At 40.3% G+C, this 72,089-nt stretch overlaps 2 protein-coding genes across 3 annotated transcripts; one reads left to right on the forward strand and one right to left on the reverse strand.

The window, feature by feature from the left end:
- The first annotated feature begins 724 nt into the window (after positions 1-724).
- Positions 725-35,432, forward strand: LOC149317982 (coiled-coil domain-containing protein 39-like). Its single transcript, XM_089508775.1, has 20 exons — positions 725-1,045; positions 4,893-5,012; positions 5,838-5,984; positions 8,172-8,330; positions 10,811-10,903; positions 11,003-11,131; positions 11,606-11,797; positions 16,777-16,880; positions 19,021-19,153; positions 22,815-23,009; positions 24,552-24,716; positions 25,089-25,226; positions 25,453-25,661; positions 27,925-28,048; positions 28,666-28,825; positions 31,687-31,793; positions 32,324-32,464; positions 33,146-33,325; positions 33,916-33,995; positions 34,770-35,432. Exons 1-20 carry the CDS (start codon positions 896-898, stop codon positions 34,924-34,926), a joined length of 2,883 nt encoding a protein of 960 aa, XP_089364901.1. The 5' UTR covers positions 725-895; the 3' UTR covers positions 34,927-35,432.
- Positions 35,433-37,443: 2,011 nt separating this feature from the next.
- Positions 37,444-58,989, reverse strand: TTC14 (tetratricopeptide repeat domain 14). Of its 2 annotated transcripts, XM_089508776.1 has the most exons (12): positions 58,783-58,989; positions 54,392-54,516; positions 49,576-49,775; positions 49,102-49,186; positions 48,851-48,980; positions 47,566-47,718; positions 46,265-46,336; positions 45,477-45,596; positions 45,260-45,382; positions 43,871-43,988; positions 42,219-42,328; positions 37,444-38,774 (listed from the first exon to the last, which is right to left on the reverse strand). In XM_089508776.1, the coding sequence occupies exons 1-12, from the start codon at positions 58,929-58,931 to the stop codon at positions 37,856-37,858; spliced, it is 2,304 nt and encodes a 767-aa protein (XP_089364902.1). In that variant the 5' UTR covers positions 58,932-58,989; the 3' UTR covers positions 37,444-37,855. The 2 variants fall into 2 exon arrangements, with proteins under 2 accessions (XP_089364902.1, XP_089364903.1); XM_089508777.1 differs by lacking the exon at positions 42,219-42,328 and having other exon boundaries at positions 37,444-38,764.
- Between the last annotated feature and the right edge of the window lie 13,100 nt (positions 58,990-72,089).

A 72,089-nucleotide genomic window follows, 5' to 3' on the forward strand; every position in this document is an offset into this window, starting at 1 on the left:
AGGAGGCACTCACTCCCATTATTTAGACGAGAAAAGAGTGTGGGACCTGTCTAGTGTGTGTGTGTGTGTGTGTGTGTATGCAATCTGTGCATGTTTTTAATGTGCCACCAGATTTCAAGTTGTCATTTCTCTTTCTCTCTCACACACACATTGTCCGGTTTCCTAAACCTGTGCATGTCAAGTTACCATAAGATTCTAAGTTGTGCTCTCTCTCTCAGACACACACACACACTGCTCAATTTCCTAAACCTTTGCACATCTTCAAGGTGCCACAAGATGCTAAGTTGTTGTTTGTCACACATATAAACACACAACACACACTGCTTGATTTCCTAAACCTATGCACGCCTCCAAGGTGCCACAAGGTTGCTTTGCCACAGACACACAGGGTTGCAAGCTGTGGTTTGTCTTACACAAAGACACCCTGCCTGGTTTCTTAAACCTGTGCATGGCGTCAAGGTACCACAAGGTTGTGAGTTGTTATTTCTCTCTCTCACACACAAAGACACACAAAATGCCTGGTTTGCTAAACCTGTGCATGGCTTCAAGATGCCACCAAGGTTGCAAGTTGTGGTTTGTCACACACACAAACACACCCACCCACAGAGAGACACACACAATGCGTGGTTCCCTAAACCTGGACACACCCTTCTAGTCAGGGAAGTCACTGCTCCTGTTCTTGAGGAAAGCGAGAGGCCGAGGAGGGGCCCCAGGAGGAGTGTGTGTTGTGTGTTGCGTGTGTATACACAGCCAGGCTGAAAGGCCTAGAGAGCGTCGGTTGCGAGGCCTGGCGCCGTCCGTTGCCATGGCAGCCGAGGAAGAGGAGGAGGAGGAGGAGGAGGCCTAGGAGGGAAAGAAGGAGAAGCAGAGGCTGAGAGGAGGAGGAAAGGGCGCCATGAGCTTCGGAGGAGCAGCGGGAGCAGAAGAAAGGGAGATGGCGGCCGAGAGCATGGCCTCCGCCGCCTCGGTCCTGGCCGAGCTGGACTGGGACGATGGGTTCGCCATCCCCGTGGCCAACGCCGAGAACAAGGCCCTGGAGGAAGAGGCAAGGGCGCCGGCGCTTCCAGGCCGCTGGAACCTATTGCCTCAGCGCCACAAGGAATCCTGGGGGCTGTAGTTTCATGCGGCGCCAGAGCTCCCTCCGACAGAGAAGGCTCGACGCCTCGCAGAACTACAGTCCCCAGAGTCCCCTGGCGATGTCTCGGACTGAATGGCTTTCCGCAGAGTGTTTTATTTGCTCCAAGTGGCGCAAGGCAGCCTTGCAAAGGCCTCCCTTGTCTGCTCTGGTTGAGGGGAAAGACAGGAGAAGGCAGGCCAAGGCACCCCAGCGCCCCATCTATGGCTTTGATTGTGGGAGGGAGAGTGCTGGGTTGGCATGCTTTACTGCCTCTTAATGTTGCTTTATTATTGTCAGACGCTTCAATCTACTTGGAGAGCTGCCTCCTGTTCACTAATTCAAAGTGACCTGAACAGACTAGAAAGCTGGGCCAAAGCTAACAAAATGTAATTCAACACAGAGAAATGTAAGGTACTGCACTTAGGGCAGAAAAATGAAATGCACAGATATAGGATGGGAGACACCTGGCTGAATGAAACTACATGTGAAAGGGATCTAGGAGTCCAAGTAGACCACAGATTGAACATGAGTGAACAGTGCGATGCGGCAGCTAAAAAGGCCAATGTGATTCTAGGCTGCATCAATAGAAGTATAGTGTCAAGATCAAGGGAAGTAATAGTCCCACTCTATTCTGCTCTGGTCAAGCTCCACCTGGAATATTGTGTCCAGTTCTGGGCACCACAATTCAAAAAGGACATTGAGAAACTGGAGGGCAACTAAAGGAGGGCAACTAAAATGGTGAAGGGTCTGGAAACCATGCCCTATGAGGAACGACTGAGGGAGCTGGGGATGTTTAGCCTGGAGAAGAGAAGGTTAAGAGGTGATATGATAGCCCTGTTTAAATATTTGAAAGGATGTCATATTGAGGAGGGAGCAAGCTTGTTTTCTGCTGCTCCAGAGACTAAGACCCGGAACAATGGATGCAAGCTACAGGAAAAGAGATTCCACCTCAACATTAGGAGGAACTTCCTGACAGTAAGGGCTGTTCAACTGTGGAACACACTCCTTCCTTGGAGTATAGTGGAGTCTCCTTCCTTGGAGGTCTTTAAGCAAAGGCTAGATGGCCATTTATTGGGGATGCTTTGATTGGATTTCCTGCATGGCAGGGGGTTGGACTGGATGGCCCTTGCAGTCTCTTCCAACTCTATGTTTCTATGATTCCCAAGCAGTAACCTTGAGGTATATGAACAAGGTATGATGGCAGCAGTCCTCTGTTGTTTGTCCCCATCATATGCTACTTAGAGATATATTACCATTGGGCATAAGGTTCTGAATCCATAGTCACAGCTAATAGATATTGATAGACCCATTCTCCATTAATGTGTTTAAATCTTTAAAAGCTGTCAGAGCTCTTGGCCATCCCCAAACCTTTGGAAGGGGTGAGCAACTGTAGCTCTCCAGTTGTTGGACTTCAACTCTTTCCAACCAAAAACCAGCACAAATGGTGAGGAAAGAGGAGCTGTGGCTGAGGACCAGCTAGAAGAAGGGGACATTTGCTCCGAGACTTATCAAATTATTAAGCAAACTTGGCAGGCAAACAAACACGTGGTTTTTTTCCTCCCTCTGTGCGACTCTCATTCTCTTCAGGTTGTAAAAACTTGGGAGCATGTTGTAAAAGCGTCATTTTTGCCAAACGGATTATTTCACTTTGGTAAGTGGGACAATTTTACAACACTTTTATGGTCCTCTCACAGTTTTACAACCAAAAGAGAACAGCATTATGCAGAAGGAGAAAAAAAAAACCCGTGTCTTTTTGTTTGCCTGCCAAGTTTGTTTAATAATGCAACACAGCTCTCAGTCATGGTTCTCAGTCATGGTTGACGTCTGTACATAATTCCCCCCAACTTCTTATCCAAACCAGCTTTGGATATCCTGGATTGGGCTGCAAATATTGATTAGAATAGGGCAAAGTAGCCTGATAAGAAGGAAAGGGAGTGGGTCAAATTGTTTTTAAAAGTACGTACAGTGGGCCCTTGCAGAAATAAAGCAGCTTGGCCCTACTTTAACTGTCATCGCTCCATCTTACAGAATCCTAGGATTTGCAGTTTGGCGAGGCATCAGAGCTGTCCAACAAACCAGGCAGAATACCTCATCAAACTACAATTCCCAGCATTCTCCAATACAGTGGGCCCTTGGTATACATGGGGGATCCGTTCTGGACCCCCCCGCGTATACCAAAATCCGCGTATGCTCAAGTCCCAATTGTTCCCAATGGCGGCGCGCGTGCACGTGCGCCGCCATTGGGAACAAAAGCTCCATGGTCTCCACTCCTCCCTTCCCACCCTTGCTTCCCTCCTCCCTGCCTCCCTCCCTCCCCTCTCTCTTACTTACCTTCAAGGCCTCCGTTTGCTGCCGCCACCGCAGGAAAAGCCAGGTGGTGGTGGAGGCGGCAGCAGCAGAGGCCAAGCCCCGGCCTCCTCTCCGTTGCCGGAGAAGAGCCCGATGGCGGTGCTGGAGGCCTCTTGGCCCCGAACAGCACCACCACTGGACCTTTCCTGCAGTGGTGGTGAGAAGGCACAGCCGCTGCGCCGGAGGCCTTCAAGGCCTCCAGCGCCAGCATCCGGCCTCCGCTGCCACGGAAGGGCCGAATACCGGTGTTGGAGGCCAAGAGGCCCCAGCACCGATAGGCCTCGAGGAGGCCAGATGCCGGCGCTGGAGGCCTTGAAGGCCTCTGGCGCTGCTGCCCTCTACGCCTCCTCTTCGCCGCCTCCACGCATTTCCTTGCGAAAAGGAGTCGTGGAGGGCAGCAGCGCCAGAGGCCTTCAAGGCCTCCAGCGCCGGTATCCAGCCCTTCCACGGCGGCGGAGGCCTCGAGGAGGCCAGATGCCGGCGCTGGAGGCCTTGGAGGCCTCCGGCGTGGCGGCTGTGCCTCCTCGCCGCCGCCGCAGGAAAGGTCCGGTGGTGGTGCTGTTCAGGGCCAAGAAGCCCCCAGCACCACCATCGGGCTCTTCTCCGGCGGTGGAGAGGAGCCCGGGGCTTGGCCTCTGCTGCCACCGCTGCCACCCGGCTTTTCCTGTGACGGCGGTGGTGGCAGCGGCAGCGGAGACCTTCAAGGTAAGTAAGAGGGAGGGGAGGGAGGAGGGAAGTGAGGGAGGGAAGGGAAGAGGGGAGGGGAGAAGAAGGAAGTTGTCCCTAATGGCAGCGCGCGTGGACGCGCGCCACCATTGGGGACAACTTCCCGATTTGCCATCCACGTATGGTCAAATCTGCGTATAAGAAGGGCCGACTGTATTATTATTATTATTATTATTATCCGCCTCTCCCCATGGATCAAGGATGAGGACAACAATTAATACGCAAACAACATCAGTTAAAACACAATTTAAAATGACAAATAAGATATACATATATTAAAACAGTCCACATTTAAAATCCATCATTTAAAAATCACAATTTAAAAATAATCCGGGAATTTTTTCCAGGACTCTCATGGATATCAACATCCGTGGATGCTCACATCCCATTAAATACAATGGCATAGCAAAATGGTGTCCTTTATATATCAAGGCTTGCTTTTTGGAATTTTCAAGCCATGGATACTTGAATCAATGGATAAAGAATCTGGATATCAAGGACTGACTGTAATACTTTATGGCCAGACTGAAATGTATTGTTATTAAAAGGAATAACTGTTTTAGTTTGAAAATCTGTGGTGTATTTTTATTCCAGCACACCTGTAAATGCAGCAGTGTCCTAAAGGCTGACCATAGTTTATGTAGTGCTAGCTATTTCCAATATTGTGCAACATTAAGTTATACTAAATTTTTGTTTACAGCTGCAAAAGATGCAAAAAGAAAAGACAAACCAGCAAAGTCAGTTGACTGACTATGAAGACCGTATTGCAGCAATGACATCACATTTGAAGAATGTTAGACAGGAGTTTAATTCGACACAGGTAAATGGTTGAGATCTCTTTTCTGATGAACGAAACAATACAATTCTATTCACATTCATTCTGAAGTAAAATTGACTATATTTGTTTTACTCTCTGGTCAGTGTTCCCAAGGATAGTTTGTTGTGATTTTATTTTGATAGATAATATTGTTTTACATTATTTTATTATATCCTGCTGTTCTTTGATCACACAACTTGGCAGCATATATTTTCCCAGAGGATCTCTTACTCATCAGCTGACTAGAATCAGTCCCTTTTACACTATAACCTGTACCATTGTTTGGATGATCATATAAACATTCAATTTTTAAAAATAAGCTGAAAAAATTCACTTAGTAATTTGTTAAGCATGTAAGGAAATTGATATTTTATCTAGAAAACACACCATGGAGTACACTTATAACAGCAATGTACAGTGGAGTACACTTATAATTCATACAGAATTAAAAATGTCTTCATTGTAGTGACACTTTCTGGATAGAATGGGTTCTAAACTGAAGAAGAGATTAATCTGAATATGATTAACTTCATCTTTGTACAATTCTGGCTACAGAAAAGTAAAATAATAGCTTTAAAGTCTTATCTGAAAATTTGTGTCACTACAATATGTTATAATAGAAAACTGATCTGAGAGAGAAGCCTTGATCTTTTGCTACATAAAACCAGTCATACCTTTGTAAAGTAAATACCAGTTGGATTGTTTGTATGTTTTGTAAATTAATGTCCATTTATCTTTGTAATTTAAAAAATCCCAAATATTGTGAAATGCTTGTGAAGCATCAGTGCTCATTAACCCTGCAAAATAATTAACTCCTTTTCTCTTTAGTCTCTTTTCAGAGCTAGGCAGAATGAAATTGAAACTGAGCAGCATTTTAAAGCCTTGGCAGAGAGAGAAGTGGGGCGCCTGAAAAGTGAGATTCAAAGGCTAGAGAATGAGATGGTTTCATTAAGAGAGAAGAAAAATAGTCAAGAAGTATGTTTCAAGTATTTTATCATGGCTCTGAAAAATATCATGCCAAAGGCATAAGCTTTTTCCACTGCTGTTCCTTCAATGCATAGTGTTGCTGCCACAAAGGATCAGATAAAGCAGCATTTTTGATATTAGTACTTTTTTCTTCTTTCTATACTATATTTTAATGATACAAGTATTTAAGGTGTCCATGTCAGAAGCCATTTTAATGTGAAAATAGTTATCTGAACTCTTCTTTTAGTTGGTCTGTTGCACCTGTCTGATTTTATCAGCTTAATTATAATACCTACGTATGTGTATGTGCCTTCAAGTCATAGGGTTTCCTTAGGCAAGGGATACTCAGGTGTTGTTTTTTTCCAGTTCTTTCCTCCGAAATATGGCCTACAACACCGGGCTAGTACTAACCAAGGGGTAATATTGCTTTGTTTCCAAGATCAGAAGGGATCTTTAGGGTATATCCTGTCCTTTCACCAAAAAAGGTTTTCAGTGTGCAATGTAAAATATGTAGTAAGACAGTTCCTCCACTCAGGTTTACAACTTAAATTGAAGACATGACACACAAGGAAAAAAGAATTGAGAGGCAATAGGAGAGGAAAAAGAAGTTGTACAATTGAATGGAAACAACAAACGAATTTGTATCATTTCTTAATGCATACCCAAATGTGCATTGATTGTGTATTGCATACGCATCACATTTTCAGTGGCACTAGAAGCACAACTCTACTTCCACAACCTTGAACCAAATATGGACATTTTACACCAGACAAAAATATCTAACCTTCTCCATTGAGTAAATGACATGTGTCAGAAACCAGTAGGATTCTGGCCAATGACAATTGCAAAGCATAGTAGTCGGGTGCTTGGTTGTTGTGGTTCTGTTTCTTCTGTGGGTAGAATAATGTCAATTAGAAGATGTATGACAAGGTTGTAAGGAGCATCTGAGCCCAGGCATGGTGGAGAGCCACCTGTTAATTACCAGTAGCTGATTACATAGATTCTTCTAGAATGTGACCATGTAGCCTGCAAAACCCACAGAAAACTATGATTTTCTTATCTTTCTTGGGAACAGTTATAGGTATTAAAATCAGTTCAACATGATTACTTGACCACCCATTGTTATCAATACTATCTGTTTTTCTTTACTGGAGCCTGTTGCTGTATATTATATATATATATATATATATATATATATATACACACACACACACACACACACACACACACACACACATACACACACACACACATATATATATATGTGTGTGTGTGTGTGTGTGTGTGTGTGTGTGTGTGTGTTTCATTCTCAGCCATTATTCCTGGCTTAATAAAGCTGGATGTGAATGAAATATGTTGGTGTTATTCCCTTCATGTAACTTAATAAATACGACAATAAAGGGAAATCTTTCTATGATGTCCAAAGATGGGATTATGGCATAATACACCCAAACAAAACCAGGATCATAAGCAAGCTTCAAGCCAGGGTTTCTTGTTGGCTTACAAATCCTGTCTTGTTTAGGTACAATAAGCTATAATCCTTGGTTTCAATATGACATCTCTCTTTCTAAGTTTACTTTCCTGCTTCTACATACTGGGAGTGTAGGGCATGCTGCTTATTCACGTTCTGGCCTATTATGCCATAATTCATTATTTTAACGAGATATGAGCAATGTCTGAGGATCTGAGGCCATTTTTTGCCTTAACTTCACACCCTTGTCGGCTGTACCAACTTCTTGCAAAATTGCTTTTTTCCCTTTAAAAGATGAGCATGTTTTACAGGAACATTGCTTCTTCTGGAGGCTTCTGAGTGACTCTCCAGGGATTTTTGTTTTGTTTTGCATTTTTCTCTTTTGGGGGTAGTAGGTGGCTCAGAGGCCATAGAAACAAACTTAAGGTATTATGTGTGGCATATGGTTTGCATTATTAGTATCCTTGGGTTAAAAAAGTGAGGTTTGAATGCAACTCGTAGAATTACTGCAGGTGTAAAAAGACGGTCTGAAGGATGTGTCACACTGATGCTAGAATCTGTAAAGTAAAAATGTTTGCTGGATATTACCTTTGGGTGAGTAATAATATAATTACTGAGAGTGTAATATAATTAAATTTATAATTAAAGAGTCTTGGTCTCATTAATGTAATCTTGTACAAATACTGTATCTTATGCCTTCATTTTTCTTTATTCAACTTGATTAGAATAATACTTTCAAAATGAATCAGAAGTTGGAAGCCTTAAGATGCCAAATGAACTGGGACCAACAAGCTTTGGAGGCTTGGTTAGAAGAATCAGCTCGTAAAGACAATGATGCAGTTACAATCCAGAAATATGCACAGCAAGATGATAACAAATTACGAGTATGTATATCTATTAAAAGTGTGTGTGTGTGTTTGGTAAAAAATCCATACTACTTATACCTCCCTCTCCCATCTCTCTTTTTTTGTGTGTGTCTGTATGTGAACATATTAGGGGGAGATGTAGTGCCAAATTGGACATAACATGGAAGACATATTTTTGTCGTCATTGTGTCTTTTCAAGTCATTTTCAACATATGGCAACCCTAAGGTGACCTTATCACAGGATTTTCTTGGCAAGATCTGTTCAGAGGAGGTTTGACATTGCCTTCCCCTGAACCTGAGAGAGTATGATTTGCCAAAGGTCACCCACTGGATTTCCATGGCCCAGCAGGGATTTCAACCCTGGTCTCCAACACTCAAACCACTACATGACACTGGCTCTCAGGAGGCATAAATATGTCTGCTGATAATTTTTGGTTTTACTTTATGTAGTTCTAGGTGATCCTGCATTAACATGGGAGTACAGTGGTACCTCGGGTTACGAATTTAATTCGTTCCGCGGCACCGTTCGTAACCCGATACATTTCGCAACCCGAAAAGGCGCTGGAAACCGCTAGCCGCGGCTTCCGATTTGAATTTCGCGCCGAAATAAATTTCGTAACCCGAAAAATCCTTCGTAACCCGGAACAGTTTTTTCCAATGGAACTTTTTTGTACCCCGGAAATTTCGTAACGCGGTGAATTCGTATCCCGGGGTACCACTGTACTTAACTCCTTTCTTGTGGGCCTTTCCTGGTCCAGGTCCCCCCCCCCCCCCGGTTGTTCTCCAAACCCTTTCCCTTGCAAGAAAAAACAACAACAATAACTTGGAGAGGAGCACATTTGGTTGGGGAAATGGTGCTATGAATATCACTTGAGTTATTCTCTCAAGTAAGTATGTATGGCATTGCAGGCTTAGCAGCTCTTCCTTCTTGTGCCCTTGCTCATGTCAGATTCAGAATCTCATTGCTTTTTTAAAAGTAAATTGAAACATTTGAGAAGTTCCTGGTTGAGCTAGAGATTATTTGTTTTCAATAGACCCAAATATTACTGTTCATTTTCATGTGCTCTAACTTAATTGTTTATAGCCATAAAGCATTGTAATTTAATACATAAAAAACAAAATACATATAAAAATTTAAATGAGCTTAACATATTTTTAATATATATTAATCAAACAACACTCGTACAAGCAAATAGTAAATGACATTTATAATAAAACTTCTCTCATTAATATGAAAAACCCACTCCCCCAGTCCAAGAGATTAACACATAGGTATTAGAAACCTGAAAAGGCAATAAACCATCTTCCTTTCCCTACTATATCCCCTTGGACTGCATCTACACTGCAGATATAATCCAGTTTGACACTGCTTTAACTGCCATGGCTCAGTTTTATGGAATTCTGGGAACTGTAGTTTTGGGAGACATTTGGCATTTTCTGTCAGAGAGCTCTGGTGCCACAGCAACTTACAATTCCCAGAATTCTATAGCATTGAGCTATGACAGTTAAAGTGGTGTCAAACTGGATTATTTCTGCAGTGCAAATGTAGCTTTAGGCCTGTTACAGACAGCCAAAATAAAGCTGCTTCGAGTCACAGTGGAGGTATGGTGTTTCAATGATGCATGCGTCCTAAGAGTCCAGAAGCCACACCAAAGCCACGCTCCAGTCTGGAGCATGGCTTTGGTGCGACTTCTGGACTCCTAGGACGCATGCATCATTGAAACACCATACCTCCACTGTGACTCGAAGCAGCTTTATTTTGGCTGTCTGTAACAGGCCTTAGATTTTTTGTTTATGTGTGCCTGGCTCACAGTTTATTTAAAAGGATTTATTTTGTATGGAATTTAGCAATCCACTGATTAATCCATTTAGCATGAAACATATGGAAAATTTTCCTTGGTCATGCTTGAACTATTTTGGGGGGGGGGGGGGGACTGCCAGAAAGACAAAGAAATGGGTCCTAGAACAAATTAAGCCCGAACTTCCACTAGAAATGAAACATGACCAATATGAGGCCATAATACTTTGTTCACATCATGAAATGTAATGACTCATTAGAAAAGTTAATAATTCTTGACCGTAGAAAAAAAAATAAAGACTACATTACAGGTAGATAGAATCAGTCAAGGAAACTGCAGCTTTGAGTCTGAAGGACCTGAGCAGGGCTGTTGGACGTCTTTAACTGATGAGGTTGTCCTAAGTTGAAGCTGACTTTGTGGCAATTAACAACAAAGTCAAATGCTAACAATTGGATCTCAAGTATATGGTAATTTGATGTGGATATTTGATCTCCCAAATATTTCTATGAGGAGAAAACAAATCATGGCATGGAATTTTAAACTAAATTTTATCTTTCACTCCCATCTCAGAACTGTATTCTCTGACCATTAACTTCTAATCCTTTTTTTTTAAAAAAACCAAACAAACCAGTAGTAACATTTAATAATTCCTAAATGCATTTTATTAAATGAATAAGGTTAACTATCCCTTCATTCTAGGTGCTGACTCTGCAGATAGAAATGTTGACTGTGAAGTGTAACAACAAGCGCAGAATTCTTGACAATGAGCTTACAGAAACCTTAGCTGCTCAGGTATGTACACAGAGCACTAGGAAAATTAATTTTCAGTAAAACCTCAACTGCTTCTTATAACTGGAAAAGAGTACTAACTGGTTCCATGTTTCTTTACAGATAGAATTGGATAAGACAGCTGAAGATTTCCGCAGGGTTCACCTAGAAAGACAAGAACTTATCAGACAGTGGGAAAACACCATAGAACAAATGCGGAAAAGGGATCAGGAAATAGATAGCTGTGCCTTGGTAAATCATTTTCTGAAATTTTGGTTTGTTAAGATATGGAGAGTAATTTCCGCTGTACTTAGAATGCAATAACCATGCATACTTTTTAAAAAAGCCATTTCTTGTGGTGGTGGTGTGCCTTCACATTGTTTCTGACTTATGACGATCCTGAGGTGAACCCTTCACAAGGTTTTCTTGGCAAGATTTGCCTTCCTCTGAGAGAGTATGACTTGCCAAAGGTCACCCAGTGGATTTCTGCTGCTGATTTGAACCCTGGTCTTTAGTTGTAGGCCAACACTCAAGTCACACTATTCCATTGGTTTTTGGCTTTTTCTGTTTTATTGCAATGTTTATTTTATACCATCATGAACTATTGAAATGCAAAACAAGAATAGATCTCACAGCTGAAGCAATTTTAACTACCATTCTTGTGGATCCTAATTTGTCAGTCAAGCTATAATATTAGTCATCATTTGTACATTTTTCTATGGCCAGCTTTTAGCACAAGCAAGACGGGCAATCCGTGCGAAGCAAAGTGTGCTTAAAGACAAGATCCAGTTTTTGGCAAATGAGAGTGGCAATAATGTGGAGTATGAGAGGAGAATTGCCACAGCTAACCGGCAAGCTGTCAAACTGAGAGCAGAATACCAAAAAGAGGAAGCTAATCGCATTCTGCTCCAGGATGAGGTAATTTTGCCATATAGTAATTGACATAAGGAGTATGATCTTTGTGAGCTCTGTTTTAGTCTTGCTGGAGAAAAGGTTTGTCTGTTCCAGTCTAACAGAAGTATATTGAAACCCCAACAAGCGATAATGCAGCATAATTTTGTGTCCCACCATGCTTCAGAAAGGAGGTATATTTTTAGATCTGAGTAATGTATTTATTTTATTTTATATTCATTAATATCCTACTTTTTAAGGCCTGATCTATAAAAAACAACTTAGCAGTATATTAAAAGAATAGGATGTAAGTTAAGAAAAATTAAAATCCAGTTTAAAGTAGCATACCAATCTTGTTCTCCAGAACATCTGGCTATTAAAAAATGGAATAAGGAGGAAGTGTCCAGAAGCTCCATGAACTGGGGATGGAAGTGTAGCAGTCCTTAGGGGTTGTACAGACTGGCATAAAGACTGGCATGGGGGCAGAGTGGGGGCATGGTGACTGCATGCCAGCCACCCTGACTCCGTCCCACACTGGTGTGACGCCACCCAAGCAACTACATGGCAGATGGTGTCACACCATGTCTTTGGAGCAGCATTTACACACACTGTGCTAATGATATGGAGAAAAGCCTCAGCAGCTAAGACTAGAGAATGGAATAGAATCACAGAACTGTTACTTTTTCACAGATATTCACTAGTCACAGTTTGGAACTGTGACTGGCTTGAAGACTAAACTGTGATTTTCAGTGACTGTGATTCATTCTGTTACTGAGCTCCAAACTGTGATATTCACAGAACTGCTACTTTTTCTGTGACTGATTCATTCTGCTACTGAGCCTCCAAACTGTGAACTGCTACTTTTTCTTTGACTGTGATTTCATTCTGCTGCTGAGCTCCAAACTGTGAACTGCTACTTTTTCTGTGACTGTGATTCATTCTGCTACTGAGCTCCAAACTGTGAACTGCTACTTTTTCTGTGACTGTGATTCATTCTGCTACTGAGCTCCAAACTGTGAACTGCTACTTTTTCTGTGACTGTGGCGGGATACAGACGGGCAAAAAGGGGTGTATTCATGACATCATGAAGGTAGAGCCTTCAGACGGGCCTTACCTGAATGCCGCCATGAACACGCCCCCCGCACGCCCCAAGCGGGAAGAAGCGGCATTAAAAAGGTGCTGCTTTTCTCCGCTTCTTTTCCGTTTGATGCGCAGCTGCGCAGCTCCGTCTGTAAGCTGCTGCACCGGTACGCCAGAATTGCTACGCCGCTAATTTAAGTTGCCCATTTAAAAGCTCCGTGTCTGCTGCGTCGCATAATGAGTCGGGGTCCTGGAACATGCGCAGTTTGCAGTCAGGCTTTAATTGCAGCGTCAGCTGCCATGCAGGTGTGGAAGCTGCAGCACAGCTGCAGCGCATTTTAAGACTCGTAACCCTAACCCTAACCCTAACCCTAGAGCAACATGTATGCATGCGCTGCTTGGAAAGTTTGGACTTTAAAGTGAGCCCCTACACACATTCCTGTGCCATTTTCACCTAACAATAAAAACCGCTAAAACTGTAAATATTTACATATATACAAGGGAGGTGATGGGGGATGGCAGGGGGACAGCGGTGGCAGCGGCGACAGCTGTAGCTGTGCATTGCAGATTCAGCAAGAGCGCGGGGACCAAAGGAGAGGAGGCATCCATGATGCTGGTGACACTGGCAAAGTGCAAGAGGACAAGGATGCCAACACCAGCTGATCACCAGCTGGCAGGAGACCACCATTGTTCTTGGGCAGAGTGGGGGAAAAAGTTTTAAAGGGGCTTGGGCACTTTAAATGTGCACATAGGCTTTCTGCCACCGCTGCTTAGCGCTGCAGCTGCGCATCCGCCAGCCGGCAAAGGAAAAAAAAAGCCCCGTTTTTGGCCGCCCGTGAGGAAGCTGCCTCTCTCTTTGCAGCATCCTCTGAGGCAGCGGTTTGGAAACTGCGGGTCAGAAACGGCCCCAGGTGAGGCGTCTTCACTGCCCCCCATGTGGAAGCCCCATCTCCTGAGCCACGCCTCCGGGGTGGGCGGTCTGGAGGCTCCGTATTCAGCAGAATACACCTCCAAGACGTCTTCCCCTGCCCGTTTGTATCCCGCCTGTGATTCATTCGGCTACTGAGCCTCCAAACTGTGAACTGCTACTTTTTCTGTGACTGTGATTCATTCTGCTACTGAGCTCCAAACTGTGAACTGCTACTTTTTTTGTGACTGTGATTCATTCTGCTACTGAGCTCCAAACTGTGAACTGCTACTTTTTCTGTGACTGTGATTCATTCTGCTACTGAGCTCCAAACTGTGAACTGCTACTTTTTCTGTGACTGTGATTCATTCTGCTACTGAGCTCCAAACTGGGAACTGCTACTTTTTCTGTGACTGTGATTCATTCTGCTACTGAGCCTCCAAACTGTGAACTGCTACTTTTTCTGTGACTGTGATTTCATTCTGTTACTGAGCTCCAAACTGTGATTTTCACAGAACTGCTACTTTTTCAGTGACTGTGATTCATTCTACTCTCTTGAGTCTTGAGCTCCAAACTGTGATTTTCACAGAACTGCTACTTTTTCAGTGACTGTGGCTGCATCCACACTGCAGAAATAATCCAGTTTGGCACCACTTTAAATGCCATGGCTCAGTGCTATCTATGGAATTCTGGAAACTTTAGTTTTGTGAGTGAGACATTTAGTCTTCCCTGTCAACAAGCTCTGGTGCCACAACAAACTACAAATCCCATGGCACTGAAAGTGATTGAAACTGGATTATTTCTGCAGTGTGGATGCAGCCACACATTCTGCTCTTGAGCTCCAAACTGTGATTTTCACAGAACTGCTACTTTTTCAGTGACTGTGATTCATTCTGCTACTGAGCCTCTAAACTGTGAACTGCTACTTTTTCTGTGACTGTAATTCATTCTGTTACTGAGCTCCAAACTGTGATTTTCACAGAACTGGCTGCTACTTTTTCACAGATCACTCAGGAAGCACTGAAATAACAGAAAATCACTGATTCAGTCCTTTGTAGGTAAGGTGCTTCCACCTTCCAGTCACAAGACAGAGTAACTACTACAAACAATTCTGTGATTCTGGATCAGTAGCAGCAGTATCACTCTAGTGTACAGATCACAGAAATCACAGAAAATCACGGAAATCACAGAAAATCACGGAAATCACAGAAATCACAGAAAATCACAGTTTTGAATCACAGATATTTTAAAATCACAGTAACAGTTTTCACTGATATCTGTAAATCACAGTTATTCCATTCACTAGCTAGGACGTCCTTTCCAAGGTGCAAAAAAGAGCTGCTTTTTGCGGCTTCTTTTTGCACTGTGGAAAGGCCAAATTGGGGCTGAGGCGTGCAGTTGCTGTGGCACTGATCTTGTACTTCCAGGGGCAGCACGGAGCTGCACCTTAGGTGCACTTACAGCTGTATGACACATATCTACCACTGGTAGTACTTCTGCTAAGGTTAGGATCCAACCCACTCAAGTAGTGAGTTTGGAGGTGTCTTTACACCCACTGTATACAAGATCCCTTAATTCTACTGAAAAGCTCAGGATCAGACTCATCTATCCCATCCTGGAGCTGGCATAGCTATTTCCCTTTAGTTGAAAGATCTCCTGTAAAAGAAATAAGGATTAGTCCTCTACTTCCCCAGCTTTTGAAGTGATACGTGATCATTTGTGTACTTCTTCTGTGTCCCTTGAGTACTTCCCCAGTACTCAATGTGAATGCCACCATATATCTGATGTTCATTATAAAATGCCTCAAAAATTGTAATTAGAACTACAAATTACTGCAAAAATACAAATGCCTTTTACTTTGGACACTGTAAGGGCAGCAGAGGGGGGGTAGTGCTTTCATGCATGCTATAATTCTGCCCCAAATGACATTTCCCAAACATGGTTAAAACATGTTTACCTTTGTTAATGGAGGACAAAATATAGAAAAAACAATTTAAAACTAAGTGTACATTTGCACCAGTGTAAGATTTTGCATCTCAGTGGCAAGCAGGGACATTGAAAACAAGTGACAAGCGTGGAAATGGAAAACTCATCTTAGCAGTTTTTTCCCAACTGGAACAGATGAGTTGCAAGTTATCTTTAAAGTAATTTTGTATTTACAGATGTAAAGGTTCACACAAATGTAAAAACTAGTGTTAAACTTTTAGCATTAAAGTGCATAGTTCTTTAAAAGTGTTATCTTTTTCGCCCTTCCAATGCTATAGCAGGTCATTAATGTTCCCATTTCAAATACAGGAAACAAAGCTTTGAGAACTACAAGAGAATCTGTGGCTCAGCAAATACTTGAACCTCAGTCTCCCACATCCTAAATTCATTAATTTCTGTCCACTCTGGACGGCAGTGGTTCTGGTTCTTTGTGGTTGTGTGTGTATCAAGCCACCTTTAATCCCATGAATTTCATAGGGTTTTCTTAGCCAACAAATACTGAGGTGGTTTTGCCAGTTCCTTCCTCTGAAATATATCCTACAGCTCCTGGTGCTTCTTGATAGTCTCCCGTCGAGGTACTAAACAGGGCTTAGCTTTGAAGATAAAATGAAATTGTTTTTTTTAGGGTATTAGAGACAGATAACATAAACTGAGACAAAGCCAACAATCTGTACTCTGATTAGCACTTTTGCCCTTTTGTTTTTCTTTGATGTGTGTCTTCCCTGTTGAATGGAAAACTTGTTGAAAACATATATGTGGTATTAATTAAAAATATTAATTTTAATTAATTAAAATGAGTTTAATTCTGTTAAAATATAGAATAAATTGTTGCATTCCAGATATAAAGGTTTTGTATATCAAAATAATCTCAGCAATGGTGGCTTGTTAGAAATTTTAAAAAATCTGTTAGAAATATAAAGATTATGCATTTTCCAATTTGGTTGTTTGGCAGAAGTAGTTGAGATGCCTAACACATAAAATGACTATAGTGTTTTAGATAATTACACATCTTTTCTCAATATTTATTTATTAGCTGGATACACTGAAAGCAACTGTAGATGGAACTGCTTCTGAACTAGAAACTGTCAGAATGAATATAGCTAACCTTAAAAGGGAAATCCAGGAGAAAACAATAAGGTAGGATTAAATGATAGAGTGAGGTTAGTTTTCCCCTACAAAATACCTTTCCTAAATCTGTTAACAGATGTTACAAGAGTAAATACTTTACATACTTTAGACAGTGGTGAACAGCCATAATATGAGGACAGTCACATTCAAGTAATTAGTTTTCCATTACTTTGCCTCTTTTGAAGACCTTGAAATCATGGATCTAGTTGCTCAGAGAAGAAAGCTTGATGGATGAAATGAATGGAAACTTTGAGAGATAGGCTATACAAACATAGGCTTGTATAAGGTTCAGTATAGCCTGGATGCTACTACACTATAGCAGCAGCACTGTAATGAATGCCTAACATTTGTTCTCTTAAGAGCCTTATCACATGGAGGTTTTTGCAACTGAGATCCGACATGACTGCGGGTCCAACAATGCGAATTCACGTGATAACGTGATGTGTTATCACACATGATTCCTTTCTATGGGGGCTCCTTCCATGGCACTTCCGCAGTGAATCCAAAGTGACTCCTCATTTTGATGAATTCAGGGGGAAAAGTGAATTCACAGAATTCGCTTCCAAGCTCACTTCGATTTCACTCCGAATTGGTCTGGGTGTGGAATGCAACTTTGCTTCTGCTCTGGTACACCACCACAAACCCCCCGGGTTGCAAATTTCCCATGATGCCGCTCTGCAATTTCCCCCCCATTTCCTTTCAGTGGTCCTTTCACTTTCAGGGCAACTCATTTTTTGGGAATATATACATGTGTGTATGTGCATGAATGGGAATATACAGATATGTATGTATACCTATCTATGATGTGTTATAGACGGGCCCATAGAGGCGCTGTCATCACGTGCGAGGGGCGGCGCTTTTAGACGCCCCTCGCACCTCACACGTGACAAGGGCGTCAAAATGGCGACGCTCTATACAGATGGGCGTTGCCATTTTGACGTGACGGACGCCTAGCGTCCGCACATCACGGCGCAGTTGTGATGCCGCAAGGGCGCCATTGGTGCCTTGCGGCGTCATAACTGTGCCGCAAGAAGAATCTGCTTTTTGCGGGTTCTTTTTGCTGCAGGGAGGAGCTGTGTGGTTTGTCCGCTACAGCTCCTTCATACAGCAAACAAGGGCGGCGGCAGACCGCCCTTTTGGGTGGTCTGTAACGCGCCTATATATATATATGTGTGTGTGTGTGTGTGTGTGTGTGTGTGTGTGTGTGTGTAAATTGGTGAAATGAAAGGGAAAATAAAAAAGGGGACACAGAAATATTCATGAAACAAGGAAAAAGAATTTGCACCCTTTTCACCCTGGAAACGTACAAGGTCACGATGCGTTCAGACCCCCACTGAGCATGCGCAAGGGTACCAATTCGAATCGTTGAATCCTACCTTTGTGGTAATACAATTTGCATTCACTCCGCTTTGCTTGAATCTGCATCACGTGACTTGCCTTGGATTCGATTCCCCCTCGATTCAGAAGGGCAATGGAAGAACAACCAGGTGTGATAAAACAGTCACGTTATAACGTGAATTCGCATAGCTGAACCCCAGATCTGAGCTGCAAAACCCTCCATGTGTGATAAACACCTATTTCTGTCTTTTCCATCTCAGTTAGTAGATCTTTTCTGAATAATACACCCTTAGCCACATCTCTTCTGTGCTGTAGAAAAGTCAATAGTGTTGATCTTGAAGAAATTTGGCTCAGTTGCTTTATGGCAAGAACCTTATGTATCTTCTCTGCTTAATAACAAGATGACAAAATAAGGCATTTTTAATCAAATCAAATAGCCTGATTTATTGTCTTTTTGTTAGGAAAATAAATAAAAGGCTGAAATTTGGTCTCCTTACTAACTAGCAAGTAATATGATTGTCAAGAGTCAGTGTCTAACAGGATCTTGCATCAGTGAGAAAGAGAGTAACTTTGTTGTCACACGATCACTGTATTAGTGAATTGCAACATGTCAACCTGCCTCTGGAGGGGAACATATGCACCTGTAAGACACCAACTGGATTCTAGCCACCATTTTCTAGAGTTATATGCAATTTATGTTGATGTGTGGATTTGAATTATTAGCTGTAGTTCTCTTTTCCTTCTGAATAACTTTTGAAAGTCTGTGTGTAACTCATTCTCTCTCTTTTTCACTTCATAAATGCCTGTTTAGACTAAATTTGATTAAGGAACAGAATAATAGCCTTACAAATAAACTGAAATTTGTGACAAACAAAGCATTGAGTTCAGAAGAAAAAGCAAGCAGGATGGAAGAGTTTCTGAAAGAGAAGGAGAAAAATGTCAAGGTAAAAAAATCATTTTTCTTTCAGTTACCAGCATTTTGTTGTCTGTAGCATGGCCTGCATTAGAAAATAGAAAATTTATTTTCATTTATTTGAAATGCTGTTTTACTTCATGTGAATCCCATTGTTTTTTATTGTCTTGCACTGATGATAAAGTGTTTCTTCATGGAAAGCATTCCATTCAAGCCCATTGGGGGAAAACAGATAAAAGGTTTCGTAAAGGCAGATTAACCATATGTCATGGAAAATTGTCCTGGCTGAATTGGGCATAAGATTCTGAAGGAAGAGAGGTTCAGTAATTCTAAGATGAAGGTACTAAAATGTTATTCAAAGCGCTCACTGGATACAACAATCCCAGGATCAAGCAAATAATCACAATATGAAGAAGGGCTGGCAATTACATACTAACATTTGGGCATTTTATTTATTTATTTATTTATTTATTTATTTATTTATTTATTTATTTAAATAATAGAATCATTATGGCTATGATTTTTTTTCCAAAGGGGAAGAAAGGAAATGTATGTAATATGCATAAAGGGGAAATGCTGAGTGTTTGAATCACTCTTCAGAGGGAAAACTTTAATATCCTGCTTGAAATTAAGCAAATCAGGTCTTCACAACCTGTGTTAACCAATTCAGCTCAGACAAACAAGGCAGATATATCTACTTAGGATAAATGCTAATGCTGTAATAACAAATGCAAGAAACTCTAACGAAATGTTCTTGGAAATTACTTGAGATGGGAATGCACCTAAGGTGCCTCCAGATCTTAAGCTTAGCCAACAGTTTTCCAAGGATAGCAACTTTTACATAATAATCCCCAGTGTGTAGTACAGGTAGCACATTGTGGATCAGTTTGTGACAGAGCCCTTGGAGACCAGATCAAGATGTTATGCAACATGGCAGAACTGTATTCCATTCTAATGTTGTAGTGTTGATAATTTAAACCACACTGCAATAGGATACATTTGAAACCTGTCTTTGAGTTTGAATTTACTAAGTGTGGAGTTATGATTGCACATTTCTTTAATGTTTTTTTACAAAGAAAAAAATGCAGAAATCTCAAAAGCACTGGAAAAATACAGACTCACTACAAACTCAATAGATTATTGATAACATTCTTAGATGGCTAAATCGTTTGCCAGGCTTCTTTTCGTACCCAAGATGATACAAGCACAACAGTTCCACAGCTTGTGTGTGTGTGTGTGCATGTGAGATAGTTTAATGAGGTAGAACTGGTTTTGAACAATGTTTGCAATGTGTTAGTCAGAAGTACACATTCTGTCAGAATTAGTCACACGTGTCTATTTGCCCCATTTATTCACTATGAAAGCATACAGGCAGGGAATAAAACATTCAGAATACCATTCTTCTCATTTGAGCTTTTGTTCCTTAATAACTGCCTCCATTCCTACCATATGTGTAGCAAAGCAGAATTGCCAGAGTTGAATCTTATTTAACACTTTATACCATTAAGATCTTCTTAAATTATTGAAAAAAAACTATATCATAATCTTAATAAATTTGAAGCAACTAAATTTGATTTCAGCAGGTCATGGTAATTGCTATCTGTATTTTGTATCTTGATGGGTGAAGAATTTAGAAAGAAACATACATTAAAACTTGTTTTATTTCCATTTGGTCATGGGTTGTCTTTCTATAAGCAGATGGGATGTTTGCTCTGAGTGATTGCCCTACAGGAAACAATTCATGAGAAGCAGGAAATAGGAATACATTAGATAGGAGTGGCCTACTTCTTACACAAGGAGGGGAATCTGGGATGGAGGTGTCAAGGAAAGGGTATCCTCAGCTGCTTTCACACTGCAGAAATAATCTAGTATGACACCACTTTAACTGCCATGGCTTAGTGCTATGGAATTCTGGGAATGTTTGTTGTGGCACCAGAGTGTAACACCACTTGTGCTACAATTCCCTAAAACAAACTATAATTCCCAGAATGCCACAGCACTGAGCTGTGGCAGTTAAAGTGGTGTGAAACAGGATTATTTCTGCAGTGCAGATGCAGCTATAGGGACCAGAGCAGAATGAATGACTATCCCAAGACACAAGAAACTTCAATGGGTCCTGAATACTGACTGCGCCCAGATATAGGGACTGTGTAACTTGCTTGTTAAAACTTCACTGGCTACTGGTTTGTTTCCACACATAATTCAGAATGTTGGTTATGACCTATAAAGCCCTATTTGGCTTGGGTTCAGACTGTTTGAAATACTGTATCTCCTCATATGAACCAGTTAAAACTCGTAAGATATTTGGGGGAAGGCTTTCTCTCGATCTCACCAACATCACAGGCTTACTTGGTGAAGATATGAGTGAGAGCCATCTCAGTGGCTGCTCCCACCTTTTGGAAACCTCTCTCTCAAGAGGTTAGCTTGGCCCCTCCCTGTTCTCCTTTCACCTGCAGGCAAAAACTTTTCTTTTCAAGAAGGCTTGTAATAATGTCCTGTGGTTAAGTTGAGGGTAAAACAGGGGGCTATAACAAAGGATGGAAAGGGGGAAACACCACTTCCGTCCCTCCCTCCCTCCTCCTCCTAACCGCCTAACACCACTTCCCTGCTGCTGGAAGAGAGGTTTTAACATCAGGTTGGGCAGGAAAGTTTGGCGGGTTACAGACCGCCGCTTTGCAGCGGTCTGCCGCCACCGCCGTTTGCTCCGTGCGGGAGCCACATCAGCCACACCGCGCGGCTCCTGCACGGACCGAAAAAGAAGCTCCAAAATGGAGCTTCTTTAAGCAGCGCCTCTATGACGTCGCGAGGCGCCAGGGGTGCACTTGTGACGTCATAGACGCCGCGACACGTGCGGACGCACAGCGTCCGATACGTAAATATGGCGGCGGCCGTGTGGAACGGCTGCCGCCATATTGTATGTACAGAATACGTACTAGGGTTAGGGGGGTGCGGAAGCACCGCCCCTTCCTAACCCTAGTACGTATTCATTACGTACTAAATGGCGGTGTGTAACCCGCCTTTGTAAAGTTAAATGGGGTGCTTCTTTGATGGGAAGAGGCGGCTTTAAAATTGGACTGGGAAGGGAAAGAAGTGGAGTTAAAAGGAGTGTTTCTTTGATGGGAAGAGAAGGCTTTCAAATCGGATTGGGCAACTCTTTCACACACACACATACACACACAAGAAACCTCCTGCCTCGGGGCACAAAGAGTGGAGCATCACAGGGTTGCTCGTTTCAGGACCTTTCTAACCAGTATTAGTGTATTGACCCGTATATAAGTCGACCCAGGATTTTAGGGTCAATTCTGGGGTATAAATTTCTCGACTTATAGTCAAATATATACAGTAAATAAAATAAATTAAAAAATAAAATGAAAATGAACAGGGCTAACTATGGTGGTCAGCTAACTAACCAAAAATTGATATGCAAAGGAATCTAGTAGCATCGCTGAGACCACTAACTACAAAAGTTGTACCATAAGCTTTTGTAGACTTGGTCTACTTCTTCAGATGCAAGACTGCATCTATGAACCTATTTTCCACAGTTAGTCTCAAATCCCTTTGCATACTGATATTCCAGACTAACATGGCTAATTTTCTGAATTCTAACCTAAAATTGATTAAACATTAAATCACACCCTTGTATAGTCAATATATTTTTCAGCATTCTCATGTTGTGTTTCTAACACTTGCAGGAGAAAGAAGCACAAGCAATTCAGTTGAGAGACACACATTTCAAGAAAACAAAAGAGTTAAAAGCATTTCAGGACAAAGCAAAAGGTGTCATAGCTGAAATTGATGGACGCCGAGGACAGATGAAAAACCTTCACAGCCGATTAGCTCGTCTATTTGCAGAGACACTTAAGCAACAAGAACTCATGTATAATCAGGTAAGGAACAGGAGGAGTACGGTCTGTGTATAGATAGTTCAAGATTCTACCAAGAGGCAAATCCACATTTGCAGCTTTGATTTTGATAGTAATATGTTCTCTCTAGGAATCTCTGGTCCTTCAGCATGACTCTCTTGAAAGTTGACCATAGAGTTGCACTGAAGGACCTAGAGATTCCTAGAGAGATGTTCTCTCAGGTAAAAAAAATAGTTGTTGTTTTTTTTAATTTGCAGTTTTTTCACTTTCAGGTTAGGTCCTGTGCTCTAACCCCAGTGAATGTGAAGGGCCCACGGTAGTCACAAAAGATTATATGTAGGCAAATACTGACTAAAGATTAGCTTTACATTATTTGTTTAAATTAAACATTTCTGCTTCTGTTTTCATCAGTGACACACAGTTGGAATTCAAACCAAGCACTGTGAACCAAGGAGTCAGTGCTAAGAATGGAAAGAATTCTTATGACAAAGGCATCTGCTGTATAAGTGGAAGAGAGCCATATTGTTGTTAAGAATTAGGGAGGGGGAAGACAAAAATAGAGTAGACCACTGTGTAAATGCTCTTCCCATCTCTTTATCATTTTCTCTGATTTTAAACTTTACCTATGGGAGATGATGGTTTACTGTGAATTGTCTCTGTTCTTAGCCTTGTTGTCTTGGCTTCCAGATTTGGAAGCTAGCTGTGCCACTGATGAAGCCAGAAGCCAAAGCATTTAGCTAAATAATTTTAAGCTTATCTCTGTCTTGTTTAGCCATATAAACTCATTGTTTTGTTATTTCTGGTAACAGATTGTGGAGTTCCATCCCTCTTAAGAACACAGACAAAATAATTAAAAAACACATTTAAAAGTGGTGAAAAATACATTGTTCAATGTCTGTTTAATTTCTTCCTGAATGAGTTATTTTGTACCATTTCAGTGGAACCTATTTCTATAAAGAAAAAAAAATATCATTGGAACCTTCGTTATATAAAGAAAAAAATACCACTTGAACCTATTTCTGTAAAGGAAAAAAATCAATATATTGGAAATGAATGCTCTTTACTTCCAAGTAAATATGTTTCAAAATGGATAGTATGTTTCCAAAATCAGCTTTTTGCTATGGCTGTTTTGAACCACACTTCCTTCAGGGTAAATTTTTGAAGCAATACAAGAGATGAACATGCCCAAATCCTGTTATTTGTTAATGGGATTTATATGCATAATTCCTGTGCATCACTTTGAAAATTTACCCCTTTTTGTCAACATCCACTGGTAATGGTAAGATTGCTACACTGCTGTAAGCTTCCCTAGAGCAGATTATTTGGGCTAGGAACACTTTGTTATATTTTAGAAGATTACTTGTGAGCCAGCATCACACACCAGCCATTTTAAGAAATGAGAAGGCCTATAGGCCAGAAACAATTGTAAAATAACAATAATTTAATAAGGTGCCTGTCCTCAAGCTAATTTTTTGTGTTCATATTTCAGCACTTATAGATATAGCTCTAATTGTTTGCTTTTCATCCTTTCTTTTAATTTTATTTCTTGCTCAACATTTTTAATAGGATTTTTATATACAGCAAGTGGAGAGGAGGCTGTCACGCATGGAGGGGGAGCTTAACACAGATGAGAGACAAGTTTTAGAAGAAAAAGTTGCAGAACTTTCAAAATTAGCAGATGAAAAGACACAGGCATACAGTACTTTGCAAGCACAGCAGAAGAAACTTCAGGTAACATAACTTCTATATCACAGGAAGTTGTCAAGTTTTCTTGTACTTATTTTGGTGTTTAGGGAATAGTATAATGTTCCATCATCAAATCTAGGCTTTTTTGGCCTTGGCCAATATATGGATAGAAGTTTGCCAGGAAATCCCACGTATATACTTCTTATCATCTTGAAAGAAGGAGGGGGTACAATTGTAACATAAAATAAATGAAAGTGAGATGAGATGGTAGTTTGGCCTGTCAGTGTCCTATGCCTACTCCTAAAAGCCTAGAAGTTAAATCATAAGACAGCATTCTTGACTAAACTATTTTAACTTTTCTGGCAATAAAACTTTTTCTTTCTTTCTTTCTTTCTTTCTTTCTTTCTTTCTTTTTAGAATGACATTCATTTTATCATGTTGGCTATGAATAAGACTGGAGAAGAAATGGCTGGTTTGACTACCAGAGTAGATGAGCTAAACCTTTTCACTGACAAATCAGAGAAGTTACTGAAAAAAGCCAAAGCAGATAAGCAGGTATGGTGATAGTTTTTCCAAGCTGAAGTATGAATATTGTAAATAAATACATGATGAAAACATTATGGTCTCGCACAAGCACTTGGGTTTTTTGTACTATCAAGGGTTTTGCACATCAGTCACTGTATCTCTATTCTGAGAAATCAAGTGAGTGAACACTTGCAAATCAGAGATTACATTTGATAAGATGTAGTGCTAAACATTATTCTTGTTCTGATGATTGAAGGATTTGATGATTGAAGATAATCTCCTGAAGCTGGAGCTGAAACGTGTCAGAGATACATTGTACAGTAAGGCAGAAAAAGTCCTCTCCCTTGAAAAACAAAAGCAACAGTTAAAGGCAGCAATGGAGCAAAGAATTGCAGAAATCAAAGTTCACAAGGCAATGATTGAGACACAGATAAGGGTAGTAGAACAGGAGCGTCAAACTCTGAGGTAATTACTGCATGTACTGGATGAAACTGTGAGTGGATTTCTCTTTTCAAGAGTATGTCCAAGACTGAAGAAATCTATTACAATTACAAGGACCAAGTTCATTCTTACCACTTCTCCTGACCTAGGAAACTGGCTGTTTGCATACAGGTAGTACAAAAAAACTGGTAATCCATTTCTGGCTGTCTTGTCTTGCTGAGCTGATTTTCTATTCTATCAATGGTTTAGATTTGTTCTTTGGAACAGCAGTCAACAGTTTTAACTATTTATGTATTTATTTATTTCATTTTTATGTCGCCCTTCATTTAAGAAGCTGAGAGGGGGGCCATTTTATCTTCAGAATATCTGAAATGAATTAGAGGGCCATGATTACCTGAGAAGTTTCATGGTTAAACTGGAATTTGAACCTGATTTTCCCCAGACTCATTCATCATTCTACTATACCACAGTGCAAGCACTGGTAACATTTGCTTTACCTATGCAGTTTTCCCAATTGGCTATTGGAAATTGCTTTAGTGAGCTTTGCCTAAATTAATGACAGGAATCTCCTCATACAGGAGCACGACAGAAACAGGGACTTATTTTCAGCAGTTATTCTCCACCAGTGTTCAACTATGAGGAGCCTGATTTCCTGTTGGGCAGAAATGGGTCCAAGCAATTCTTGCTAATAAAATACAGATGCAGAAAGAGGAACCACAAAGGCCTGTTTTGTACAACTCTTAAGTAAATGTGAAATAAGAATCTTTGTGCAGCGAGTGGTTAAACCCAACTGGGAAATGAGCACTCAACTGGCGGGTTTGGCAGCTATTTCTTCCCGCCTTCCTCTTCCCCCCACAGCCCATGCAATAGGAAATTAGAGTGATTTAGTGAGACTGGAGCTTAACCCCTCACCAAGCAGGCAGACTCCGTGTTTTTCTTTGATAATTACATGACTAATTGGCACTTGCATATAATTTGATTTGGGGTTGTTTCCTGCTGTTGCTTATTCTCTTCTAGCCATGGCAATATTAAGATACAATCAGCAGGGGGCAGCTTTTGCAGCTGTCAGACTGAAATACCAACCCTTTAAATATTTGGGTACGGTTCCTTGGATGGCTGCTCCCCTTGATGCAGGAATTTGTAATGTAATGTTATATTTGTCTCCCTCAGTGTAGAACTTAAGAAGAGTTTTGAATAGGGGAAGACTAGGCATCCAAAGTGTCTGGCCTAAATAGAATGTATCGGAAGTGCTGGCAGACATAAAGATAGCACATTCATCACTATTATTGAGGTCCACAAACCATCTTATTGGAAGCAATAGTTTCTCCAAGGGTGCATCTGTGCATGTGGCTTTTTACAAGGTCTATGATCAATAATTGTACAAGAGCTGCAGTTATTGGTACAGACTGGACCTTGTGCCATAATCTGTCACGTGGTATTCTTGTTTAATATTTGGCAATCACAGGAAGATAAAAGAAAGGGGGAGAGATCCCAGAAAACCTGTCATTATCCTACAGGAAGCCTTATGGTTCTGCAAAAGAGACTCCAAGGAACACACTCTAAAGGTCTCTTTTCACATTAGTTATAGCATTATGATATCATTTTAACTTCCATGGCTGCATCTTAATGAATCTTCAGATTTGTAAGATTCAGTAGGATGCAGGCATGGCAGTTAGATTTGTACCATAATGCTATGGTGAGGCACTAGAGCTCTCTGTCAGAGAGTTCTAAATATCTTATGATATTACAGATCTCGGGATTCTGTAGCCCCGGTAGATAACATGGTATCAAAGTGCTGTATTGTGTAGTGTGAATGAGACTTTAGCACTACTCTAAATTTCTACAACTAATATACATACACTTCATAGGAACAAAAGGAGAGGCCTCATACTAACTCAAACCTTAAATCCATCCAGTGTTGCCAAATGTGATTGGTAGTAGCTTTTCGGGGTTTTTGGGAGGATATTGTCCTTGTCCTGCCTGAAAATCTGTAGCATTACCTAGTGGTTTCTCATCCAGATACTTACCATGACCAACTTTGATTAACTTCTGAAAGCAGATAGGATTGGATATGACTGGGGGAGATGGTTAACAGCTATTACATTGTAGTAGGTGGAAATAAGTGACAGGTAACTTAGCTTACAGCCCTATTCCCAACCCTTTAAATTTAGTGGATGACAGCTAATATTGTCCCCACTGCAGCTAATACTTGTATTATTAGCAAAAGCCATCTCATATAGAGAATTATAATGAGTGTGATTTTTTAAAATTCCTCCTTTTGAACCAGCTTTGAGTTTCATGAGCGACTGAGCAAAATTGAGAAACTGAAGGGAAGATATGAAATTATTACTGTTGTAATGATGCCCCCAGAAGGAGAAGAAGAGAAAACTCATACTTATTATGTCATCAAGGTAAGCAGCTGCCTCACGTGCGGCTCAATTTCATGAGACCTCTGTAGAATTATCCTGTTTTTATCTCTACTTAGCCTCTAGTCTTTTAACCCACCCATCCTAAGCCATGTTTTACTGTTATTTTGCTTTCATCCAGTGCATGACTTTTTATTTTCATCTTTGCACTTTCTTGCTCTCCCATATTAGTAACAGTTATGGTTTGTTCAAGGGAATTGGGCTGTGTGCTAGTTTTCATTATATATTCCTAACCCTGAATTATTACTATCACTTTTGTGACAGTACCTCAAAAATCACAATACCTCTTTTAAAGTAAACAATATACATGGAGAGTTCTGAACCTCATGTCAGAGAGCTTCATAATTGTAAGAAAGTGAAAATAGCTACAAGCAATTTTAAGATTGGAAAGAGGGCAGGGAAGGGATGCCCCAGAGGTAAAAATTGCAGTATAATATTTGGCTTGATGAAGTAGAGGAAACTTACTTTATTTCCGTTCATAATACTCATCCCTTTCTTATACTTGATTGAGTAATAAATATCTAGGTGAAAGATGTTCTCAGACCATAGTGATTTGGTTATTCACCTTAAGATTTTGAATTCCATTTTTATTTTCTTTCAAGGCTGCCCAGGAAAAGGAGGATCTTCAGCGTGAAGGAGACACACTGGATGCTAAGATCCAGCAAGCTGAGAAAGAATGTGTTGCCCTGGAAAATACTTTGCATGTACTTAATAACTGCAATAGCAACTACCGAGACTCATTCAAGAACATCACAAAGAAAAGTAAGCAAGGTGTAGCTGTGTGTACATAACACAGAGGTTTAAGGCAGAAGAGCAAAAGAAGGAGGGATAGGGCTATGCTTGCTAACTGAAAATTGAAACGAGGTTTGCACGGCAAATTGGGATAGATAGATGCAATGAACTGGACCACAGTTCACATCCCTGCTCAGTTATGAGGCTCACTATATGGCACTGGTTACATTATTATTATTACAATCATCACTTACATCACAGGGCTATTGCAAGGATACATAAAGATTTGTTGAAATAAATGCAGAATAGGAAAGGAAAGGAAGAAAGAGGTAGTATGAGGTAAGATATTGGTTCATATCTAAATCCTTCGATATATAAAGAGACCATGAATATAATTGTTAAATGGGTGAAACACAAAGTAAAAACTGTAAGGCTTCTTTGCCATTTCCAGAGTTCAGCAGAATTGCTTGATTAAATTAAGCAGATTCATTCCTCATCTATGGCTTCTTTTGCCCAACTGTACTTGAACTGTAAGTTATGTCATGTGCTATGGTCAAGATGTTGGACATAATACATACAGAGGTTGCCTTTGAAGATTTATCAGGGGCACTGCACAAAACATAGCTGCTAGATTACTAACTACGGCCAGATATCGGGAATTAACATCACCTTTATTTAAATAACTCTGCTGATCAATGTTTTTGCACTCAGAGGAATGGGAGGGCCACAACTTCTGATTATCCTGATGTGTAACCTGTACACAGGACAAGAGGCTGCTGTCAGTTAAGAATAGGGAGAAACAGAATGGTTCCCAATAGACAAAGGGGTCAGGCAAGATTGTACGCTATCACCCTATTTATTCAACCTATATGCAAAAAATATAATATGCAGAGTTAGCTTGGACTCAGATGCAGGAGGAGTGAAGATAGGAAGAAGGAACATTAACCGCCCAAGATATGCAGGTGGCACAATACTACTAGCAGAAACAAAGACCTGGAGCAATTACTGAAGGTAGTCAAGGAGGAAAGTGCCAAAGTTGGATTAATGCTGAATATTAAGAAAACAAAAATAATGACCACAGAAAAGCTACAAAAAAATATACTAGATAACAAGAAAATTGAAATAGTCAAAGAGTTCCCATATCTTGAATCAAGTATTGATTAGCACAGAGACTGCAGTCAAGAAATCTGAAGATTAGAATTGGGTAGGGCAGCTATGAAATAACTGGACAAAATCATCAAATGTAAAGACATAACTCTGAACACTGAAGTGTCCAAGCCATTGTATTCCCCATCACCATGTATGGATGTGAGTGCCAGACAGTAAAAAGAGTTGCTAGGAAGAAAATAAACTCATTTGAAATGTGGTGCTGGAGAAAAGTACTGAGAATACCATGGATGGCCAAGAAGATAATCAAATGGGTTCTAGAACAGATCAAGCCTGAACTATCTCTGGAAGACAAGATGATTAAACTGAGGCTGTTGTACTTTGACATCATGAGGAAAAATGAGTAATTAGAAAAGACAATGATGCTAGGAAAAGCAGAGAGAAGTAGAAAGATGAAGACCACATGCCAGATGGCTAGACTCAAACGAGGACATGGGCCTGGGTCTATAGCACCTGAGTAGAGAGTCTGAGGACATTGGATCTTGGAGATGTCTCATCCACAGGGTCACTGAGTCAAAGGGCAGTTAACAACAACAGCAATCTGCTGATCAGTATGTCATTCTTGTGATGGCAGGTGGAGCAATCCATTCCATGGCATTTTTACCCCATGTGCCAAGTGACTATGCAGGAGTCCAGGTTGTAAGTTCTTTTGCACTTATTTCCGTTGAGACTCAGTGTTTTCATTGTGACCTATAAAATCATTATGGCTTGGGAACTAGCAGCGCCATGTTCTACCACACAAGTCTGTCCAAACTTATCTATAATGGCTTGCCAGGGTGTTCCCTCCCTGTTTAAGGTGAAGTGATGGTGTGTGTGTTGTTGGGAGCAGTAGCAGAGAAGACAGAAGAGCCTCCAAATGTAAACCAGTTTATTATTTATTCATTTCAAATGTTTTAATACTGTTTTTCTGACAGAGCTGCCCAAACTTTAGACAGCTAATTTAAAACTAATCTAAAAAAACAATAGCCTTGACTTGATATGGTCCACCAAATGCTTGCTGAGGAAGCAGGATCTGGGGAAATACTTGGCAGGTGGGACTTCAAATGTTCACTTTTGGCAACACAGTTCCTTCCATTAACTTTTGTAGCATCATGGCTGCATAATAAAGCAATAATGTTTTAAGTGTAGAAGGCAAGTTTACTTGCTGGGGAGGATGATTTTGACATATCAAACAAAAAGAATCAGCAGATACAGCAATATCTGGAAAACAGTAGACTAAATTCCTCCCCATCTATTTATACAGGATTATTAAAATCTCCTTAGACAGAGCACCTGTATTAACTTTTGCTCCCTCTGCTGGTTCTGTTATTTGTGTGTGTGTGTGTGTGTACTATATCAGCTTCATTAAATTGTGGGGAATCCTTGAAAGACTGAGAAATCAGGCAGTTTTAAAAGGCAAATTTGTATTTTAAAAAAAGGATTTTAAAACAAGTTCTTGAGCTTTGTATACATACTAAATCCCTACACCACAGCTGATCACTGGCATGTTACATCAGCATTGGCATGTAGACACTTGTGTAGCCCAGAATATTGTATCACGTAATCAGCAATCAGATTAATTCAGTGTACTGGATAACACCTTCTGCAGAAATGATATTAGAGGGATTATTGTGGAGCAGATAACTTTGTTTCAAAATTTATCTTTTTTTTTTTTTGTCATGTTGGAAGTGGGTCACAGAGCCACCCTGTTCAACCTCCAACACTAAATGAAAATATTTTGGTAGGTGAAGAATATGAAGAAAAGATTAAACTGGAAGAAGAGAAAAGAGCTGCTGCTGAAAAATACAGATACAAGAGAAGACAGATTAAGGAACTTGAGGAGGATATCCAGGTAGGGGCTTCTGAGTGTCACTCATTCTGAAGGCAATTCTATATTTGCTGTTGTCATTTCTGACTTAGGGGTCCTTAAGGCAAACCTTTAATGGGGGTTTTGTTGGTAAGATTTGTTCAGAGGGGTTTTACCATTGTCTTCCTCTGTGGCTGAGAGAGTATTACTTGCCCAAGGTCACCCAATGAGTTTCCATGGCTGAGTGGAGATTTGAACTGTGGTTTCCAAAGTTGTGGTCCAGTGTTCAAAACACTACACCATGCTGCCTCCCCAGACTTAATTTCTCAAGGGCCATTGCCATAACTACTCACTGTTTTTTACAATGAAGAAACATACATGCTTTAATGCGAGCTTCCTCTTAATCCAACCTAATCAAACAGGATATGACAGAGCCATAAATCTTTCAACTACAGTATAACAATACAGAAATGGGCATGTATACTGTGTATTGTTCACTTCACTGTTAAGATTTGTTTTTTAAAAATTGCTTTAAAAACAGGTTTATGTATGAATGTATACATTTATTTTTTCAGACCATGCAGGTTAATCTTGATACTCTCTTGAAAGATGAGACTCTCTACAGAGAAAAGATAGCAGAGAGAAAAACAATTGTTCAACGGTTATCCAAAGAGGTAGATGATCAGCAGCCAAAACTAGAAAGAGTCACAAAACAGGTTGGTTAAAACCATTATGGAGCAACAGGTTCAGCTTTGTTTAGCATACAATAAAATAATAGAATTGAAGTTCAACATTAGCCCTAAGTAAATGGGCAAGATAGCATGGGCAGTCTGTGCTCTCCCGACCCAGGTCGGTCCATGAGCTGGCGCAGTTAAGGGCAAGTGTTTACATGCCTGCCCAACACCGCACCATGGACCCCCTACTGATGTGCACCCTGAACCTGCCTCACCATCGCATCTGGTGAGAAGACATCCATTGTGGCCTGTCAGGGTGGAAATATGCCCCCTGAATACACCCACATGGCCACACCTGGGTGAGGCATACAGGGTGATGGTGAGACATACGAGGCATGTGGGGCCGTCCAGTCTGCCAGCTGTCACAGCAGAGTTTCCTAGACACTCTGTGACAAACAGCTGGTCTTTTTAGAATGGGTTAAGGCACCTTTTGGCCAGGATCAGACCAGATCCATGTCTAGTCTGCTGTGGCCAATGGCTTGCATCATACAGATAAGCCAACATGAAGCTGGGGGAGCACAGGCCGTTTGGCCCATGCCTACAGGCCCATTGTCAGTTATTGTGAAAATATCTACAGTACAAAATTTTTGTTAACTTAAATACTAGTTGTTGCCTTAGCATCTACAGTATTAAGCAACATTTCTAACTGTTATGTTTCAAAAGGTTGCTCGATTAACAAGAGAGATCCGAGCATTAAAGAAAACTGATTCCAAAACACAAGAAGAACAAGACATTGATCTTCGTGCACTGAAAGACTTCACTAAATCCATTGACAAAATGCTACTTGATCTTTTGGAAGCAAATCCAGATTTAAACACAGGCTTTCAGAGATACTTTGAACAGGTATTATTTTTCATGCTGACTCAATTTTTCTTGTTCGTAATTTCCTCCTTACACTGCATTTGGCCATATTCTAAATATTCCCCAAGCTGTGGTTCTCTGTGATGAACTATAACCCCCAACTTTCTCAGTCAGCCTGAGGAAGGTTGTACTAAGCCTTTTATCAAAGTAATGAGAATGAGCTGTAGGGACTTGTTCAGTTTATGGGCTCTACCCTTCCACTCTGGTGTTTATATTTTAGAAATGCTTTGTTTTTGCTTGGTAGTAGTGCAAATGAGATGATTTCAACTACTGTATAGTTAACGAAGCTGTTTGTTTCCACTATCCATAGTAAAGATTAACCATAAAGGGTTCAGTTATAATGCAAAGCTGTGAGCAACCTAGAACTGCAGCTTCCAATTTTTCAGCCATGTCAGAAAATTAGGTCAGAAGCAGGGAAATGCCTGGCCTGCACAGGCATGATAATCTGTATTATGCTAAACTATATGCCTCTTTTATATTACTGCCTGGCCCAATACAAAATCAATGTGTTTGTTTCTATCCATTTATGCCCTGCTATGTACCTGTACTCCCCCCCCCCTTTTTTTTTTTAGGCTTCCATACCATTTCCAACATCTTCCTGCTCTCGTCTTAGTCTTCGATCATCTACACAGAGCTCATCATCTTCAAGCACGTAAGTACCCTGGTATAAATAGGTTTATAATTACACTAATTCCTCCACATTTGCAGCTTAGACTTTTGCAGCTTTATTTTATTAATGTGTTCTCTGTAGATTTTATTAATGTGTTCTCTGTAGGAATATCAAGGTCCTCCAGTGCAACTCCATGGTCAGCTTTAACCAAAAGTCACACTGAAGGACCTAGCGATTGCTCCACTAAGCATTTGTAGCTCCTCCAGTGGTTCCTAGTAAGCTTGTGCCACATGTCAAGATCTGTACCTGGTACTTCCTGATTGATCTTTTTTGGACATTCTGCAGTACAGTGTATACAGAGCCCTCTCAATTAGTATAGCTGCTGAATCACTATTCCTTGATGAGCTTGCAATCCAAACATGCAGTGTGAGACTTGCAAATAAGTAACTTTGTAGATTGTTCTCATGAGAAAGAACCTGCTATATTTTCCAAGTAGGAGGGGTTGTCTGCCCTATTGGCCTTATTTGGGATTTCAAAAGGTAGGCAGTGGAATAGTTGTTCCAGAGTAATTTTGTACCAACCTTTGGCCATACCTCTCCAACACTTTCGCTTTCTTTTCCACAGCAATGAAATACAGGTTCATAAATGTATACCTTATAGTCTTCTAAAGATAGGTCGCTTAGAACCTAAGGCTCATTTCAAGAAGCATTACATTTGGAAAGACTGATGATGGGATTTGTCAAAACTAGGTTTCATTCATTTACTGTAAAAATGAATTGGGGGACTTAGCTTTGACATTTTCTTTTTGTTTTCTAGGTCTGCTAAGAGTTCAGTGTCATCATCCAATCAACCACAAGTTAAAGTTGTATCTCTGACTCTGGATCCCAAGCTTAGTCTTTCGGATACTCCCTCTCCATGTCCTCGAAGCCAGAGCAGTATCTCTGCATCCTCTCGCAGCAGAAGTCCCACTTAAGTGTTGCATTAAAGGGAATTTAAGAGATAAAATATAGCTGCATTTGTAGGAGTTCCTAAACAGGAACATATTATCTCTTTGGTAGTTTGTAGTTACTCACTTTTGGTGATATTCAGTAAATTGGATTATTGGTAAATAGAATAAACATTTAACAAAAATCTTAATGTCATGATTAAATATGTTCATTTTTTAGTAGTAGAATTAGAGCCCTTGTTAGCATGGCTGGTGAACCACTAGCATGGTGCAGTGATTTGAGCATTGGACTATGACTCTGGAGACCAGGATTCGAATCCCCACTTGACTGGGTGACCTTGAGAAAGTCATGCTTTCTCAGCCTTTGTGGAAGGCAATGGCAAGACCCCCTGTGAAATCTTGCCAGGAAAACCCTATGATAGGTATGCTTTAGGGTTCAAAATGACTTGAAGGCAAACAAGTCAAAAGCTAGCTATATGTTTTTGAAAATCTGTAAAATTAATTAGCTTTTAAAGTAACACATATTATAACAATGGTCAGTATGAAACATTCCCTTCTTGTCACATTTAAAATGTATGTATTTAAAGCATATCTATCAATAAAGCCAGGAATGGTAGAAAGTAATAGAAAGAGAGGAAGCCCAAACACCAGATGGCTAGACTCAATCAGGGAAGTCACAGGCCTGAGCTTGCAGAAACTGAGCCGAGCATGAGGGCCTGGAGATGTCTTATCCATGGGAACGCTGTGAGTCGGGGTTGACTGGAAAGCAGTTAACAACAAATCTTACAAAGAATGGGTGTGTGCATCTTCAGCTGAACAAATGCTAAAGATGTAAAAATCTGCGCTCTCTCTCTCTGTGTGTGTGTGTGTTAATGACTGAGAGCATACCCAGGGGATAATTTACAAGGAATTTTCTAACTGCTGCTGTTTGTCCTAAGTATGGATCAAGGCAATACCTCAATTCTCCCCACTTTTAAAAATCTTGAAAGCTGGATTTCAACCATAGAAACAACCTGGTGCATTTACATGTTCCTGGGTACTACTCCTTTGACAGAAGTTTTGATACCAGAGGTAGAAATGGTATGAAAAAAATAGGGATAGATTCCTATACCAAAAAAAAAAAAAAAAAAAAAAAGAGCAGTACAACATATTTCAGATTAAACTATATGTGGATTGTTTTCAAAAATTGTTCAAGCAGCATCAAGGAGCCAAATGGGTCCAAAATGAATTTTGTTTTCCCATCCCTGTTAAGTAGAATAATGAGTCAAGAACATTGGAAAACCTTCGGGCTCATGAAGGGAGAAAATATTCTCTGGAATTTTGATATAACTAGCAATAAAGTAAATAATGTGAAATGTTCTCTATCTCCCCTGCACCAAAGATGAAGAGCCTTTAACTTATTTGAATGTTTCTATATTGACATACACAAAATGATGCTAGCATAGTTTGGAAACATAATTCAGTAAATGCTGTTCAGAGAGAGGCAAAGGCAAGCGTTTCTAAACGGTGAACTCTTAACATGATTTGTTTTCAGTAAATGGTATCAGCCAGAGTGGTGTAGTGGTTTGATCATTTGACTATGAATCTGGAGACCAGGGTTCAAAACCACACTTGCCCATAGAAACCCAGTGGGTGACCTTAGGCAAGTCACACATTCTTAGCCTCAGAGGAACTCAAAGGCAAAACAAATCTCGCCAAGAAAACTTGATGATAGTTTTGTCTTAGAGACAACCTAAGCTGGAAATAACTTGAAGGCATACAAGAACAACAACAAAATGATATTAGATGAATTTTTTAAAAAGATCTAATTAGGACTAAATCGTTATTGTTATCCAACTTGTAAATCCAATCACTCATCTTGTTTTTCACTCTAGGTATAATAACCAGTTCAAAGCATTTTAGATGTTAATACATTTTGATATAGCTTAGCCCAATCACCTTTCTTCCATTGTACACACAAACACAACTTTGGGAGATGGTCCTGACATACCCACATACACACACCCCAAGTACAAAAAGGCTGTATTCCGAGTCCTAGCTTTAACAGATAGAACACCTGTCTTCTGTCCTGAGGAATGCAGCTAGAGTCCCCATAAGTATTGTCAAAAAGTAACTCTGAAACTTGGTTTGACATATTGCCAGATCATTCAAGTTGTTACACTTTATCCCACAGATTTCAGTATCATATTCTATTTGGGCAACTATTTTTCCCTAGAAACTTTCAATGCAGGTATTACCAGCCTGCTGCCCCTAAAGCAGAAAAAAATCAAAATAGTAGAAGTTGATTTCTGTGCTATTAGTGAGATGTTTCACAGCTGAATCTTCCAAGATTTTTTTCATCAAGATATTTTTAAAAGGAAACCTGTTCTATTTTATTCCCCTCCCCCCCAAAAAAATCCAATTGTACATAGGTGAGATTGAACGATTTAGAAAACATGCCCACAGAGTTAATGAAACAAAAAGCCACAAAACGATCTTTTATCATGAAATAAAACCAGGTAAGTTTTAAAAAAAAAAAATTTTTTTTTAATAATATATGTACGGATGGCACATCCATTTAAAACATTTGAATTAATGGTTATTTTAACAATGAATGATAATATTAACAATACAAAGTAACAGTCATTGGTGCCGTGGAGACATTTCTTTGTAAAGTGCAATTTAGATACCAGTTAGCACAGGTGGCAGTCTTAACAGTAGCTAAGAAGGGTTGTTTTTTTACCCAGTCACCCCACATCATAAAATCCTAAATAGCAAAAGAAATTCAATTGCAAAGCAAGATATGATGTAACTCTTGCATACTGATCATTCCCTAAATCAATACCTAACAAGCATACTTAGAGGGACGAATAAAGGGGGGGGGGGGGCAGGAGAGATTTGAGCTTTTTTCAAGAACAGAAACTTCTCAAATGAATAGAAGTGGAATTATTCTCACATATGCATTATGGTTTTTAATTCACTGATTTTTTTGTTTGTTTCCTTTTTCTCTCTCAAATTCAGCAATCTGATTAAATATGTTGAGTAAATTCTGGGGCAGCTTTTTCCTGTCACCACTTCCCGATTGTCCTTTACCATTGAGTGTAGCTTCCTCATCTAGCTCCTTAGTTTTTGTGGCTTCTTCCTGGCTCTTATGTTCTCTTTCACTTCTAATCCAGGCCAACTCGGGCCTGTTGTCAGCATTGTATCTACTAGGCTCATTTATCCACTTGCTGGTGTATTGTTTGTAGTTTTCAGCTGATTTGGTTGAGTAATCAGACCCTGTGGGAGAGGTGGAGTACTTTGTTTGACTTGGACTGTGCTTCCGATAACGCTCCTTCCTCCCAGGTTCTTTTTCTAGTTTTCCTAAATCATTTGGCTTGTTTTTGTCATCAGCCTTTCTACAATAGGAACCTGTACTAGCTCTCCTATTAGAAGAAACTCGGTCTGACTTACCCTGTTTTTCTGGTTTGCTACTACTTGCCTGAGTTTTGGAGCTGCTGTAGAAATCTCTTGAGTCTTCAGACCTACCTCCATAAGGATCATCGTCAACAGAAGTCCTTGACAAAGAGTATTCCCTCTCTCTGTTCCTTACCTCAGGCTTTTGATAGGCTAACCTGTCACGCCTCCCCAGCAGCTTCTCCATTTCGTGCTTTTGATTAAGGAAGGAAGCGGAGGTATTGGCTGGAGGAGAGTAGCAGTCATCTTTCTTGCTAGGATGGGATGAACTCCTAGATGTGTGCTTTTTAGAGCTCTGTGAGGATTCGGACTGGTTCTGATTCCTTTTCTTGCGCTTTTTTTTATCGGAGGAAGAGGAAGAAGCAGATTCATTTGATGAAGAATCACAGGAAGAAGAGGAGGAAGAAGAGGAAGTTGACCTTTTTCGTTTCTTCTTCAACCTAGAAGTTTTAATTAACCATGAAGTATTGCCAGTAGCATCTATATTCACTAGCTCAGTGTTCTGACAAAAGCATAGGCAGAAACAGATTAAAAATGAGAAGATGGATGGGGAAGGGGGCTTGCATATTATTTGAATGAGGTTATCAGAAGCATATGTGCTGGTTTTAAGGTTTTCTGATAAGCATGTTAGGAAAACTTTTACTGTAAAGGTCCCTATTCCTACTATAGAGTATCCCCCAGCAGACCTAGGTTTCCTATCATGGACTGATACTAAATTACCACAGAGTAGGCAGATTTGAGGAAAGTCCAAGCAAACCTTCTTCCCCATCCATAACAAAACCTAGTAAGTCTAGTCCATAAGGAATGCATGATCTTGCTCAACAACTATTTATCTAGATTCTAACTAGCTATGATCCAAATGAAATGGCATAAATTATATTTGCAGTTTGTTTTTTCTCAAAAGGAACCAGTAATTAGTATCAAATGCCAGCTCATGCTAATCTTCAAAGTGTCATAATTTGGGTAATTTTCATGAGATGGCTTGGCTTATTTTAAATCTGCTTACTAAAAAACAAAATAAGCAACTTCTACATATTTACCTAAAAAGAGCCTAGAGATTCAACAATAGTGCCTAAAGATTTACTTTAAAAAGAGGGAAAATATCATTTGCTTATTCACCCTCAAAATGGAGATTCTTAGGATTTAATAGCATCACAGCTATCCAGACATGCTACCATTATCCACTTAAATTTCCTACATAATAGCAAGTCCCTACTTTACTATCTTTAGATTGACAGATGAAAATTGCAGTGGAATCTCTTAAACAGGATTAAGCACAACAAAGGTTATCCTAGTACCAAGAAATTATCCAAATAAAACATATTGTGGAAACCTAAAATATTGCATAATTGTAAGAAAACAGATTTTTAAAAGGTTGTTGTAAGATTATAATCACCAAAAATAAAACAAAAATGTTCTCAGTTCATCTAACTGAAACCTAAAACATACAAAATGGAAGTACTGTTGGCTGGGGATTTCGATTTAGGCATCCAGCCTATTCTCAGTGGGGCTGCACCCACCCTTCTTGGAGCAATAGGTTCAAAAACATGTACAAATGTTTACACAGGTGGTAGCAGTGGCCAGGAGTACCTTTTTTCCAACAGGGTAGAATTCAGAGACATAGAGACACGGGTTAGCCTGAAATATCAGTATGCAAAGGGATTTTGAGACTGAGCTAAAGAAGTCACAGCATTAGCTTTGGTAGACTTTGCCTACATCCTCAGATGTATGGGGTTCACTCCATGCATCTGAGGAAATAGACCAAGTCTAGGAAAGCTAATGCTATGACTTCTTTTGCTCAGTTAGTCTGAACGTTGCTTCAAGATCCTTTTGCATACTTTTCCTACCAGTTCTGCATGTGAATTTGGCCCTTCACTATAGAAACCTGATTAGGTTTTACTCATGTTTCTATCAGCTTGGGAAGGATTACTGTTATGCAGTGATGAACAACTGTAGTGCAGCAGAGGCAAATTTTCAACCCATGCCTCCCTCCCCAATTAGCTGCATCAACACCTAAAATAAAGCTAAAGAAGAACTAGAAGTATTGTTTGTTTTTACTTAATCTTTATTTTTGGCTGATGTTTCTTCATGGGGAGGCAACTTGGGAGACAGAGACACATTTTCATTATTTTTTGTAGTGGTTTAGGCTATTTGCAGACCATTTTTAAAAAACAAACTTGGAGACTGCAAAATGGGGATTAGGGGTTGTATACAGTTTGTACTTTCCTCACCTTTGTTATAAGATGCTTTCTGAACTGAGAGTTCAGATCAGATACTATCACACTCAACTTTACATTAGCTTCATTTGTTACCAGCTTGATTCTGGGCTCGTTTTAAAGCTTTAAAGTGATCATAGATGATAAACAAAATAGTCTTTGCCCCACTACAGAACCTTCATGTGATATAAGGTAAACATGCAGGACCATGATACAGAGTAGCCCCCCCCCCCCCCCCCCCCCAGAGATGAATGCTCACTTCCTTAGGAGTAAACAAAAGATGTTCATCATGTAGTCATCTACAGTATCTACAGTGGTGTTGTTTTTATAAACAGTCAGTGGCAAAGGAGTGAAATGGTGATTGTACTGGTGGCAGGGGCTTTCAACCTTTGCCAAGCTCCTCATGAGAATCAACCTCACCAGAACCTTTCCTCCTATTGTAAGTAATCAAGCATGGAAGGATTCAGGTCAGAACAATGATGGGGAAAAAGTTTTAAAGTACCTCCACCTAGTTTAATCTAGTTTACAGTAATTTTAGAGCCCACTTCAGTACCATTTCTATGCACTCCCAAGGGCTGACATTTCAGAGACACAGATGTTTAAGTGAGCTACTGATGGATGGCACAAGAGTCAGTCAATGGGGCTTACCAGTGTTTGAAGAAAACTATTTTAAGTCTTTTATATATTCTGAACCATGCAGGATTTTACAAGAAGCATGATGTAAGATGTTTCAGAAGCAAAAGGTCCATCAAATGTTGATTTCTCCATTTAGAAATTTAATAATCATGGTTTGAGGTTAGTGAAAATATAGACCTGAAAGCTAGTAGAATTATATGCTAATTTATGTCTCTGTTTTAAGTATGAAAGAAGGCTGCAAAGAGCATTTTTGAAAACATACCTATTGAAATAGCAAAGAGCTGCGACAATACATGTACTTCAAAAGTCAAAAAGCTAAAAAAAATTGTAGGTGGTTTTCCAAAGCATCCAGATTACAAAGACTGAATTGCACATGGTAGGTTTTGCATGGACTCAGTAAAAAAAATTGCTTTTTACTGTCCCAATCGTTTACCTGAAGTGAAAGGCTACAGCATGTTTTGCATAAACATAACCTGGAAGACACTCTACAGAAAAACTGCAATGTGCTTTTATTTAATATTTGTATCCATCACTTTCCATTTCATTTAAGGAGAACTGAAGACACCTAAGAATAGGTTACTGCAAAAATTGTTACTTATCAGACCATGTGCTGCATTTTCATGAACACTTACTTGTGGCAAATTTGTGACTAAGGTCGAAAACATACTGCAGAAATAATCCAGTTTGAGACTGCTTTATCCAGTCTCAAACTGTGTTATTTCTGCAGTGGGTTTTAGACCTGACTCACCAAAAATGCCCTGACAACCCTGCAGTACATCTGACTATGTGGCAAAGTGGACTTAAAGCATTTAAAAGCCATGATCCAGAACTAGCCTCTCATTACAAACTGACTTTAAGCTGTACTCCTCATTATTTCTGTAATAAAATATTTCAGATCACAATAAAAATACAACACCCTAGAACAAAAACAGTGAATGCCCACCATACTTACACTCAGTTAGCTTTATCACATATGTAAGTGATACTCTATGGGAGTGTTCAGTAAGAAACACAGAATGTAACAGCGGTTACCTTTTTTCTTCTTTTAAGAGCTTACGCAATTTTTCAACACTTGTTTCTATTTTCTTCTCTTTTTGCCTCTCTTCTTTTGCAGCTTGTTTCTCTCTCATTTCCAGAGATTTCTTTTTTGAATCCCAACATCAAAAATATTGCATTAACAAGCCACAGTGTTAAGCCAAGGATTTCCCCCAAATTCCATCCCCACCCCAAAATGCACATGCACACAGTTTACGCCAACCCCAAGGGTATCACATCCCAGGAGACATTCAAGATGAAATAATAATGTACAAACAGAGTGTGAAGGTGAGTAAGCAAGATATTAAGGATCATATTGCATTTTATACCGCATATGTTAAAAGAAAATAAGAGGAAGAGCCAAGAAGGGTATTGAAAGCCATAACCCAGTATAATGACATTAGCAATACAGAAGTTGGGAATGGAAGATTAAAAGGAAAAACAAAGTAATTTTTGGCCATACAGAATAATCAACCATACAAAAGGATCAAGAAAAGCACCATTTGAATTTATGCATAAAATAAGATCCAAATTAAAATATAATTGGAAGGGGCCGTGTATATACAAACCATTTGGCAATCGTACCACAGCCCAGTTTGATGCATGGTTTACACACGTAATCATATTCCAGTGGGTTGTTGGTGATAAGCAGCACCAGAGGTCAGACACAGCAGCAACAGTTCCAGTTCAGAGGAAAATGCATTGGAGAAAAACATATCATCAGTATTACAGGAGGACAGTCTGTTAGTTTCAGCTGTAACTGAAGGCATGTGCCTGTTTAGACCTTTTCACTCACTTTCTGTCGCTCACCATCATGGAGAGAGGTGCATATGCAAAGGAAGACAGTGCCCCCTGTAACTAATATGTGTCTTTTATAGACTGGTATAAAATGCTGATAAAAATAGACATGATATTTCTTTTTGCATATGTTCTCCACATGATGGAGAGGCGTCTCATGGAGGAAAAAAAGCCCAACACAAGCACGTACAAAGTGACCCTCAGTGTCTTTCAAACATGCATGCTATAAATAAACCTGTCATGTAGAAAACCTTGGTCACCAAAACTTATAAGCATGAAAACTAAGCCTGTAGGTCAAGAATCTTTTCAAATTATATTTACTTGCTGGGAAGCAGCAAATGTATGGCAGAAGAGGTAAACTGAATCTAGCTCCCTAAGGCCTAAGTAAAACATGATTTTCACTGGTCTGTATTCCACACATTGGCCCTAGTCCCAAAACAAAAGGCAAGCCTTTTCTCTGTAATATTTACTGCAGTTCTTTCGGAACAAAAACCTTTACATGCCTGCCTATGTCACAAGTTGCACTCCAATTTCTGATGCATTCACTTTGAAGCAAGTTTCATTTATTTCAATACAACTAATTTTCAAGTCAATATATTCTGGAAATTCATGTAACTGTCCACTAAACAGATGCTAACTGTAAGAGACCTCTAGAACTTATCTGATCTGGACATTTTGGAATTTTATGTTTACAATTAACCTACCTGAATGCTAAATTTCTCAACCATTCCCTGATCATTCCCTGCAGCTATTACAAAAAACAAGGCATACAATATGTGGTTTTAACAGGCACATCAATATTGCCCATAACATCATTTTCCTCAATCTACTAAGAGAAAGTAAAGAATCACCTGTATCTGCTTACGAAGTTTTAACAAGGCATCCTCAGCTTCTTGAAATGTCTCATCTATGTTTAAAGCCTTCTTGTAATAACTCTCTGCATTCAACAACTTCTCCTCCTCTTCCAACCTGGGAAATGATTTTGGAGCAAATATAAACATTAGAACTTCCACAGTAAGTCTTACATAGTTCAGGGTTAGACACTCCATGGTTAAGAACTGCTCAAATCCATTATGGATAAAACAGTGCAAACAGTATATTTTACTATGGCTGCATCTGCACTGCAGGAATAAAGTGGCACTACTTTAACTGCCATGACTCAATGCTATGGAATTCTGGGAATTGTAGTTTTGTGAGACATTTAGCATTCCCTATCAGAGAGCTCTGGTGCCACAACAAACTAAAATTCCCAGAATTCCACAGCAATAAATCATGGCAGTTAAAGTGGTATAAACTAGATTATTTCTGCAGTATGGATGCAGTCTAAAAAAAAAGTAGGGTTTATGCTTAAGAAAACGTTTTGCTCTGAAATTCATCTATTTCACCCAAAATGTAGTGCTTCACACCAAAGACCAGTCCTAAGACTGACTAGAGGACAAGGATATTTCCACAGGACTGAACTGAACCTGTTCTGGATGAGAAATACATTGTTGTTTTGGGCAGGTCCCCTGACCAGCAGTTTTGGAAGTCCTTAAGAATCACAAGAATGAGTACAATTGCAACATGTGTTCATACATATGCTCATGCACGTTTCTTCCACATAAACACTGTCAATCATAACCCTGAGGACATTCAAGCATAGCAAATTTAGCTACAAAGCTACAAAGATGCAGAGCCAAATGGTACAAGATTAGATATACAGTTGTGCTCCCAGTTAAACAACGAAGCCACAGTACATCTATCTGCATCCAATATCTTGTAAAGGCTTTAAAAATAAGTGTTAAGATGAAAGTTAGAATGTAAGATGTGACAGAATCCTACAAACCAAGCCAGGATGAAAGATAGTAGGAAAAAGAGTAGATGTCAATGAGTGTGTGGAAATTATATTTACTCACTTTCCTGGAAGGTCAACATGAGTAAAAGGAAGAGCAGGGACATTTTAATTCCAATTCTGGGAAGGCAGCCAGAACGTTTTAGTCAAGAGAAGTATCATTTTCTCTATGTTTCTTTTGCGATTTGGCCCTATGTTAGTAATACAGACTGGAGAAAATTCCAACTCAGGACGACAGCAAGTAGGGAAGCATTAATCCTTACCTCTGGAACCTTGCACCCAACAAAATTACCTACACAAATCTGACAAAAAATTACCAACAGAAGCTTTCTTTTCATGAAGCTAGCTGCTGTCCTAGCAAGACATTTAACATAGCTAGAAAGAATGAGCAACACAAGGCATAACTTACTGGCCTCCTCGTTCAACAAGTGTTTGACAGAGGTATTTTCTGGCATTTCTGTGTGTTGGACAGTTTTCTAATGCAACTTCAAAATCATCAATTGCTTTATTTAAGCTTCCCTTTGTTGCATAACTAGAAGAAAAAATATTAGTACAAATATTTTACATTTGTATAGGAAATAAATTTAAAATGCTGTTTTCCAGCTACAAATGAGGCAGACACTTACAGTGCTCCACGGGCTACTAAGGCTTCAACATTCTGTGCATCTATTTCCAATGCTTTGTTGTATTCATTCATGGCATCCACATGGCGGCCCTCTTTGAAATAATCAACACCAATCTTTACACTAAAAAGAAAAATAATCCAATAAGGAATATTAAAATCCCTGCACGTCACTCAATAACATCTTAGTACTTCCACTTAAAATCCACATGAAAGGTGCAGACACACAAAACCATTACATTATAGAGTGTCATTACAAGTTATGTCTAACCTATTTATTAATACATGGATTTTCTCCAGAATGATTTAAAAGTCAGAGAATTCAAAGGGATAAAGGAATTCACCAAGTTACACCAAGATACAAAGGAACTAATCTTTTAGGTTTTAACTATACTTTTCATCATTTCTTTCTGGCAAACAAAAGGAACATTCAACACTTTCATGCAAATGTAAGCAAATGGTTAATGTTCTACTAGAAGGCTCATCCTATTTAACATAGGTAAATGGGAAAACTAGTAGAGAAACTTCTGTATTTTGAAGCTTATCACAAACAAGGTGCTTTATGGAATATTTGCCTGTCCACATTAAAAAACATTTTTGCTTTGTACTTGATTAATTCACAAGAGTAACTGACTCAGCAAATTGTGGGTGATGTCAATTCCAAACATCATCCTTCCTTATTTCAAACAGTCTGAATAAATTCAGAATGCATTTGCCTTGAAGCAAAGTGGCAGCTCTTCCTAGTGTTACATAAAACAAAACAGCTGGTAATAAAAATGAAATACTGTGTACCATTTTAAGGCCCATGAGGCAGATTGTCTCTTCCGCAATGCAACAGCAAAATCCTCTTCATTGAAATTTTTGCTTTGGGAAAAAACTCAAATATTTTAATGTAAATCAAGGAGACAGTACATCTTTACAACTTAAATAGATACATTTGACATTCAGGTCATTACTAACACTGGAAGTAATACAGTCTGTCTCCCCACCACCACCCGCGTGTATGGGGAAAAGAGCATATACTCAAGTCCCATAGAAAATAATGGGGCAAACGCTCATGGCAGCGTGGGTATGCGGCCCATTACTTCTGTCAGGGCTTGCCTTCCATGTAAGCTCAAAGCCACAGAAGGCAAGCCCGCCTATGAGGAGGGCTGACTGTATTTCCCATTGATTAAGGAGAGCATTACAGGCTATGCTAAAGAATTTTTAATCTGTTACTTGGTTCTCCAAAGTCTTCTCTATATGACTACCTAGCCAATTTATAGACCCATCCACACATGAAAATAACTGTATAAATTCATTGACTTGATTACACCAAAGTGATAGAATTCAAAGATATAGCCGTGTTAGTCTGCAGAATCAGTATATAGAGTAGTGGCCTACAAACTCTGCTCTTTAAGGAATTTTCGACTTCAGCTCCCAGAATCCCAGACTACTGGCCAACATGGCTGAGGCTTCTTGGAGTCCAAAATCTCTTAAAGGGCAGTTTGAAGACCACTGATGTAGAGAGATCTTGAGACTAACTGAAATAAAGAAGCTGACAGCATGAGCTTTTGTAGACTTCAGTCTACTTCCTCACTACAGTCACCCCTCTATTTTTGTGGACTTCGAATCCGTGTCCCTCGCCCGTTTGAATGCAACAAATGGAGGGGGACAAAATGGGGTGTGCACCGCCATTCAAGACAATGGGATTTGAATACAAGTGGTTTTATGTTTTTGCACCGGGGGGGGGGGTCCGAAACTAATTCCCCTGCAAAAATGAAGGGGCTACTGTATATGCATCTGAGCAAGTACAGTGAAATATACGAAAGCTCATGCTGCCATCTTTATTTCAGTTAGTCTCAAAGGTGTTACAAGACCTCCCTACATATAGCTTACATAAAGTCAGTTTAAACCTGGTGCTTTCACTGCAAGCCAGAAGGCTGCACAGCTGCAACAAAATTGCTTTGTTTCTGAGGCAGTTTAAAAAGTGATCAAGTTCAACATGCAGAGTACTTTTCCTGTACTTTTTAACTTTTTTTTTTAAAGATCATGCATTTAAACCAGGGAACCACCCCCACTGAATAGAATTGCCAAACTTTCTTGGGAAATACCTTTGTAGTCCTCTCATTAAGGATGGTGGGTTGGAATCATTCAATCCTAGTTTGCCTACCAGAAACTCAACTACTGCAGGATTTGCAAAACCCAGGGAATGATGCAAAACTTTTTCATATGTTTCCAAGCCACTTGCTGTTTCAACACTCCTCCTGAAAAAAAGAGAGGACATATAATCATGAGCCCAGTTCCACCCTGAGAGGCAACACATCTGTCCTATCATCCTTTCAATACACAACACAAAGAATACTAGGCTAAAGATGCTTTTAAAAGTTGTTAATATCTCCAACATTTTATCAAGGAACTCTACGTGCTACTGCAGAAAGCACTGACAACATGTTTAAAATGAAGCACCACAATAACTGGGAAAGAAAACTCTTTGCCTCTGAAGACAGCAATACCTCAAAATGAAATGGCCAATTTAAATGTTTATTTACTTAATCATAATTCTGATGATTTGCCTCTCTGCTGACTTCAAAGCCCCTTCATGCTGCTCCTCTTTCTTTTTTTTTTTCTTTTTTCTTTTTTTCTTTTGGCTTGGGTTGGGAATCTTTACTGCTAAACACTCCTTTAACTTCAGGCTGGCACTCCCGGGACTCCTCCAACCCCCTTTTCCTGTCTTGATACAACTTACACTTGACAAGTTAATAGGAAAGATGTGTTGTTTGGGCTCAGTGGAACAATATCAGTCAGTCAGTCAACCTTTATTAAGCATAAAAAAACAACATGCATTTACAATAAAACTTCAGGATTGTTATTAAAATTTAAGCCATAATCTTGTTGCCTCCAGCAGAAAACAATATTATTCCCTAACAGCAAAGCCATACATAGGAAAAGAGTACACAGAAAATGGTACTCCTCTGCTTCCTGCACTCACGTGTCATTTATCAGTCATACTGAAATTAAAACTTTGCCCACAAAAAGGCTCTGATGACAAGCCTGCGAACAATGAGAGTAACTAAGGAAGGTACAGAGAAGGCAAAGCAAAAAGACAAATTGTTCCAGTCTGATTCTCTTCATTGTACTCACATGCAGGACCACTACTGTTAGCCTTGGTGTAAGATATCAACAATATAAGATCAGCCAAAAGAATGGGCTTCCCTATTCATTCTCTGACCAATTTCCACATATCCATTGAGACAAGGGCTTGGAGCTGTCAACAATGGTATTAACTGAATGCTCATACAATGGCTGGGGCCACTCTGTGCATTTTCATTCAGCACAAGTACAGAAAGTATTTTACTGAGCCACAAAAGAAAGATGCAGCTCACTTCAGTTTCATACCTATAGTGCAGAGGCAAGTCTTCTGAGCTGATCACTCCTAATTTGGTACTTGCTAGGCTTGGAGAAAGAGCAGAACTGTGCAGTGAAACGGTGAGTTTCTCATGATAGCGATCAATATCCTTGATTGCAGCTATTAAAATACAAAAAGGCCAGATTTAAGCATCAGAGCATCCCTGCATATGTGCTGAATGCAAAAGTGTAGGGGCAAATTGATTAGCAAGGTAGCCAAAGACTATATTAAATGAACCTGCCTTGGATAAGGTCACCAGTTTGATAGTATGATAAAGGATCACCATGGCTGCTTTGGGAAGGCACATCTCTCAATGGACAGAGAGCCTGAAATAGAAACCAAACAGCCATGTGTTAGTATGTAACATAAGACTTTTAAACACAGCTTACATAAAACAGAAGCAAGTCATGGCCAGAATCTCACACATAATGTAAGAACTATAGGAGAGTTCAGTTCAAGGTTTTTACACCCTCAAAACAAACAGAAGAAATCAACCTTTCTTGCTAAGGCAGCAAAGCATCCTCTAGCTCACCATGTTCCAAGGCCAGAACATATTAAGGCTTTGAACTTTTCACCATCCCACAGATGCCATTCACTTTCCCTGAGTAAGCCACCCCCATTTAACATGCAAGAGGCTATCAAGAACCAAGTTATATAACAGAAAAAGTCATATCTCCTTTTCAGCAACTGACACATTAATTGTTATCAGACTTACAGTGATTTCTAAGTCTGCTATCTCTCGAACAACACCACTCCGCAGGCAGAAGAGCACCATGAAAAAACCGAATTCACGAATTGAACTAATCCTTCCAATCACTATGTCCCCACGTTCAATATCTCGAAAAAACAGCTCTCTCCTCTCTGTACTGGGAACATCCATGAACTGCTCCAAAGGTGGCATAACGGCATAAAAATCTTCAATAGAATCAAAAAAGAATAATGTTTAAATATCATATTTCAAAGAGTAGTTACATGACAACATGTCACAGTTGGATCCAGTAACACTGTTCAGCTACAAGTTATCAATCTATCTAATTAGGAAAATCTTTCAGTTTACTTTAGACCTGTCCCACTCAGGAAGAGGCATAAAAATTCTGTTATTTGGTAACCCAATTTAGGCAACTCCGCTTCATGATTTCTTTTTGGTATGGTACTCAAAATAGTTCTAAATCAGATTTTATCATCAAGGCAGGAAGTGTTTCAATGCCTAATGTTTCAGCAACTGGGGTGGATATGAAATATACTTAAAAGCCACAATTTTACTTGCCAGTGTGTGGAAATTCTGTGTAATTACTTGCTAATGAAGAAAAAGGCACTCCTGCACAGTCCCAGGCTCTGACATTCATCACTGATTTCTAGGTTTAGTTAAGAGCTTCTCCAGATTAAGCCCCCCAAATAAGCATCTGGAGCAGACATAGATCACTGTCAGGAAGTGGCACTATTATTTATTGTGCAAATGCATGCAGTGTCACATACAACTGGGAACCAAAAATCAGTTTCATCCTAGAATTTAGATCCACATTCCTCAATCCTATGTACACAGCAGCCAAGTATATAACCATTAATATTCAAAAGCATTAGTATTCAAAAACATACCTCAAAAACATGAATAATCTAGGGCAAAAAATGGCTCTTTACTGTACACTCACAATATTTAAAAGTTTTCCTGTATCAAGACAATGATTCTAAGTATCTACCCCATCCCAGGGTATAAACAGTACTGCGCCTCAAAAAGTACCCAAGGTTTAAATTCTATATCGACTTTTCTGGCTGGAAACCCCACTGAACTTAACAGAGCTAACATCTGAGCAGACTATAAGATTTACTGATTGTTGGATCACTTTAAAGAGAGATTAGACGAACTGAGGGATGATACGCTATCCATGACTACTAGTTATGATGGTTCTGATTATTATGTTTTTAAAAATGGCTTTCATGTTTATAAGTAACAATATAACATACAAAAACATAATTAAAACTTTGAAAACATGTCAAGGAACCAAAGCAGAAAATGAAAAAAAGCTCATGCTAAAAGAAAAACCAGTTAAAGATGACACATTTCTTTTTTCTCCCCTTCCCTTCCTCTTTTTTATAATGCAAATTTTTTTTAAAATAGACCGTTTTATTTGGGTAAACAAAAATGCTTCTCAAGTAGTACAGAAAACAATCACAGCATTACCACTAATTATACCAGGATCAAGAAGGTATTCGAGCTGATGCATCAAAACTGAGAAGGCACTGTCCCTTTTGATACATAATATACCTGAGGCACTTGAAGAAAAGCCTTCGTGCATGGACTTAAATATGGACAAGCTAACACAAAGAAAAATGTTCCTGAAGACACCTGGGCTCCAAACCTGGGCTTAGAAATGAATAGGTAGCTGCTATATCTCCTTCAGAATTGATCTAATGGTCGCCCTAGTCGATGATCTCCGTCTGGGCATGGACAGGGGTAGTGTGTCCCTGTTAGTGCTTTTGGACATCTCAGCAGCCTTCGATACCATTGACCATAGTATCCTTCTGGAACGCCTGAGGGAGTTAGGTATCGGGGGCACTGCGCTCCAATGGTTCCGTTCCTACCTCTCGGGTAGATTCCAGATGGTGCAGCTGGGGGACTGTTGTTCCGATAGGAGGGCGCTTACATCTGGCGTCCCTCAAGGAGCAATTTTGTCCCCCATGCTATTTAACATTTACATGAAACTGCTGGGAGAGATCATCCGGAATCACGGAGCACGGTGTTATCAGTACGCTGATGACACCCAAATATGTTTCTCTGTGTCTCCGACTGATGCAGTGACTAGGGATGGCAACTCTCCTCTAAATGCCTGTCTAGAGTCGGTAATGGGCTGGATGAGGGAAAACAGACTCAGTCTAAATCCAGAGAAAACGGAAGTACTCGTGATAGGTTCTCCAGGCCCGGGAAAGGAGATTTGTCCACCTGTCCAGAATGGGGTCACGCTCCCCCTGAAGGACTCAGTTCGCAGTCTGGGGGTGCTTCTGGATTCATCGCTCCACCTTACATCTCAGGTGGATGCGACAGTCAGGAGCACCTGCTACCAGCTTCGCCTGATACGCCAGCTGTGACCCTTCCTGGGCCGGGAGGACCTTGAAACAGTGGTGCACGCTCTGGTGACCTCTCGGTTGGATTTCTGTAATGCGCTCTACATGGGGCAACCCTTGTACCAAATCCGGAAGCTTCAACTAGTTCAGAACATGGCAGCAAGGCTAGTCACTGGATGCTCCAGGACTAGCCATATAACACCTATTTTGCAAGATCTTCACTGGCTGCCCATTCGCTTCCAGGCGCAATACAAGGTGTTGGTTATTACCTATAAAGCCCTAAATGGCTTGGGCCCAGGGTACTTGGAGGACCGCATCTCTCCATATAATCCGCCCCGCACTTTCAGGACAGTCGGAAAGCAATTATTAAGGGTTCCTAAAACAAGATATATCTCGTCCTCGCGAAGGGCATTTTCTGTCTCGGCCCCGCAGATTTGGAACTCTCTTCCCGACGAGCTCCGCTCTGTTACCTCCCTTGACCTGTTTAGGAAGAAACTTAAGACCTGTCTCTTCCAACAGGCTTTCCCCCATGTGTTTTGACATCTGTTCCCCATCATATATGCTGCTTTCCAGCTAGTTCTGTTTTTTTTGGCTATGGTTTTTATTTTCTGTGATTTTATTGTGTTTTTATTCTGGAATGTTTTTATGATGTTTATATATTGTTGTTCAAATTGTATAATGTTTTATATCCTTGTTGTAACCCTCTTTGATCTCCCTTGGAAAAGCGGGCTATAAATAAACAGTATTATTATATTATTAATATCTGCCTGGCTATACTAGGCTCTGTACTAGCAATCCCATTTTCACTAGCTAAAGCTAGTCTTTAAAGCCAGCCCCACATATAACACAGTACCATAATCTAAACAGAAAAATGGCATGGTTTCTAGTATGAGAGCTATTATGTCACTCAGTACCAGCCACCGAGGAGTGTAAGCAGGAAGTTACAATCATGTCCCTGTCTTGTTTGTAGGTTTCCTGTAGGATCTGGTTGGCTATCATGGGAGCAGAATAATAGCAATAGCAATGGCAAGTACATTTCCATAACACTTATCAGTGCACTTCAGCACTCCCTAAACAGTTTACAAAGTGTAAGCTAACTGCCTCCAACAAGCTGGGGACTCGTTTTAGCGACCTTGGAAGGATGTAAGCCTGAGTCGATAACAGACCTGGAATATCTTTCGTCTGATCCAACACAAGTCTTACATTTGGTTGTTTTTTAAAAAATGAAAACTGTGCAACATCTCAATAAACCTAACTTAAAATACCAATACCTCTCAAGTTCACTCTTCCCTTATAATTAGTAAAATCAATTAAATAAATGAATTTATATATATATATATTCGGATCTGAAAATTCCATAGCAACTTCTGAGTTTGAACTTCTACTTTTAAGCTTTGTGGGCTTCTCATATGGAAGTACTGCAAACATAATACACACATATATGTTAATGTGTTAACCATGTGTACACTGAAACATTTATGACACCTGAGGCAAGTAAGGACAAAGAAACTGGTGTGCTGAATAAAAGCCCCACCACTGTGGTATGGATGATATCCAGATTTGGTCCTGCACCAAAATCACCTTTCTAAACCCACCCTGTAAGGAGCGCGGCCCTCCAAACATGACCATTTTCATGTTGTTGGAGAATGGAGAGATAAGCAGCAAGACGCATCTGCTATTTTGTCGTAGTTGGATGTGCTGCGACAGGCATGCACAGAGACCTCTGGGATTCCTCAGAATGCCTGTGCTAATGATGTTGTTGTTGTGCACCTTCAAGCTGTTTCCAACTTATCTATCATAGGGTTTTCCTGGCAAGTATCTTCAGAGTGGGGTTACCACTGCCATCCTCTGAGGCTGAGACACTGTGATTTCCCCAAGGTTAACCAGTGGGTTAACATGGCTGAGCTGGAATATGAACCCTGATTTCCAGAATCATAGACCAGTGCTCCAACCACTCTACCACGCTGGACATATCTGCAGCACATCCAGGTACAGGAAACAGCTGGGTGTGTCTCTGTTGATCCCCTGCTCTGTGACAACAAGGAAATGGCTGTGTTTCGTGGGATGTGTTGCTTACAAAGTGGGTGGGTGAGAGTAGCATTGGGAGATGTAGATATTATGGAACTGGGTGATACATCTGCATCTCTGTGCACAGCATCTAGTCTGCTGTATTCTCTTTCAACATTTGAAAAAACTATTCCAGATAGATCTGAAAAACATTACTTATTTATCATATCTGACTAGACCATGACTGGAGGGATAGGGGAATGGAGCAAAAAACTCAAACCAAACAAAATCGGATTTCCATCTCAGTTTTTCAATTCATCCCCACTGCATTCATATCTCTTATCTCAAGTCTTGGTTATAAATAAACACACACACACACACACACACAGACATGCACACAAATAAAAGATATCTCATTAATCTTGATAAGTGTTATAACTGTATAGTCTTCGTTGTAGACATACCTTCATTTTCTTCATTTGCTTCTGCAGTTGTAGGCACACTTGTTTTCCAAGAATGAGAAAAAAGGAGATCAGCTTTTTTTGCAATGAAGTGTTGTATCTCAATATTATCAAATCCTCTCTCCTTCCTGAAACAGAAAAGAAAAGCAGCTAGGATCTCCTACAGAGACACTTTTCTGAATAACTCAACAATTTATTTAATGAATATAGCAATATGACTGATGGACAACGTATTATTTCATTAAATGCTAACTCAGAGCCCAGACAGACAGACCAAAATAAAGCTGCTTTGGGTCACTTTGGAGGTATGCTGTTGAAATTAGGACTGGAGTGTGGCTTTGGAGTGGCTTCTGGCCTCTTAGGATGCATGCATCATTTAAACAGCATACCTCCAAAGTGACCCAAAGCAGCTTCATTTTGGCCTGTCTGTATGGGCTCTCAGTTACACTTAACTCCTCTTTGCTTATATAAAGCAGCTGGTGCTTTGTAATAATGCAGTGACAAGTTGATTTAAATAATAATACCTTGATTGACCAATACATTTTGGTCTTCAAAACATATAAGCTCTTATGCAGCTTTCTGTTCAGCCTTCAGCATGTCTCTGACCGCATATACACTGCTAGACACCATAGGCGTATCCACACTGCAGAAATAAAGCAGTCTGGCCATATTTTAACTACCATGACTCTATCCTATAAAATCCTAAGATTTGTAGTTTAGCGATGCACCAGAGCTCTTTGACAGACCAGGCTGAATACCTCTACAACTATAAAGGACTGAGTCATTGCACTGTTCTTTTAAAGTGCAAGCCGCTCTGAGTCCCAACTTTGGGGAAAAGCAGATTATTGCTACTAGTAGTAGTAGTAGTTAAAATGGTGTCAAACTGCATTATTTCTGCAGTGTGGATATATCCCATACAGCTGAAACCTTTACAGTACCCATTGAATCCACTGAAGTTTAAAATGTATAGGATTCTGACAAGGGCCTATTGGATACAGCTACTCAGTGATGTTTATCACACTATATCTTATAGTGCTACTATTCCACTTTGACTGCTCTAGCTGCCTCCTGTTGCATTGTGGGATTTGCAGTTTTAAGGAGGGGTATTTAGAATTCTCAGGCAGAGAACGTCTCTGCCTGAGAATTCTAAATACCCCTCCTTAAAACTGCCAATACCAGAATGCAACAGGAGGCAGCTAGAGCAGTCAAAGTGGAATAGTAGCACTATAAGAGTATAGTGTGATAAACACCAGTATCTGAAGACATCCCAATGTACATACAAGCCCCAGTACCTCAACTGCTGCGCTGGGGTTGGCCCTACATGAAAAAGTACACCCTGCTGAAACTATGGCGGGTTACAGACCGCCCGTTTGGGGCAGGCTGCACCCGCCCCTTTCCCCAGTGTATCGGGGCCTCAGTTGTTAGACCGGCAGCCGCTGAGGCCTGACCCGCCGCTTTCCAGGCTGCGGGGAAAGGGGTGTCCTTGGGGCTTCCCCTCAGCCTGGAAAGGGGTGTCCTTGGGGCTTCAAGCCCCAAGGACACCCCGCGGCGGCGGGGAGGAGGAGAAAGGGGCCATTTGACCCCTTTCTCCTTTGGTCCACTGGGTGCAGCCGTGTGAAGGCTGCGCCCAGCGGACCAAACAAGGAAGGAGCTCCGAAATGGAGCTCCTTCCTGCTCCACACTAAGGGCACACTAAGCGCCCTGGCGCGGAGCGAGGACATCATGTCCGTGCCGCCCTGTATAGAGGCGGTGCGCTCATGACGTATCGATGGCAGCGGCCGTGCGGAACTGTTAAAATATATTTCTAAATTGTATTGAAAATGTTCAGATGTGTCAATGGTTAACTAAGGTTTAAAATGGTTCCTGTTGAAGGCCAGAAAGTCTAGGCCTGGAAGAGCAAGTCTTCAAGGACATGTGTTGAGACATAATATAAACAAATGTATTATTGTTATGGTCTTGTGTAGTATGGTGACTTCATGGGAAAGAGGTGTGTCCACTTGGTGGGTAAGTTGATCTTGTGAGAGAACAAAGACTGATGTCACATTCGAGTTTCTAGCTTGGACTCTGAAAGAGTATAGATGTAAATAGCAACAAAGTTAATAAACCCTCATTTGAGTGAAAATCTGTGTGGAAGTTACTTTGATCCTGAGTAGCTGAGAAGACTGCATCTGTTCCAGTTGGTACCAGTCCAGAACCACCGGTAACAAGAGACATCAACCATCCCAAAGATTTTTTTTCCTAACAGGAACGGCCGCCGCCATTTTGTGCGCAACGAGCGCGCACTAGGGTTAGGGGGGTGCAGAAGCACTGCCCCTTCCTAACCCTAGTACGCGCTCGTCGAGTACTTTAAGGCCCGTCTGTAACAGGCCTATGTGTGTTTACACTGACTAGAGAATCATAGACTCATAGGAATGGAAGAGACCTCAACAGCCTTCATTTCCAACCCCCTGACATGTGGGAACAATCAAAGCACCCCCAACAGATGTCCATCCAGCCTCTGTTTAAAGACCTCCAAAGAGGGAGACTCCACCACACTCTGAGGGAGAAAGAAAGTGTCACTATGCTTTTTACACAGTGTTGAATATCTACAAAGAAATGGAATGGGAAAGGTGTGTTAGTCAGTTGAAGATGTTTTTCAAGCAAAAGATCCCAGGTTCAATCCTGTCATCTCCAACTGGATCTAGACAGTCCCTCTGTCTCAAAGTTCCCAAAAGATCCTACCAGTTCTAAGTTAGACTGAACCATGACCTGATCTGGTAAAAGAAAGGACTAAAGTCTTCTGGAAGCTGCCTAAGTAACTCTTGTCCTGGGAGGGTGAATCTACGCTGGAGAAATAATGCAGTTTGACACCCTTTAAGTATGGCAGCTTCATCCTATGAAATCCTGGGATTTGAGGTTTTATGAGGGTCTTTAGTTTCTATGTCAAAGGGAATCTGTAAAATGAAGACAGTTAAAGTGATGTCAATATGCATTATTTCTAGTGTAGTTACACCCAAAGATACAGAGTGGCTTGGCTGCAGGCTCACTGTGCACTCCACACATGCTCAGAAGCACCCTTCCCTACTATCGCCACTGCATCTGGTTTGTCTTTTCTGCAAGGATTCTTGTTGTTTTTATTCCATATACATTTGTTGTTTGTTGTTAACTGCCCCTGAGTCGATGATGATTCATGGCAACCCAGCAGATGGGACTTCTCCAAGACTCCATCCTCCACTGCTCTGCTTAGGTCTTGCAAATTCAGACCCATGGCATCCCTGACTGAGTGTATCCACCCAGCCTTTGGTCTTCCTCTCTTTCTACTTCCCTGGCATTATTAACTTTCCCATGATCCATGCCTTCTCATGATGTGGCCAAAGTATGACAGCCTCAATTTGGTCATCTAGGCTTCCAGGCATAGCTCAGGCTTGCTCTGCTCAAGGACCCACTGGCTTGTCTTTTTGGCTGTCCACGGGATCCTCAGCACTCTCCCCCAGCACCACTTCTCAGATGCACTGATTTTCTTCCTGGCTGCTTCCATCACTGTCCAGCTCTCATATCCATACATTGCAATTGGGAACACAATGTCCTGGATGATTCTGACTTTAGGACTCAGTTGTATGTCTTTGCTCTTCAGTATCTTTTCCAGTTCTTTCACAGCTGCCCTTCCCATCCCTAGTTTCCTCTTATATCTTGACTGCAGTCTCCATTCTGGTCAAGGCTCCATCCTAGATATGGGAATTCTTTAGCTATTTCCATTTTCCTCGTTGTCTAGGCTGAATTTGCGCATTTCTTCTGCAGCCGCTGTTTTTGTTTTCTTTTTGTTCAGCATCAGGACCTGCCTTTGCACTTTCACCTTTGACCTTCCTTGTTAACTCTTCTGATTCCCAAATGCCTTCTGCTAATATTACTATTAATAACAACAACAACAACAGTAATTTTTTATTTACATCCTGCCTTCCCAAAAGATCAAGGCGGTTTACGAAATTGCACAAAAGCACATAATAACGCATACAAGCTAAAATCCCTTCCCTTATCCCTTAAAGAAATACAGTCATCAGGTGATCACTTAAAATCAAGTAAAGCATTAAAATAAATAAATAATAATTAAAATAAGCAGTGTGAAATTTTTTAAAAGGCAGGCATTCATATAAATATAAACATTCCCTGGGGGGGGGGATGACTGGGAGGCACAACCCCCCCAAAGCCCACCCTCCTCCTCCTCCTCCTCTTTCCAGCAGCCAAACCTCAAGCAGCAAAAATGTTGAGGGGAGTCGGGGACCCTCTGTCTGCAAAGCCAGGCCCACAAGACTTAAACCACGCCCCCCAGCCACGCCCATATCCCATAGCCACGCCCATCGTGTGAAAGGCCACGCCTCCTCCTAGGTATGAGGGTATTTAGTCCCTCTCCCGCTCACCTGGCTGTCGGCAGCGTTTCCAAAGCAGCCGCTCCTCCTGGAGGCAGGAGGCCCCGGAAGTCCGGGTTGTCGTGCTGCTCGACTCGGAGCGCAGGCAGCAGCGTCGGGCCGTGGAAGCCGAGCGCCTGCCTGAGGAGGTCCCGCTCCATTCCCTTCTCTGCCCTCGCTCGGCCGCCTGCGAGGCGGCGACAACCCCTCCCCTCACGATGTGACCCGGAAGCAGTAGCCTCTAGCCTCTTTCCTCGTCCCCCCTCCCTTCACGGAGGCGCTCCTCTTCCGCGCAGGCGCAGAAGAGGGAGTGTCTGTTAGGCGGCGCTTCTGTGGGGAAAGGGGCGGGGCTTGTTAGGGATGGGCGGGGAGTAGGCCTGGAATTCTGAGGGAAAGGTAGTCTGTCAGAGTTAGGCGCCAGAGAAGGGCTTTTAGGAAACGAGCTCTATCCCTGTCCAAAAGAGGATGCAGAAATGATAATGATAGCAATAATATGTCTCTCACAAAACCACACTTCCCAGAATTCCCTAGCACTGAGGCAGGGCAGTTAAAACGGTCTCAAACTGGGTTATATAAATAAATAAATATAATTATAATTTATTATGCATAATAATAGTAATAATAATAATTTTATATACATAATAAATTATAATCATTTATTATGGATATAATTGATTTAAATAATTTATTATTATTATAATTTATTATGGATATTATTATTAGTAGTAGTATTTCTTATATACATAATAAATTATAATTTTATTTATTTATATAATCCAGTTTGAGTCTGCTTTAACTGCCCTGCCTCAGTGCTAGGGAATTCTGGGAAATGTAGTTTTGTGAGACATTTACCCTTCTCTCAGAATACCACAATAAACTGCAGTTCCCAGGACTCCCTAGCACTGGGCCAGGGCAGTTAAAGCGGTCTCAAACTGGATTATTTCTGCAATATTCTTTGGACCTTACTTGGCATGTTTGCTGGGAAATAAGCTGCTGATGGGGGAAAAGATGCTGAATAACGACATTTAGTTATTAATTATTTTATTTCTATGACGCCTTTCTTCCAGATTGGGACAAGGCGGTTTACTGTTAAAATCAGTCAAAAGCTTTTTAAAAAATTAAGAGCAATTTAATGAGCAATCACCTCATTAAAACAGTATAAAATTATTATTATTATATATACATGTGTGTGTGTGTATGTATATATATTATATACAACAATTAAAAAAATACATACAAAGAACAAAACAGCCAAACAAAATAAATAGACAAACAAATTGTTACTTCTTTCTGCATATTTTCTCGATAATTATTACTTTTACCTTCTTCTGAAATTACTCAGATATATACACAATAAACCTGTATCCTTGTGCTTCTTTCTTATTTTTCTTTAAAAGTTGTTCTCTGGCTAACTTTTCCAAAAGACAACAAAAGAAAACCTATAATGGTTTTTCGTCATCTTAACCTCTAAGATGAGATGTTTTATGTTACAGTCTTCTCCAGCTACCTATCCAAGTTTACTAATTGAGCATCCATATATTTATATATTACCTTATTTACAAATTACCATAGCTCATCTTTTGAGCTTATGGTATGTTAACTGTCTTAGCCTACTTGCTAATTAGCTTACTTGCTGTTCACCGCTATGATCTTTGGAATAGCGGTATATAAATAAAAAAACAAAAACAAACTGTCATTTTTAAGAAGGAAAAGTAAGAAAAGAAAAAGGGAAATCAAGTAGAAAGACAGATCCTTTTACTCTTAATAACAATGATCAACTCACATTCTAATCTATGATATAAAATTATGTTGTTGTGCGCCTTGTTTGTTTCTATATGTTGCTATATTTTGGTGCTGGCCATGTGCCGTAATAATAAATTCATTCATTTCTGACATATGGAAACACTAAGGTGGAAACTACCACAGGGTTTTCTTCGTAAGTTTCTTCTCAGGGGCTTTGCCATTGCCATCCTCTGAGGCTGAGAGAGTGTGACTTGCCCAAAGTCACTGAATGGCTTCCCATGGCCAGCTGGGATTCAAACTTTGGCTTCTCAAAGTCTGCTAGTATTATGGTGTCATCTGCATATCTTACATTGTTGATATTCCTTCCTCCTGTTTTAACTCCTCCTTCTTTTGTGTCCAAGTCTGCTTTTCTTATTATATATGTTCTGCATACAAGTTGAACAGATAGGGTGAAAGGATACAACCTGGTCTGACCCCTTTGCCAATTGGGAACCATTCTGTTTTTCCATGTTCTGTCCTGACAGTAGCCTCTTGTCCTGAGTACAGATTAGAAATCACACAGAAGAAGAAATGATGCTGAATAAGTGTGCTATAATAAACAGGGGACTTCAAAAGTGAAATCTTGTAATGCTGCAGCAAAGAAGGCAAATAATATTTTAGTCTGCATTAGGAGCCAGCATGGCATACTGGTTTTAATGTTGGACCATGACTCTAGAGGCCAGGGTTCAAGTCCCCACTCAGTCATGAAACCCCACTGGGTGACCTTGGGCAAGTCACAGGCTCTCAGCCTCAGGGAAGGGAATGGCAAATCTTGCCAACAAACCCCCATGATAGGTTTGCCTTAGGGTCGCCATAACTCGGAAACAACTTGAAGGCAAACAACAACAGAATGTAGCTTCCAAGACAAGGTACTCTTTATTGCACACCCTGAAATGGCATCTGCCAATCCATGAAGGTGCAGGCACCCCAGGCTGGGAACCCCTGCTCTAGCTGGATGTCCTGCTTGATGGTCTTCATGTTGTTTCCGACTTATAGCAACCCTAAGGCAAACCTATCATGGGGTCGTGCCAAATAAAACTTGTTCATCTGTAAGGTGTCACAGCACACTGCAGACAGATATGTGGAATCTTAACAAGCGATGTGAAACAGAAATTCTTTACTTTGTTGTGTGCCTTCAAGTCATTTTTGACTTGTAGTGATTCTAAGACATACTTATTATAGGATCTTCTGGGCCTGTTTTGTCCAAGGGGAGTGCCTTTGCCTTCCTCTGAGGCTGAGAGAGTGTGATTATGGCTAAACAGGCATCTGAACCCATGTCTCTAAAGTTGTAGTCCAGCATTGAAACTGCAACACCATGCTCCCTCTTGAGTTCTTCATTGTTTGTGTGTATGGTGTGTGCCTTCAAATTGCTTCCGACTTACGGAAACCCTAAGGTGACCCTATCATCGGGTTTTCTTGCCAAGATTTGTTCAGAGGAGATTTTGCCATTGTCTTCCCTTGGGGCTGGGTCCTGGGATCATATGCCTGGCCCAAGGTCACCCAGTGGTTTACCATGGGTGAGCCAGGATTTGAACCCTGGTCTCCAGAGTCATAGTCCAACACTCAAACTACTATGCCACATATAACTATAATTCTTTGATCCTATTTAAAAATAAATGAACTTAGAGCTAGACAAGACAAATCAGAGACTGGCCAAACATAAAAAGACTTTGTAAAAAGATACTTTGTTAACTATTCTTAATTGTTGTGTTATTTATCATGATTTGTAATCAATGCTCTCCTGAAGATGGATACATAATATGATTTTTGTTCTATTTCCCTGCTATCCTACTAATTAGAAGGCATAAACACATATAAGAAATTCATTAATATGATAAAGAGAATAGAAAGCACAAAAATGGCACACACGGCCATGCTTTCATATCAATATCAATATGGATATAAACTATATAATAGATATAATTAAATTCTACATAAGTTAATACAAAACTTGATACTGTTACAGTTCATCTATATGTAAGAAGTGAAAACATCTGATCCTCCAGATAGCTAATTCTGAAATGGAGACATGGCTCCCAGATTTTCACACTGAATTTGACCAAACCTCGTATGCAGAATTAAAACATGTTCTTTCTGCTGCAAGTGATTTAGGTATAGGATTGCTCCCCAAAGATATAATGACATTCAAGGTCCTTGACAAGCCTTTGTAATGTGAAGATATTCCACTAGAGGGTGAAATAAGATCATTCTGTCTAACTGCATCCAGCAAGCTGTAAAAAAAAATGTCTTGAAGGAGGGGTTTTGCATACCCTATAACCCAGTATGTGTAGTAATTAGATACTTACAGAATGCTGGAATATAATTTCTAGATTTGAATAATATTGTTGCTTTCCTGCTTCCTTAACTATGCTTTTACATTGGTTGACTCAAGAAGACCTAACTGAAAGTGATGGATTTGTTTTATTAGAGGATGTTATATTTATTTATATATTCATTGCATTTATATACTGACTTTCTATCAAGGCATCCCAGGCAGGTTTACAGTTTGAAAATATAAAAACAAATATAGAAAAATAGAGCTCTCTATTCAGGACCTGATAGCACAACTCCATGACTAGAGCATAAATGCAGTTGGCCCTCCATATCCACAATTCCTTATCCACAGATTCAACCATCCACAGCTAGAAAATATCCCAAAAGTATACAAATTTCAAAAAGCAAACTTTGCTTTTGCCATTTTGTATGAAGGACATCATTTTACTTTGTCATTGTATTTAATGGGACTTCAGAATTCACGGATTTTAGTACTGATGGGAACCCCAATAGATACCAAGGGCCCACTGTACAACTGATGTCAAAATCAAACAATTTATATACACACACACGCGCACACACACTACATAATGTCTGTTAAAACAATTTGTTATATTTTGATTTTCATACATCTTTCCTCCCAGCAACCTGAAGTATGTAACATCCTAGCACCATAACAGTACTGTGAAATAAAAATGGATCGGCGATTACTTTAGGACCAGATCTTAAAGCTAGAGGAAAGACCATTCCAAAAGGCCAATACTATTGTGCCACATTCCCAATAAGAATTAGCACAGAGTAAACCTTATCCTGTTCCCTTCTACTTCAATTAGAAGGTCCTAGTACAGAGATCTGTACCAAAGGGCACATAACATGTCCATAAAGACATATCAGCTCACCAACAACTAGGGTCTTTCTGTAGACCAGGTTTGGCAAAGTCCCTCCCAATGTGTCGAACTGCTGCTCTCTTCAGACCTAAGCCAGAATAGCCAAAGGTGAAGAATGCTGGGAATAGCAATCCAACAACATTGGGCAAGCAGCACTTTGCCTACACTAGGAGCCAGCCTGGTGTAGTGGTTTGAGCATTGTACTATGATCCTGAAAACCAGGGTTCTAATCCTGCCTCGGCCATGTAAACCCACTGGGGTGACCTTGGGCAAGTCATACTCTCTCAACCTCAGAGGATGGCAATGGCAAACCCCCTCTGGAGAAACTTGCCAAGAAAACTCCAAAAATTGTTCAAGAAAAACAATACAGCATTCTCTAAAGCCCTTTCTTCCACCTGAAGACACCTTAAAATTTAAAACAAAATCACTAAAGTCATACTAAAGTCAGCATTACAATAGGATTAAACTATTTGCAACATTAAAGCATACACAATTTAAAACATACACCTATTTTTTAAAAAAATAGTGCAAGAAAAACAATACAGGATTATCTAAAGCTTTTTCTTTTTAAAAAAAGCCCCACAACCTTCCTTCAAAAACTGCTGATGACAGGGAACTGAGTGTCATTAGCACACTGATGTCACCTAAAATCTTAATGGCCTCATCCAGAGGCTTCCTATAGATCTTAATGGCGTAGGACCCTATGGTACCTCACTGTATAAGAGCCACTGGAATGAACAGGAATCTCTCGGTACTAGCTTTTGGAATCTGGCCCTGTAGACACAAGATCGGAACACAGTGCCTCTTACACCCATCCTGCCGAGTTAGCCCAGTAGCATCAAAAGCCACTGAGAGATCCAGGAGGCTTAGTGAGGCAGTACTCTGCCTGGCTGCATCTGTACTGCAGAAAACAGAATCACAGAGTTGGAAGAGACCACAAAGGCCATTCAGCCCAACCCCCTGCCATGCAGGAAGACACAATCAACTCACTAGAGATAAGTGGTCATTCAGCCTCTGTTTTAAAACCTCCAAAAAAGAGGACTCCACCACTCTCCAAGGCAGTGTGTTCCACTGACAAACAGCTCTTACTGTCAGGAAGTTCTTCCTAATGGTTAGGTGGCATCTCTTTTCCTGTAGTTTGAATCCATTGTTCCATGTTTTATTCTTTGAAGCATCAGAAAACAAGCTTGCTCCATCCCCAATATGGCATCCCTTCATATATTTAAACATGGCTATCATGTCATCCCTTATCTCCAGGCTAAACATACCAAGTTCTCCACATAGGGGATGGTTTCCAGAATGTCACCATTTTAGTTGTTCTCCTTTGGACCCGCTCCAGCTTGTCAATATTCATCTTGAATTTTGGTACCCTGAATTGGACACATTCCAGATGAAGTTGGACCAAAGAAGAACAGAGTGGCACTATTAAATCCCTCAATCTAGAAATAATGCTGTTTGACACTGCTGTAACTGCCATGGCTCAATGCTATGTGTAAATCTACAGCACTATATAAATAAAGAATAATAATAATAATAGTAATGCTATGGCATTCTGGGGTTTATAGTTTTGTGAGATATTTAGCCTGTCATGGAGCTCTGTTCACAGAACAAACTACAAATCTCGGGATTCTGTAGGATGGAGCCATGACAGTGAAAGTGGTGGTAAACTGCATTATTTTTGTTGTGTAGATGTAGCACCCACCTGTCTTTGGTCTGGAGCACAGCATCATTTAGGACACCTAAGGCTGCCTCCGGAAAAATAAATTAATATCTGGAAATGCCAAGTTTCTGTACAAATCAATTTTATTTCTGATACCTAGATAATGTTACTTCAAGGAACACATGGAGAGCTATGAAGATCAGTAAATACTCAAAGCAAAATCTTCAGTATTTTTTCAGGCAGTCTAGGTAAGACCTAAGGTCTGATACCAGACTGAAAAGTATCCAGATAACCTGTTTCCTCCAAGGATGTCTTAAGTTGCCTAGTTACCACTAGGAACTCTCACACATTCACATTTTGCATTGTTTTCTAGTTTCCTGAGTTTCACACCCAAATAAATCAAAGTAACAAGAATAGTCCACTTCCTCTCAAGGATGTTTCTAAAAATTCCTCCAGTCGTGCTGACTTAACAACTTTTAAACGGTGCAATGTTGTGTCAATTCCACTGTGTTGTTTATAGAAAGGATATGACACTGTGAAAGGCCACTGTGTCCTAGGAGATCCCAACACACTGTGGCACTGTCTGGCAGTGATAACAGGATCCATACGCTCGACAACAATTGAGACAGTCTGAGTAAAAGGAAAAGAGGAAGGCTTATTGTCTTCTCTTCTCTTTGCTTCACTTCTGATTGCAATATTTTATGGGTTCCCATTAATTTATTACATCCTCAGACTCTCTATCATCTGTAACTAAAGCAATTTCAATCTTTCCACAAAGGACATTAATCTAAATATACTTCCACTGGGAAAAATCAGTTGAATATTACTGCCGTTTTGACTACTTATGAAACTCCAACTTGTTGCATAAAAAAATAAATCAACCCCTCCTCCTCCCCCAAATGTCCACTTCTGGTTCTAAAAATATTAATGAATACCGAGACACCTTGAAACCTATTTTAAAAGTAAATTGTTGGACCTGGAATCTCCCATCTAAGTACTAACCAGAGCTGACCCTGCTTAACTTCTAAGATCAGACAGGATCTAACATCTTTAATCTATTTAGATCAGTGGAACTATGTCTTATTACTGACTGTGGGCATAAATGAGTCATAGCCCTCCCTCCTTGCCAACTGTCATCTTCTGGCCTGGAGGAGGTGAAAGGACAGGCCCAACGCCATCGGGCCAAGCCTCAATTAAGAAGCAGAGCCCTCCCTCCAGTCCATCTGCCTTGGTCCAGACCTCACAGGGAGAGAAGAATGCTGGACCTGATCCCCTTCCCCACCACCACTGACTTCTCCATTTGTTTCATGTTAGATTGTAAGCCTGAGGGCAGGGAACCGTCTAATGAAAATAATAATTGTAAGCCACTCTGAGAGCCTTTAGGGCTGAAGGGCGGGGTATAAATACTATAAATAAATAAATAGCGCTTGTGGACCAAATTATATTGTCACACTTTCCTCCCTTCTCCAAGTAGTGAGAAGTTCCATGGACAAAGCGCCCATCCATTTCTTTTGGAATGAGGTCATTGGAGGTATATCGACATTTCTGCAGTATTTGGCACAGCGCAAGCATCAAACAGTCAAGCCCATTGTTTCCACATCAGCTCTCTAAGAACACAGTTTATCCCAAGATGCTTAAGTGGGCCCAACAAAACCTGATTCTTGATACATTTCCAAGTTGTACAGTACTCAAATTGCAGCCTGTTGCTCTGTTTCTAGAGACATGTAGGTTGCTGGTAGGGAAATTCTGCCCTTGCTTTCATGTATTTCTGAATCATGCAGAAAATTTAGGGAAAGTCATCTAACAATCAGTTCTCATGGAAAGATACTTCCATGTCAGTGACACTCTTTTGTTAAGAAGACTAAGGTCAACAGCCTGCATTGTACTGTACTTGCATAGTGAACATTTATACTTGCCTAGTTACCCATGGATTGCACTAAAACTGCTGAATACTGACATGGTGCAGTGGGTTGTGTATCTGCCAATGTGTCTGCTTCCTGTGCAGCGTGGAAGCCATGATGGCCGCTTTTGCCATCCCAGTGAATAAAGTGGTACTTTGAGGGGACTAGTGAATAATTATGCACTATCCAAAAATATGGAACTGCAAAGCTGGAAAGTTGTTTGTTAGTCCCAACTAGAGTAGGCACATTGAATCAATTGCTGAATGGATAAATACAACTGATTCATTGGTTCTACTCACATAGGTCTAACAACAGGATTTAAGCTCATGTTAAGTGGAACTCTGCTTATAGAACCACAAACTGACAATATTCATTGCTCATAGGGTTGCCATAATTGTCCACTAAAACCCGGGACAAAATGTAGGACAAAATCTAGACCAAACTGCAGGACAAAACTCAGCCCAAAATGTAAGACATTTAATAAAAATGGAGGAACTTAAATGTCCTACATTTTGGGCTGAGTTTTGTTCTGCAGTTGTCCTACAGTTTGGTCTAGATTTTGTCCTACATTTTGTCCCAGGTTTTAGTGGACAATTATGGCAACCCTAATCAAGAGTCAACCAAATGTATACCTGAAGTTATACATGTGTATACCAGCCAACATGATTCTGGCTCAAAATTTTGGCTGCTTATTGCATGAGGACAATTCATACTGACTCAGAGAAATCTGAGAGGAAACCCAAAACAATATATTAGTAAATAGATTTCCATACATGGGAGCTTGTCTCTTCCTCAAGTGGATCCAATGTTATCACCAATGTTTAACAGATCAGTAATATATTGGTAGTGAAACCAGATGTGTCTGGTAAATCTGATTGTTTTATTTTCAGAATATTTATATGCAACTACCTGTAATCCTTTGATAAGCCCACATATTTGTTCCTTTCAGCAACTGGTAATCAATGGCATATTCTGCTATTAGTCATGACCATTTGGCCAAATGCCTCTATCAGATTCAGAGATGGTATGCCATTGAATAGTAGTTGCTGGGGAGCAATAATAGTAAAGGGATATTGGCTTCAGCTCCTGCTTATGGGATTAAATGTAGACTGTTTTAAAATATTTGTATCTTATTTGTCTTTTTAAACTGTTGCATGTTTTAATCAATGTGTTTTAATTGATGTTGTTCATTGTTGATTTGTTGTTATTCCCTAGAACCATGGGGAGAGTTGGGTAAGAAATAAACATTATAGTTGTTGTTGTTAACATCATCTTATTGGTCACTGTAGGAAATGGGATGCTGGACTAGATAGGCCTTTGGTCTGATCTACGAGCCACTCGGAACATAGTGAGGTTTCTGATTATATATCTGCAGAATTTCTCATGGGATGAATCTGCAATCTCCTACAGATATATTTAAGCATTTCACTGCCCTGAATTGCTTAGAGGCTCGCTCACCCTTGAGCAATTAATTTCTATCTAGTCTATGCCTCTGTGCTGTTTTAACACATATACATACAGCCTGCTTCTGCTACATAGATACCCACCAGCCTCTAAAGAGCAATTAAAAGTAAAGGGGCCATATAACGTGTAATGAAGCAGATGCTCACAGTTCGCCCCAAAGTCATTAGCAGCCCCCTTTACTCTAGATTGCTTTGCAGTTAAAATTATCCAAAGTTAAACATGTCTGGAGGTTAGCCTGAAAACTATCAACCAGAGCAATATTTAAGCTAGAAAAAACATGAAAGATGCATAGGTTAACTGATCTTTCAAATCCCAATGGGGTAGCTGAACAACAATCTTGAGGGACCTTAAACACTAACCATTTGCTATGGCGTAAGCTTGTATCAACTGGAGTTTATCTCATTAGATATATGGAATATTATACTAAGTTGGCAGACTGGTCTATATACAGACAAGAGTAGAGGATGAAATGTGAGAAAAGATGTCAAAGGGCAATGAAACCTGCCACCACCAAAAAGAGAAAGAAAGACTGGTCTTAATTTGAAAATCTCTAAGGAGATTATCGCCCGTCCTTCCCGCACGATTGCATGAAGATCATCAGACAATGTCATTATCACATCTGTGACAGGTTCTTATCACGCAATTGCGATAAGATTTTCAGATGACGTTGCACTTATCCTGTCCTTCTCCTGCCCTGAAGTGGCATGGCGCCATCAGTTTGTATTAACAGAAACTCATGTTAATACAATGACGGGCCCACTGATGGGACAAGGACTGGATGCCATAAGGATGGGGTAAGGATGGGAATGATGCCTCTTTACCCCATGTGATCATCTCCTAAAACAATTTCAGCATCAACTGAGACAGTGCTTAAAAAGGAGCACAGCTGTAGATATTGGTAGCAGAAAACAAAATATTGATGTTCCATCTGTGTGCAACACACTGTTAGCTTGCAGCTTGAAGCCAGAACTGTGTGAGGTTGAAACATTTTCTTTTATGAATTCTGCCTCACAGAATAACTTTGGGCCCCTTTCCCTCAGCACTGTTTGAACAGGTATATTTCAAACTTTCTGTAGCATACTTAGAAGAAAAAGAACTTCAGATACAGCAGGGCAACTTTAAGCAAAGGCAATTTTAATGAAGCAAGGGAAGCTTTGCTGAAAAAGCACACATCCCTAGCATCAGTGAATTCTTGTTGTGGCTTGACATCTGCTGTAACCCTTTTGTTCCAGAAGTCAAGGGGGCATGCAGCTGCAGACCTGACTGTCATTTTGCCTTTTTAGCTCTTGCTTCAGAACACACACTGTTACATAGAACAGGTAAGATTAGAGGTTTCATAGAAGCACATTGCAGCCTTGTTCCTTAAAAAGCTAAATATTGTTGCATCTTCCACCTGAGAACAACTCTTAAAAATATGCAGACAGTGGAAATGAAAAGGACAAACCATGTGTATGAATGGGGGAGTATGCAAGTTCTTTTCCCTCACAATTATTTATACATGTTTCCATTGGACTGGAGGGAACAGAAGTGCAGCTGCTTAATTCTGCAGGCAGCTTCAGCCAGAGAAAGGAAAACCATTATCGAATCGATTGTGGCTTTCTTTGATGAGGAAAATATACAGCATAAGGAATTCAAATTTTTCCTTTGCTGCACTGTACTATCATACAATTTAGTGGAATTACACTTTATGGTGATTAATACCCACTGCATGGCAAGCCTCCAGAACAAATGAAAAGCACATATCTAGACTGAGGGAAGTTAATAGTGCCTCTTTGATGTGCTTTGGTCAGATCTCACCTGGAATGTTTGTTGGTGAAGGAAAAGCCAATTCCTGCCTCAGTAAGTCACCCAGATGCAGCCAAAAACCAGGGCTGGGGAGTAGGAGTAAGGAAAAAGGAGTAAAGGAGTAAGAGGTTTTTACTGGAGTTGGAATAAGGAGTAACAAATATATTCCTGTTATTATGTTGTATATGCAAACCTCAAAAAACAATTTTATTATATTGCACTGAGGAAGGGACTGGGAGGCAAAGAGAGACACTTACACACACACACACACACACACGCCTTGCAAAGCAACCGGGGCTTTTCTCCAGGGCTGGAGAATAGGAGTAAGGAATAAATGAGTAAGAGTTTGGTTTTTTTTAAAGGAGTAGGAGTAATATTAAGAAACAAATAATAGTATTACCACAATATGGACTAGAGTTTTGTCCACTTTGTTGTGAAGATAGAGTTGTTACCACATTTGCTGAGAGCACACACCTTTATATATACCTGATTTTTCCCTGTTTGGGGAAACATGGCAAACAAATGAAGCTCTTCTTGTGCCACCTGGTTGTATTCTAGCAGAGAAAAGGCTGCAGTCATTCTAATAGAAATGACCCCAGATAAACAGCAGCATAGTATGGGCAATATTAAGAATTTTGGCAGTGAAGTGTCCTCATGTTCTGGGAGGGCAAAAAAATAGCTGCAATCTGAACTTTTCCAGAAAAGGAGTTTTATTGCAAAACATTTTTTAATAATAATAATAATAATAATAATAATAAGTTTTATTTATAGACCGCTATTCCGCAATGATCATAGCGGTGTACAGTAAAAATTGCAATAGAATACAATAAAAAATATACGGTGACAGTTAAAGGAGGGAGGGGCCTTGTCCTTCAGGCTGTCCCTGATGGAGCTGGGTCTGCCTGATCGCTCCCTCTGAGGCCAAGATGACAAATATAGACTACAAATCCAGAGATTATCTAAAATGAGAGAATGAATACATTAGAGGGGAGGAAGTGTAGCAAGTTCAAGGTGGCTGCTCTCTTTTATATTTGAAAGAGTAGAGATATTTGAGAGGAGGGCAGGAGTTGGAACAGCAGATTTGAAAGTGAAAGATTTTATGTTTTCTTCTTTAAAATCTTCCAGTGGCACATCAAAGGGCAGGATCCTTGAAGAAGAAGTAAATCCAAAGAAAGGTAAAGATGGCAATTCCAACAGCCATGGTAAAGCTCTACTGGGCATGATCACATAATGCAGCAATGTAAATGTGGGCACCAGATTTGGGATCCTAGGAAGAGTGAGGCAAAGCATCTGTTTCCTGACCCCATATCCTCCAAGAGTCTCTGTTTGGTAGGGTTGGCTTCAATTAATCCTACACAATCCCTTATCCCAGCTGTTTATGAAATGTCATGATTTCTTTCCCTCCTTCCACTTTCCTTCTTTGTCCTCAGCTTGCTTCATTTGCTCCAAACCTTAAAAAGTTGTTTCCACTCTGCAGAACCAAGAGAAAAGGAAGCATCTTGCTCTTTCCAATAGGCTCATGCAAAAGCAGACTGCTGCAGCCTCTCTTAGCTTTGGAATAGAACA

This window comes from Sceloporus occidentalis, unplaced genomic scaffold, assembly GCF_023333645.1.
Source record: "Sceloporus occidentalis isolate IW3139 unplaced genomic scaffold, rSceOcc1.0.p SCAF_2, whole genome shotgun sequence".
Taxonomy (NCBI): domain Eukaryota; kingdom Metazoa; phylum Chordata; class Lepidosauria; order Squamata; family Phrynosomatidae; genus Sceloporus; species Sceloporus occidentalis.

Excerpts from the sequence above, each read along its gene's own strand:
- LOC149317982 (XM_089508775.1), top strand. The coding sequence starts at position 896 with ATGAGCTTCGGAGGAGCAGCGGGAGCAGAAGAAAGGGAGATGGCGGCC. Across the intron at positions 11,132-11,605 it reads AAATAGATAGCTGTGCCTTG|CTTTTAGCACAAGCAAGACG; the intron begins GTAAATCATTTT and ends TTCTATGGCCAG. Across the intron at positions 11,798-16,776 it reads GCATTCTGCTCCAGGATGAG|CTGGATACACTGAAAGCAAC; the intron begins GTAATTTTGCCA and ends TTTATTTATTAG.
- TTC14 (XM_089508776.1), bottom strand. The coding sequence starts at position 58,931 with ATGGAGCGGGACCTCCTCAGGCAGGCGCTCGGCTTCCACGGCCCGACG. Across the intron at positions 49,776-54,391 it reads AGCAAATGAAGAAAATGAAG|ATTTTTATGCCGTTATGCCA; the intron begins GTATGTCTACAA and ends ATTCTATTGAAG. Across the intron at positions 48,981-49,101 it reads AACTGGTGACCTTATCCAAG|CTGCAATCAAGGATATTGAT; the intron begins GCAGGTTCATTT and ends GTATTTTAATAG.